Below are 52,200 nucleotides of genomic sequence, written 5' to 3'. Positions count from 1 at the left end.
TTTTTTAACAAGTAATGGTTATGAGGATATGACATGTGGTCATATGTCTATCACATTTTTTTGCCGGTGTTTAACCTATGAACATTATGTCATTTGCACATTGCATGAATGGATTTGTTATTTTTAATTAGGCAACGGTTGGGTCTAATCCCGAATGCTGAACGCTGGTTAAACCGCATTCCAGCCGGTGTCTATTCCACACGTTACCACCAGCTAAATCCAGGGGTATAAAGTACTACTTAAATCGTTTTTGGGGGTATATGTACTTTACTTTACTATTTATATTATTGACGATTTTTACTTTTACTCCACTACATTCCTAAACAAAATAAAGTACTTTGTACTCTTTACATTTTCCCTGACACCCAAAAGTACTAGTTACATTTAGAATACTTAGCAGGACAGGAACATTGTCTAATTCACGCACTTATCAAGAAAACATAATTTGTAGAAACCTTGCTGTCTGTCTCTCCGACATTTGCAACATTGTTTCAATATTCAATTTCCATCTCCAGTTGTCCGATAGTAATGAGCGAGTCGGGACGAGAGACAGGCAGGCAGCGTTTCTCAGGCAGTCGAACTCATGAATCAGTTTGCATCATTTTTATGGATATATACAAAGAAATGCGAATTGAAAAAAGGTACAACTAAACGAAGTGCAGCTACTGTAGTTTGCGGTCTTTCCAGCTTCAGTTTGAAGTGATTGTGTTAACTGTGTTGTAGGCTAGCTCCTCTGAACAAGTGTCCTGACGAGTGAGCACATGTTCTATTTCAGGCGAAATCGCGCCTCATTAGCTCATTTGTTATGGAAGTCACAATAAATGTCTCTAGAAAACAGCATTAAAAAATGCAAATACAACTACAGTTGTTATTCTGGCTGCACTGTTTGACGTGACTGTAAATTAGCCGTAGTTGGCTAGCTGGCAAGCAAGGGATAAGAACCTTTGCCAGCTAGAATGACAATGAAACATTTACAACGAACGACTAGTAGAGTCGATAGGTACCGAACAAAAAGACTGAACGACTGGGTCGAGTCTATAGGCACCGAACAAAAAGATTGAACGGTGCCTATGGACTCGACCCAGTCGTTCAGTCTTTTTGTTCGGTGCCTATGGACGCGACCCAGTCGTTCAGTCTTTTTGTTCGGTACCTGTGGACTCGACCCAGTCGAACAAAAAGACTGAACGACTGGGTCGCGTCTCTGGCAACCGAACCAATAGAATGAACATCCAGACTGTTTCGGTAGCAACCCCAGATTTGTGTCGGGACTATATCTTGTGGCAGGATGAAATAGTATGAATGAATTAATCCAAATAACGTTAATGAAATATGTCAATCATTATTTGAATATGTTGGTACCCCGTTGTATAAAAGTGATAATGCCCGTGAAGCCGGTGTTTGGAGGATATATTGGCAAGGTTTGCTGGCCCGAGATGAAACAACACCCGCACAAATATATCCTCCAAACACTGGCTTCTCCGGCATTATCACTTAATTATTCTCATAGTCACCTATTACATATTTATAACAACTACGTCAAGTGTTTTGGTTTATGTACACTGCATTTTCAATTTATATGCCCATTTTGTGCTTTATGGGATGCCGTGAAATAAAATTAGGTTGCCAACTTAGTGAGGAGAGGTCACCTCGTATGTACAATGAACTGTGAAAAAATATATATGGGGGAAAACATTTCTGTTACTGGAACAGGAAATAAAAAATATATACAATTGTGGCATGGGAGTCTAAGCCCAATAGTCCTAAAGCAGACTTGCTACAGACTGACAATGATGTGAAACCAGACTGAGGTCCCTGTGAGAGCAACCAGATCAGTTGAAAGAGATTGTAACATCCATTATGGGAAATGTGGTTGGCTGAGCTAATAGGGGATGAATGGACCTCTTGGTTTCCTAATTGGAGGCACAATTTGACAAGTTGAAGTCATGTGCATGGAGGCTAAAGTTATTTATAACTGTCCTGGTAGACTAAAACGAGATCGGCAGCTCATAGGAAGTAGATTATGCTCCCATGATGTATAACTGTCCTGTAAGACTGTAACAATGAAAATACACTGTTACAATACAATGAAAATTACTTTATTCATATAGCACTTTCCCTTCGAGTTAAAAATAAATATGAAAAGAGACCCGATCAGATAGGTCCTATGTGAGGAAGAATAAGTAGAGAGAAGAAGCTTATAGTTTGCCTGGACACCAATCTCTTAAAACAGTAGGGTAAATCCATATGAATTCCATCACTTTTTGACAGCATCCCTTTTGATTTAAACAAAGCCTTTTATACATGTTTGCCCATGGAAGAAATGGTCTGAAAGTGACCTTTTGGACCTTTTATGCCAAAGCAATGGCATTCAGGGATAGGCCCATTCTACAACATAAGTGAATATGGAGAAAGAAAATCGGAGTTTACTTGTTTTTAGATAATTGACATTTAAAGTTCAAACAAAATTACAATATATATATATTTTTTTAAATTACAAGAAATTATAAAACAGTTTGAAAACCCTGTTTGTTAGCTTTTAAATTATATCAAACACAAACATTGATATTTTTCAGGGATGAAGTCATGGATGTCTTATGGTATGGTATGGTATGCAAAACAGGTCCACTTTGAGCACCTTTATCACTTTTTAATGTTTTGGCATTCAGGTTCCAAAAGTTACTTTCTGAGCACTTTTACAATGGGCAAATGTGTATGGAAGATGTTGTTTAAATCAGAAGGGGTGCTGTCAAAAAGTGATTGAATTCAAATGGATTTACCCAATATCCAGCTCCCTTTGTTGTTATCTTGCACAAGTAAATCAACAATGGACACTGCAGTACAGTGATAGCGGAGAAACTGGCAACCGCAATACAGGACATGGAAAAAGGGTAATGATTTGCTATTGACAGTAGAGATGACGAATGATGGTACTGGACTGGCAAACAGTGGCGTGGGACGCACCCACGCAGCCCTCCCCCAGTTGCCAGTTCAAAACCTTGGTCATAATTCTGCATTTACCCACCCAAATTAGGTTCTTGGCATGAGCTAAAGTGATCATGGTTTGGCATGAGCTAAAGTGATCATGGCTTGGCATGAGCTAAAGTGATCATGGTTTGGCATGAGCTAAAGTGATCAAAGTACGTTATGTAAGTCACCTTGCCGTGAGGACGAGAGCACAGTAACTTAATGAAATATAATGACCACGTTTTTTTCCACAAAGTTTGTCTGCAGTTTCTCAAACTAACAGTTTAAGAGGATCACGAGATTGCAGCAATGGGATTATGCTGCACGCCATAGTGCATTATTGAAATGGGGAGGAGGTGGGTGCACACGGTGAAGAGGGTCAAGAGCTTCAAGCCTCAGTGTCCATCTCACCAGCACAGTCGTGAAGAAGGCACGGCAGTGCCTCTTCTCCCTCAGAAGGCTAAAACGATTTGGCGTGGCCCTTCAGAAACGTTCATAGCTGCACTATCGAGAGCATTCTGACTGACTGAAAAATTCTCAAAGACTCCAGCCATTCGAAACATGGACTGTTCTCCATGCTCCCGTCTGGCTGGGGTTACTGGTGCATCAAGGCTCATACCAACAGACTCCTAAACCACTTATATCTATAAGAATGTTAATGGCTAATAACTACTGCTCTCCCACTCCCACAGACTACCCTACAAAAACTTTAATAATGTAAGTGTTAATTGCAGCTTCAAGTTTTTATTTGTAATTTATTTCAATACTAAATGGAAATTAGTTCCCGGCTTTAGTGTTTAGTTTGTGCCCATCCACAGGTCTCTACCCACTCAGATACAAACACCATCAATGTCACTCTTACTCACACACACGCCAACTTACATACACATACTCAGATACACCCTCACTCACTACTGATGCCACACTCACACACTGCTGCTATAATGATTATTGATTGGATTTATTACTACCATAACCATTAGTATCTATCTATTTATCATGCTACAGGTCACTTATTACTCCTGTTTAAATGTACAGCTTCATTAAATAGTACCCGCAAAACACCAGTCTCAATGTCAACAGTGAAGAGGCGACTCCGGGATGCTGGCCTTCTAGAAAGAGTTGGAAAGAAAAAGCCATATCTCAGACTGTCCAATAAAAATAAAAGATTAAGATAGGCAAAAGAACACAGACACTGGACAGAGGAACTCTGAGACTGGTGTTTAGCGGGTACTATTTAATTAAGCTGTACATTTAAACAGGAGTAATAGTGACCTACTATTTAATGAAGCTGCCAGTTGAGGACTTGTGAGGTGTCTGTTTCTCAAACTAGACTCTCTAATGTACTTGTCTCTTGCTCAGTTGTGCACCGGGGCCTCCCACTCCTCTTTCTATCCTGGTTAGGGCCAGTTTGCGCTGTTCTGTGAAGGGAGTAGTACACCGCGTTGTATGAGCTCTTTAGTTTCTTGGCAAATTATCACATGGAATAGCCTTAATTTCTCAGAACAAGAATAGACTGGCGAGTTTCAGAAGAAAGCTCTTTATTTCTAGCCACTTTGAGCCTGTAATCGAACCCACAAATGCTGATGCTCCGAGTCTTATTTTACCTTTATTTAACTGGGCAAGTCAGTTAAGAACAAATTCTTATTTTCAATGACGGCCAAGGAATAGTGGGTTAACTGCCTTGTTCAGGGACAGAACGACAGATATTTACCTTGTCAGCTCAGGGATTCGATCTTGCAACCTTTCAATTACAAGTCCAACGCTCTAACCACTAGGCTACCAGATACTCAGCTAGTTTAAAGAAGGCCAGTTTTATTGCTTCTTTAATCAGAAGAACAGTTTTCAGCTGTGCTAACATTATTGTAAAAGGGTTTTCTAATGATCAATTAGACTTTTAAAATGAAACTTGGATTATCTAACACAACGTGCCATTGGAACACAGGAGTGATGGTTGCTGATAATGGCCCTCTGTACGCCTATGTAGATATTCCATAAAAAATCTGCCGTTTCCAGCTACAATAGTCATTTACAACATTAACAATCTCTACACTGTATTTCCGATCAATTTGATGTTATTTGAATGGACAAAAAATTTGCTTTTCTTTTCTTTCAAAAACAAGGACATTTCTAAGTGACCCCAAACCTTTGAATGGGAGTGTACTTATACTGTATATTACCATTAGTATATAACCATAAGTATTTATATTCCTGCTACCAGTCACTTTCCAACCGCCTACACTGACACTCTTGCACATACACACACTCACACACTAACACTCAAACATACACACACACACACACACTCACCACGACGCAGGCACCCACAGCACTTATGCTGCTACGATATTGTTTACTATAGTTTTTTTATTTGTGTTATTATTATTTATTCTGCTACCAGCCACTTTCACCTAATCCCTACCGACATGTACATACTGTATCTACCTCAACCACTCCAGTATCCCTGCACATTGTACATTTGGTACTGGCACCGACCTTGTATACAGCTTACATTCTCTAGTTATTATCTTCTTCTTCCCCTCTTATTGCTTATTTTTCCTGTCGTTTTTGTTCTAATATTTAGATATTGAATACTACACTGTTGGGAAGGGCTTCCAAGTTAAGCGTTTCACTGTACTTGTGCATGTGACAAATGCAACTTGAAACTTGTTATGCAACCAGTCTTTCCACAATTTAGTGTGGACGATGTGGAAACACGAGAACGTGTGTGTAAGTATTAGCTAACCACATCATACACTAGCAATCTGTCAGTCGATGACACAGTCGATGAGGTGGATACGGGTTGATGCATGCAACGTCTGAGCAGGGGAACGTGATCATTGTCACTTGGTCATGTTTACTTTTGGTTCATGTAGCTGAAAACAACTTATAAGTCATAGCTGAACAAATTCCATTCAAATGGCAGACTGACTGCAGACATTTTGATGGAGAACCAATCGTTCATGGGAACATTGTGACACAAATGAAACATTAATAACCCAATCATAATGCAATTACTTTGAAGGTAATTTAAATGGGCAATCTGCAGTTAATACATCCATTTTGGGACTTATAAATGTAATTATATTTACCCATTGATTCTTGAAGAATATGCACTACATGAGAAAAAGTATGTGGACACCTGCTCGTCGAACATCTCCTTCCAAAATCATGGACATCAATATGGAGTTGGTCCCCCTTTTGCTGCTATAACAGGCTCCACTCTTCTGGGAAGGCTTTCCTCTAGATGTTGGGACATTGCTGTGGGGACTTGCTTCTATTCAGCAACAAGAGCATTAGTGAAGTTGGGCACTGATGTTGGGTGATTAGGCCTGGCTCGCAGTCTGCATTCCAATTCATCCCAAAGGTGTTCGATGGGGTTGCAGTCAGGGCTCTGTGCAGGCCAGTCAAGTTCTTCCACACCGATCTCGACAAACCATTTCTTTAAGGACCTCGCTTTGTGCACAGGGGGCATTGTCATGCTGAAACAGGAAAGGTCCTTCCCCAAACTGTTGCCACAAAGATGGAAGCACAGAATCGTCTAGAATGTCATTGTATGCTGTAGCGTTAAGATTTCCCTTCACTTGAAATAAGGGGCCTAGCCCGAACCATGAAAACAGCCCCAGATATTTATTCCTCCTACACCAAACTTTACAGTTGGCTCTGTACATTGGGGCAGGTAGCACTCTCCTGTCATCCGCCAAACCCAGTGAGGCTGGTCGGCCATGGAAACCCATTTCATGACACTCCCGACGAACAGTTCTAGTGCTGACGTTGCTTCCAGAGGCAGTTTGGAACTTAGTGGCGAATGTTGCAAAGAGGACAGGTGTTTTTTTATGCGCTTCAGCACTCGGTCATCCCATTCTGTGAGCTTGTGTGGCCTACCACTTCGCAGCTTAGCCGCAGTTGCTCCTAGACATTTCCACTTCACAATAACAGCACTTACAGTTGACCGAGCAGCTCTAGCAGGGCAGAAATTGGACGAACTGACTAGTTGGATAGGTGGCATCCTATGACTGTGCCACATTGAAAGTCACCAAGCTCTTCAGTAAGGCCATTCTACTGCCAATGTTTGTCTATGGAGATTGCATGGCTGTGTGCTTGATTTTATACACCTTGCAGTAGCCGTTGTGGCTGAAATAGCCAAATCCACTCATTTGAAGGGGTGTCCACATTATTTTGTTTAAATAGTAAATGCCTCGTGAGCTTAGTTCAACTGTCGTACCCCATCAGAACCCAAAACACAAGCTTGTATTACTCCAATGTTTGTAAACAAAGTAAATGTAGCAAACACTATATAGCCTCAAAACATGGTTAAAACTATCCATTTGATATCAGTCCTTGCATGCATAGTGGTTACATTTCTCCAGCTCCATCCCAAAGCTTTTCCCCAAAACAGGGACTGTGAGTAAGAAAATGTTCTGTAGGTTAAGGAAATGCATTACACATTAGAGAAAGTGAGATGGTTGTGTTACACTCTGCTAATTGCTAACACACATCTCATGATATCCCACCAACACACGTTGAGATTTTGTGCTCCAGTCTCATGACTCCCACTGGACTCTGATCGAGGAGACACCATCTAATGGGAAGCACGCTTCAGAGTGTGTTTATAGATTTAGCTATGTTAGCCAATGGGCGGATGGAAGACGGTGCCGTCAATATTAGTGACCTTTGGGGCCTCTGTGTAACATTGGAGTAATTAATACTGTTATATCATCTGTTACAACCAACTTATTGAATGTGTGATTGAATACATGATCATAGTATATTATGGACAGCCTTTTAAACGTTAAAGGAAAAGCTAATAATATTCATCTCCATCACCACCCCAACATATATAAAAACTGTGCACTTCTATGTTTTCATGCACAGCAGTGCATCGTGTGATTTTGACCAATTTTGAGAAGGCATTGCCTACTAATTGGTTGATGATGTTTTCGGAAAAACTTCGAGAAAGATAATGCCTACTCACAATTGGTCAAAATCACACGATGCACACCAGTGTCCTTGGAAAACACTTGTCTTTTTTGACAACAGAACATAGAAATGCACCATTTTTACATAGTGGCAAGAAAAAAGTATGTGAACCCTTTGGAATTACCTGGACTTCTGCATACATTGGTCATCAAATTTGATCTGATCTTCATCTAAGTCACAACAATAGACAAACATAGTGTGCTTAAACTAATAACACAAACATTATTGTATTTCTCTTGTCTATATTGAATACATAATTTAAACATTCACAGTGGAGGTTGGAAAAGGTATGTGAACCCCGAGGTTAATGTCTTCTCCAAAAGCTAATTGGAGTCAGGAGTCAGCTAACCTGGAGCCCAATCAATGAGACGAGATTGGAGATGTTGGTTAGAGCTGCCTTCGCCCTCTAAAAAAACACTCCCAAAATTTGAGTTTGCTATTCACAAGAAGCATTGCCTGAAGTGGAGAGGCAGGTAGCCTAGTGGTTAGAGCATTGTGCCAGTAACTGAAAGGTTGCTGGATTGAATCCCCGAGCTGACAAGGTAAAAAATGTGGTTCTGCCCCTGAAAAAGGCAGTTAACACACTGTTCCCCGGTAGGCCGTCATTGTAAATAAGAATTTGTTCTTAACTGACTTGCCTTGTTAAAGAAATCAAATGTGAACCATGCCTCGAACAAAAGAGATCTCAGAAGACCTAAGATTAAGAATTGTTGACTTGCATAAAGCTGGAAAGGGTTACAAAAGTATCTCTAAAAGCCTTGATGTTCATCAGTCCACGGTAAGACAAATGGTCGATTAAATGGAGAAAGTTCAGCACTGTTGCTACTCTCACTAGGAGTGGCCGTCCTGCAAAGATGACTGCAAGAGCACAGCGCAGAATGCTCAATGAGATTAAGAAGAATCCTACAGTGTCAGCTAAAGATTTACAGAAATCTTTGGAATATGCCAACATCTCTGTTGATCAATCTACGACACGTAAAACACTAAACAAGAATGGTGTTCATGAGACGACGCCAAGGAAGAAGCCACTGCTGTCCAAAAAAAAACATTGCGGCACGTCTAGAGTTTGCAAAAGTGCACATGGATTTCCCACAGCGCTACTGGCAAAATATTCTGTGGACAGATGAAACTAAAGTTGAGTTGTTTACAAGGAACACACGATGTGTGGAGAAAAAAAAGTCACAGCACACCAACATCAAAACCTCATCCCAACTGTAAAGCATGGTGGAGGCAGCATCATTGTTTGGGGCTGCTTTGCTGCCTCAGGGCCTGGACAGCTTGCTATCATCGACGGAAAAATTAATTCTCAATTTTATCAATAAGTTAGCAGGAGAATGTTAGGCTATCTGTCTGCCAATTGAAGCTCGACAGAAGATGGGTGATGCAACAGGACAACAACCCAAAACAGAAGTAAATCAACAACAGAATGGCTCAACAGAAGAAAATATGCCTTCTGGAGTGGCCTAGTCAGAGCCCTGACCTTAATCCGATTGAGATGCTGTGGCATGACCTCAAGAGAGCAGTTCACACCAGACATCACAAGAATATTGCTGAACAAAGTTCAGAGTTTTGTAAAGAGGAATGGTCCAAAATTCCTCCTGACTATTGTGCAGGTCTGATCTGCAACTACAGAAAATGTTTTGTTGAGGTTACTGCTGCCAAAGGAGGGTCAACCTGTTATTAAATCCAAGGGTTAACATACTTTTTCACTCTGCTCTGAATGTTTACTCAGTGTGTTCAGTAAAGACATGAAAACGTACGATTGTTTGTGTGTTCGTTTAAACAGATTGTGTTTGTCTTGTTGTGACCGAGATGATGATCAGATCAAATGTTATGACCAATTTATGCAGAAATCCAGATATTTCCAAAGAGTTCACATACTTTCTTGCCATTGTATGCTGGGGTGGCGCTGGAGATGATAAATATGAAGTTGAAACATTTAGAAATGTCCCTTTATTAACAAACAATGTCGACTAATGTCCTATTTATTAGAGATGGTCAGCTTGCCTCATGCTTTGCAGTGGTGTACTCATATTCATTGCCAATATTTTTGTCAGACCACTCGTGTCACACATTAACCTGAATACTAGGGACTTTATTAATGAGTCCAAAGGGGAGAATAGACTACAATAGGATTTACAGCCTTGGCAACAAGGTCTAGTCTGTCTGGAACTCAACCACTGAAATGAGACTCATAGAATGCCATGGAGGGTTTCTTTGAACTTAGAATGCCAAATCATTTTCTTGTTTGTTGATCTCATCAATCTACTTTAAAACGTGTTTTATAGAAATTTCAGGACTCATGAATGGGGAAATGACAGTTTATTGAAGGAAGTGAAAGGACGCTTCATGAGCCTCTCCTTACTCATTGGTGAGAATGAGGCAAGTTCTTCTTCTGGTGATGGTGAAGTGGTGTAGGATACTGAACTAAATAATGTAGATAAATAGATAATAGCAAATATAGATAATACTGATCATGTATAGCTCTACCTGTATGTTGTATGTCTCACCCTGGATAGCCTGATGGTCACCCGGAGGATCCTTATTGGTCTCACCCTGGATGGCCTGAAGGTCACCCGGAGGATCCTTATTGGTCTCACCCTGGATGGCCTGAAGGTCACCCGGAGGATCCTTATTGGTCTCACCCTGGATGGCCTGAAGGTCACCCGGAGGATCCTTATTGGTCTCACCCTGGATGGTCTGAAGAGGAACGAGATCTACTTACCTTTTTGTTGAGACAGATCTTTGGAAGCTTCGTGGAGGAACTTAATATGTGAAAGGAGAGTTTTGAGGTGTCCGTTTTTAAAAGAGTCGAAAAGACTGGTTGACAACAAAAAAAACGATTATTGCCCAATCAGTGACAGCAGCAAATGTCAGTAGGACTGAGTTGAAACGATTGATGGTTATGGCAGTGAAAAAAGGAACTCTTCTTGAGCCTCTCCTTCCTCTTTGTGGATTAGGAGGCAAGATGGTCCCCTTGTCGTGGTGCGTTCTCCTCTGGTGTTGGAGTAGTGCAGGATGCTGTGATCAAAGAATGTGGTGTTAGAAAATAGATGATAGCAAATACGCCTCATGATCATGCACAGCACTAACTGTATGCTTCTGGAAGCAACGTAAGTAGTCTCCCACTGGGCACAAACTGGTTGAATCAATGTCGTTTAAACGTACTTTGACAACTTATTGTGACGTGGAAAATGCATTGGATTTGAAAGAACGTCCTCAATGTAAACTGTTGTTTTGAGGGTGAAATTTCAACCACAGGATTATGTCATCATGGTCACCAAATTTCAGCATAGACAAACCTTGTATAAAATATGTTGAATTTGCAACTTTAAAACAACGTCAGATCTTTGACGGTATATCCACTGTCAGCGAAAAAAAACTGTAGGCTGGGCAGCACCTACTGCAGAATATATCTATCAACAGCTATCCTTAGTTCTCCCATTCAGGGTTTTAATCAAGCCCAGCTTTGCTACTATATTCGTCACTGACTGCGATCAATGTGCTATCGTGAGAATGATTGTTGAAAGATCTCCCCTTAAAAATGAAATAGATTAACTGTTGCTGTCGAAGTCATTCCAAAGAGTAGGTTTAACAGAGCAAATGCAATGTGACTATACCTTATCATTAATGATGCTGTTTAGGCCTAAATATAATTTGCAATGTCGTCAACAGCTATGGTTTCAAATCAAAATTCAACAAAAAAATAGACAGTACAATAGGCTTAGGGTTTCAAGCTCTGGTTGATTTCAAATGTAATGATATTTACTGATATTGAATTGTGTTTGGTTGTCAATGCAACAAAATATCAACATTTCAAGATGTATCTTCTGATTTGAAAGGATTATAGCTCCCGTTCAAATGTTGTGAATGACACACACTGAACACAAATATAAACGCAACATGTAAAGTGTTGGTCCCATGTTTCATGAGCAAAACTAAAAGATCCCAAAAATGTTCCATAATATGCACAAAAAAGCTTATTTCTCTCAAATATTGTGCACAAATTTGTTTACATACCTGTGAGTGAGCATTTATCCTTTGCAAAGATCATCCATCCACCTGACAGGTGTGCTATATCAAGAAGTTGATTAAACAGCATGATCATTACACAGGTGCACCTTGTGTTTGGGAAAATAAAAGGCCACTCTAAAATGTGCAGTTTTGTCACACAGCACTGAAATGCAGTGCCTTAGATCGCTGAATCACTCGGGAGCATGACATAGGCCGTCTCAGAATCAGTCAAACAAAATGAACTTATAATTTTGACTGACAGGTGGTGGGCGACCATACACCATTGCAATACTTCTCTTCGAAATGGGGCTGATTTCCACCCGGAATGGGGCTGATTTCACAGTGTCCATGTGCAATACTCTATCCTTCTCCTCCTGATGAGTGCTGGGGAAGGATATCCTGTCTTAAGGTGAATGAAGTGAAGTCAATATCGAGTACGATGCGCTTAGCTGCTGGCACCTTGACCTCTTCCTTGTTTTCCTGGCCATCATCAGCCCATGTGTGTCAACAGAACAGTAATGATCCACAATAGACAATGTACAACAACATTGGGTTTATACAGATAACTTTCATAAATCTAGGACTTGTTTTCAACTCTCACATGTGAAAAGCCACTGAACACACCGTTTGGCATGTTTGGTTGTCTGTTGCTCATTAGAAAAAAATGAGATTTCAGTCTTGGAGGTGTGTTTCCTGACCGATTCCACGTTCGGTTGGTGATGCTTCTCCCCCATGACACACAGCAGACGCGGAAGCCTATTTCACTTCCTCAAAATCCCCAGAACTCAATAAATCTATAATGAATTTAGCTCTTTTTGTTGAGGATGTTTAAGTTGCGCAATTTTACACCGTTGTTGGCCCAACGCCCTATTAAGACACTATGTTGGTGTTTGCTTTATTTTGTCAGTTACCTGTAGATAGACTATTGTAGATTATAGGTTGGTATCCTATCTTATGCTTTTAACTAGACCCAGAAGATTAGAAGAATACCAATTATGCTCTTAACTTTCTTTGACAATTTCAATAGTAATTTCTCACTGCGTCATCCATTGCTCCAACATAGGACAGATCTGTCACCGGCAGGACAATGGTTGGGTTTTGGTTTTTGAGGGTCCGTTTCTACATCCATCTGTGTATCTATCTACAGCCATGCAATCCCCATAGACAAACAGTGGCAATAGAATGGCCTTACTGAAGAGCTCAGTGACTTTCAACGTGGCACCGTCATAGAAAGCCACCTTTCCACAACGAGTCAGTTCATCAAATCTCTGCCCTGCTAGAGCTGCCCCAGTCAGCTGTAAGTGATGTTATTGTGACATGGAAACGTCTCGGAGCAGCAACAGCTCTGCCGCCAAGCGGTAGGCCTCACAAGCTCACAGAATGGGACCGCTGAAGTGTGTCAAAATTGTCTGTCCTCGGTTGCAAAGCAACCTACTGAGTTTCAAACTGCCTCTGGGAGCATAGTCAGCACAAGAACTGTTCATCGGGAGTGTCATGAAATGGGTTTCCATGGCCGACCAGCCGCACACAAGCCTAAGATCACCATGCGCAATGCCAAGCGTCGGCTGGAGTGGTGTAAAGCTCGTCGCCATTGGAATCTGGAGCAGTAGAAACGCATTCTCTGGACTGGTGAATAATGCGTCACCATCTGGCAGTCCGACAGATGAATCTGGGTTTGGCGGATGTTAGAGGAATTTAATTCCTATATGTTCATTAACCAATTCAATTGTAACAAAGCAAAACACTTTGTCCGTTTCTAAGAATTTGTAAGGTTCTTATTTGCATAAAATAGACAAAGATCAGTCTCAAAATTAATCAGTAGCGTTTATTCCCGAGAGCTCTGGTCATAATACCATGTACATTGGTTTATATACCTCACATTTCGTCATAAATGTCCCTCCTCCTCTCAGATACAATGACAATATAGTTCACAAGCCTTCTCACACTTTCTGCCACCTGTTAAACAATCTACTACAAGCCCAAGGTCTCTCCCCTCCCTGGGTAGGGACAGAATGTCCTGTAAGGAACACAGTATTCCAACCGGTCTGACGATAGCTCCATTCATTTCTAACAAGGAACAGAAAGTCTTGTTCTAATTCTTGCCTAAAACCACACACATTATAATCAGTATTATGATTATAATAAGATTCATACATTCATACAGTAACAGAGAAGTATTCTGTTTTAGTTATAATTCTAAGTTCAATGTATACATAATTTAGTCATTGTTCATAAAAATCCCATAACAGCGGATGCCAGAAGAATGCTACCTGCCCGAATGCATAGTACCAACTGTAAAGTTTGGTGGAGGAGGAATAATGGTCTGGGACTATTTTTCATGGTTCGGGCTAGGCCCCTTAGTTCCAGTGAAGCGAAATCTTAATGCTACAGCATACAATGACATTCAAATGATTCTGTGCTTCCGACTTTGTGACAACAGTTTGGGGAAGGCCCTTTCCTGTTTCAGCATGACAATGCCACATGCACAAAGCGAGGTCCATACAGAAATGGGTTGTCGAGATAGGTGTGGAAGAACTTGACTGGCCTGCACAGAACACTAACCTCGACCCTGTCTAACACCTTTGGGATTCATTGGAATGCCGACTGTGAGCCAGGCCTAATCGCCCAACATCAGTGCCAAACCTCACTAATGCTCTTGTGACTGAATGGAAGCAAGTCCCTGCAACAATGTTCCAACATCTAGTCAAAAACCTTCCCAGAAGAGTGGAGGCTGATTTAACAGCAAAGAAGGGACCGACTCCATATTATTGCCCATGATTTTGGAAAGAGATGTGTGACGATCAGTTGTCCACATACTTTAGGCTCCTTGGGACCATCTCCCTCGATATTCACAATGTAGTCAGACATTTTCAGAATGAAGAAATCTGAAGATAAACGGATATCTTATTTCCACAATTAAATATGAATTCATTTTCAGGTTTTAGAAATGTTTTAAAGAATGTAGCCTATAGTCCCACCACACGGTGGCAACAGACAATTCCCTGGGAATTGATTCCCTGGGGCTTCACATCATCAGGGGCCTTGTGAAGTTGGCATCGTTTGATTTAATAATACATGATTTCTCTGTTATCTTGCCTTCCTCCTCCGGCGTGCGCCATTTAGTGGCTATGACCATCTCTGGTTGTGAAAAATGGAGGGGTTTCTGATTTCTTCACCCCAAATGTTGCTCTAGCTTTTGAACTGTTGGTGGGCGATTAGCTATTATGACCCCATCCCTGCAAGCTGAGACGCTCATGAACACGTATCTTCTATTCCCCTCTACGATGCTCACAGGCTTCACAGAACACATTTGAAGGGACCATGACAAAGCGACAATTGAAAACTGTGCAGATATTTTTTTCTCGCCGACTTTCCAATACCTTTCTGATGCAATTTACTCACTTTTGAATGGGAAAAAAGATTGTTGCACCTTTTCTATGTTCAACTCATTTGACATATTTTCTTATTAGCCTTATGAACATAGACATTTGGTTGCTGTTTGTATCTGTGCTAAAATGGTTAGAAATGACCTAAAATGAAAACAATGATCAAATTGGTCGATATTGCAAATAAAATATCAGATATAGGTATTATCCAAGAATCAGTCCAGCCCTAACTAAAACCAAATAGAAAGTGTGTAGAAATGATAATGGACTGTATTAGCCTATATTTTAAAATAACAAGCCTTTTCCTTGCCCACAAATTGCTTTTGACAAACAAATCAATCTGGAAAAAAATCTGTGCGTTGAAATCCCGAAGTGGCCCTCAAGCCAAAATGATTGCCCACCCCTTTTCTATGAGGTGATGCCAAGACCTACTAGTGAAGGGTATTTCAACTCTTCAGTTTGCCTTTTCATTCTGTTTCGTTCACCTAAAAGCTGGCTCCGATAGACATAGACATCGGAGGGACTCAGAATGGCCTCTGCCTGGGACCTCCAAATCACTAAGTGGGCCCCTGCCACCACCAATATCATGCGTTTTCTTTGACATCCTTGTAGGGGTTCATCTTCAAAGTGCCCAGTTAGCAGAACGTTAACAGGGAACAGCAAACGGTTTATAAAAAGTAGAGAACTCCGGTGGCAACAGTTTGCAAGCGGGCAAAGTTAAAACTGGAGAGCATTTTCTTTGCCTAGCCTCTGCCAGTCTTTTAACTTGCGAGGGAACACATTGATGGGCAACGCCCCTGGTGAAGTCGCAGGGGCCTTCATAAATTTACCTCATTCATCGATAAGCTAGCATCTGTTACTGTCTGACTTGACCTCACGAAGTCTGTGCTGGTGTTCTTTCCTGGCTGAAGTGACAGACTGACTGAGTCCGTAATGAACTACCGACATCCGAAGTGCTGTTACATATTAGTGGTGGAGAGTCCACTCCAAAAATCCTGGAGTCATTCACCCTGTGTAACATTCACGTTCAAATGATGTATTTGTTGAACAGATTACATCATATGCGTCATATGTGTAAACTAACGCCGTGTTCAATTGCTAGTCGGAACTAGGAGACTCAGAAATTTCCTACTTTGAAATTGGTTGAACGCGGCACGTGTATAACTATAACCAGTTAGCAAATCTGACATTTCCCGAGTTTCCTAGTTCCGACTAGCACTTGAACGCGGCCTAACAAATGCATGATGCAATGAGGCGACGTGCATGACAGCAACAAAACCGTTGACAAAGGTTTTCTAATTTTGCTAGATGCCGCATTCAAAACAACTGGAACTTGGACATTTCCGACTTCAGTGTGTTCAAGACGACTGGGAAAATAATTTTGAACGGTCATCCATGTCGGGAACTCTGGCCTCTAAAAAGAGCTTCGACTTTCCGACCTGAAGATCACTGATGTCATGAATTGTCCTTCATTATTTCAGAATTCCCAGGTGTCTTGAAAGCACCAAGAAATCTTGTTCATTTTCTTTGTCATGGACAACATAAGTGGCCTCTATAGTGTTTCTAGTTGTTTCGGCCTCTAGTGGACTTTCTTTAAATAGCAGCTCGTGGCTGCACTTTCTGTGCTTGTGATGGGAGCAGAAGACTAATCCAGAAAGCAGTTTTGTTGTTGTTAGCTTTAAATTCGGCATAACTCTATGTCAGGGAGGGGCAACTGGCGACCCACGAGCCGTATACCCTCTTTTGAAGAACCTTGGATCAATTCCCCACGAGGGGTTTCATCTTACGAGTTAGAATAGTAAAATACACAAAGTGCAATTTTGGTTGTGCATCACCAGTTTTTCTCTTATGTCAGTCACTGATAGTCAGTCAATTATCCCATGTCAGCTAACTTGTTTCATTGATATGCTAGTTTAGCGGCCAGCTATCTAAATTTGTTATCATGGTTGAATTAGCGGACAGTGATTTTGTTAGTCAGCCTCTCTCAGATATCATATTAAAAACTGCAAACATTTCTCTACTCCCTATGGCAACTGTAGGGGTGCCCATGTTGCTGGGGATCGAAAAAGTCCAGTGCAAGAGAGGCCGATTGAGGTGGCCAGGGTCAGAGTAGTGCAGAAGATGTCATATGCTGAGGCAGTGAAGGAAGTAGAGGAGGATGGGTCAAGGGCGAGGGATCCTGAGAGGATCCCTGTGAGTAGTAAATCTGTGCCAACACAGAGGGATAGGCCATTCATAGCAATGGTTATTAACTGTACTGCAGAAATGGAATGTAAAATCACAGAAAATATATGTTGTGGCAGATGTAAAGAAGTACTTGTTGGGTGTATTAGATTTGACTTCAGAAGAGTTACAGGGTGTGTTGTATGGTGGTGTCCGATCTTCCCAGGCCGTTGGCACGATGTAGGAGCAGACAGGGTCAAAGTAGTGGAATGGGGTAGTGGGTTTTGAATGTTAGTCGAAAGTGTTTTTATTTTATTTGTATCTGTTTTATTACAAAGTGTAATGAATTTACAATCCTCTCCAGTTGGTGGCGGTAATGCACCTTATGATTGCCAAACGCCATTTAAAAAACAAAAAAGAATAACAAAAAAATGAAGACTAAGAAGAAGAAGAAGGGACGCAGATAGAGCAATGAGCCAGATATTTCACCAGATGTATATAGGTGAAGCATCTGGTTTACGTTTCCATTCATTTTCAAATATGGTGATGAGAAGAATTCCAGTTGTCGGAAGGGGAGAAGATGTCGCGAGATGGATTTTGGTCAACTTTTTGGTCATTTCTGATCGATTAACATTTGATCTCCATACAGTTTTCTGTTTCCAAAACTACGATCGGTAACAAACAGAGGGGTTCTACGTTTTGTAGACTTTACCCTTTGCCAGACTTGTAAAAAAAAAGTGTTGTTTAAAAGGAATACAAGTGCGAATTGAGTTATTGCAGACGCGCACTTCACAGGTAAGGCGTTCCCTAACGGAAATATGTAAATAAATGCTTAGCACGCGCCAATAGGATCTCACTATCTCGTGCTTGGCTCTGCCCACCTCCTTGTTTGTTATGCCCCACTATGATTTAATTTGCTCACGTTGGAAACGACAGGCACTGATCTATCTTGGGTTAGCGAGTTATACAAATCTTTGATAGGGACGTCCCAAGTATCCCGAATAGCTTGGACCATAATGATACAGCAGTGCACAGCTGATAGATGTTAGCCAGCCAGGCAGTGTAAACATGTTATCAAGCTAGCTGTCACAAATTTGTGCAAGTTACACCGTTTCTGTGAGGAGACTGCTACAAACAAGTAAATGATCCGGCCAACAATGGAGCAGATACACGGCTTGTCGTTGTTTTTTGTATTCTTCCCGGACCATCATTTTGGCTAAATGTAATCTCATACAGCTAGCTAGCTAAATAGCTAACTATGGCCAGGGAGAGGTTGCTGGTGACTACAGTACGTTATCACTTGTTGTTTCGGCTGTTTCAATATATATATATTTAGCTAAGCTAAGTGCTCACCTTCATATATTTTCACTGTATTGTATTTCTTTATCTACCTAGCTTGGTTGCTAACTTTTAGTGAAATGTCGATCACTGAACAGTTAGCTAGCTAACGTTAGCTAGCTTTCTAGCGTTTAGAGGATGTGAAAACATGAATGTCTTAACTAGCTATCGTTAGCTTTTCACCTGCATTGGGTTGAGGTTTGTGATTGTGGAGGCCAGGTCATCTGATGCAGTACTCCATCACTATCCTTCTTGGTCATATACCCCTCACACAACCTGAAAATGTGTTTTGGGTCATTGTCCTGTTGAGAAACAAATTATAGCGCAAACCAGATGGGATGGCGTATTGCTGCGGAATGCTGTGGTTGTCATGCTGGTTCACGTAAGTGTGCCTTGAATTCTAATAAATCACAGACAGTGTCACCAGCAAAGCACCCCCACCATCACACCTCCTCCATGCTTCACGGTGGGAACTACACATGCGGAGATCATCCGTTCACCTACTCTGCGTCTCACAAAGACACGGCGGTTGGAGTCAAAAATCTCACATTTGGACTAATCAGACCAATGTCCATTGCTCATATTTCTTGGCCCAAGCAAGTCTCTTCTTATTGGTGTCCTTTTTTAGTGGTTTCTTTGCAGCAGTTCGATCATGAAGGCCTGATTCACACTGTCTCCTTTGGACAGTTGATGTCTGTTACTTGAACTCTGCGACGCATTTATTTGGGTTGAAATCTGAGGTGCAGTTAACTTTAATGAACTTATCCTCTGCAGCAGAGGTACCTGTGGCTCTTCCTTTCCTGTGGCGGTCCTCATGAGAGCCAGTTTCATCATAGTGCTTGATGGTTTTTTGCGACTGCACTTAAAATTTTCCGGATTGACTGACATTCATGTCTTAAAGTAATGATGGACTGTCGTTTTTCTTTCCATATTTGAGCTGTTCTTGCCATAATATGGACTTGGGCTTTCAACAAATGGGGCTATCTTCTATATACCACTCCTACCTTGTCACAACACAACTGATTGGCTCAAACGCATTAAGAAGGAAAGAAATTCCACAAATGAACTTTTAACAAGTCACACCTGTTAATTGAAATGCATTCCAGGTGACTACCTCATGAAGCTGGTTGAGAATCCCCAGAGTGTGCAAAGCTGCCATCAAGGCAAAGGGTGAGTACTTTGAAGAATATAAAACATACAGTGGGGAGAACAAGTATTTGATACACTGCCGATTTTGCAGGTTTTCCTACTTACAAAGCATGTAGAGGTCTGTAATTTTTATCATAGGTACACTTCAACTGTGAGAGACGGAATCTAAAACAAAAATCCAGAAAATCACATTGTATGATTTTTAAGTAATTAATTAGCATTTTATTGCATGACATAAGTATTTGATCACCTACCAACCAGTAAGAATTCTGGCTCTCACAGTTGAAGTGTACATATGATAAAAAATTACAGACCTCTACATGCTTGGTAAGTAGGAAAACCAGCAAAATTGGCAGTGTATCAAATACTTGTTCTCCCCACTGTATGTTGATTTGTTTAATACTTTTTTTTCTCGGTTGCTACATGAGTCCATGTGTTGTTTCATAGTGAAGACACCTAAACTATTCTACAATGTAGAAAATAGTTTTAAAAAATAAAGAAACCCTTGAATGAGTAGGTGTCAATTTTTGACTGGTACTGTACTTGTCAAAATGGTCAATGATTTAAAGAATGTCCCCGTTAATAGATTCAAATTCTCTTTGTTACATGAAGTTACCAATTCCGTTTTTGACACTGCAAAGAGTTGTAACAATGCTGCGTTCTAACATTGTCACGCTATCCAAACAGTTGCCAACAGTGGGAGGAGAGGTGTGTGACTGACTCCTTGACAGCTGGCTCCTCTGGCATTTCACCAACAGAGCCATGACTACATCAGGCTGCTGCCACCTGCCTTGCTCCCTGTGTGACTACTCAGGCAGCACCGACCTGCCCAAGGTGGTAGAGGAGCCAGATGCTGGCCAGGCCCAGTACGTCGCTAAGGTTACGGCCAAAGATGGTCGCTCACTCTCCACTGTTGTCAAAGCTGTGGGCTCACAGAGGTAAGGTGGTTCCTCGAGAGAGTTTCTACTCAGGCACATTTCAGTTGAATGCCTTCAGTTGTACTACTGACTAGGTATCCCGCTTTCTGTGTATGTATGGCTTTCTGAGACTGTGTCCCTTTGCTTCTATCTGACATTAGCCTAACATAGCAGGCATAAAATAGCAGTAGTTCTTTCTTTCTTGTCCTGACAATAAAAAAAATACACTGTTGGAGGTTCTCTTCTGCACTGTTGAACCAATTCAGTTAATGTGGAGGAGGAAGAGGTACGATGGAGTGTCGCCAAAAGCGGAAGTCGCGTCACAGGCTCTTGTAACGGATGTGAAACGGCTAGCTTAGTTAGCGGTGCGCGCTAAATAGCGTTTCAATCGGTGACATCACTTGCTCTGAGACCTTGAAGTAGTAGTTCCCTTTGCTCTGCAAGGGCCGTGGCTTTTGTGGAGCGATGGGTAACGATGCTTCGTGAGTTACTGTTGTTGATGTGTGCAGAGGGTCCCTGGTTCGCGCCCGGGTATGGGCGAGGGGACAGTCTAAAGTTATACTCTCATTCCATTTCCTCGGAAGCCCGGATGCATTTGGTTGTTACCGACCCTGCAGAGGGTGATCTGATATGTACACAATTTCTTCCTTGGAGATTAACAATGGACAAATATACAGTTGAAGTTGGGACTTTACATCCACCTTAGCCAAATACATTTAAACTCAGTTTTTCACAATTCCTGACATTTAATCAGAAGTTTACATGCACTCAATTAGTGTTTGGTAGCATTGCCTTTAAATTGTTTACCTTGGGGCAAACGTTTCGGAAAGCCGTCCACAAGCTTCCCACAATAAGTTGGGTAAATTTTGGCCCATTCCTCCTGACAGAGCTGGTGTAACTGAGTCAGGCTTGTAGGCCTCCTTGCTCACACATGCTTTTTCAGTTCTGCCCACAAATTTTCTATAGGATTGAAGTCAGGGCTTTGTGATGGTCACTCCAATACCTTGACTTTGTTGTTGTCCTTAAGCCATTTTGCCACAACTTTGGAAGTATGCTTGGGGTCATTGTCCATTTGGAAGACCCATTTGCGAGTTTTGGCAAGTCTGTTAGGACATCTACTTTGTGCATGACACAAGTAATTTTCCAAACAATTGTTTAAAGACAGATTATTTCACTTATAATTCACTGTATCACAATTCCAGTGGGTCAGACTCAAAGTATCCACCCTTTGCCTTCATGACAGCTTTTCACACTCTTGGCATTCTCTCAACCAGCTTCACCTGGAATGCTTTTCCAAAAGTCTTGAAGGAGTTCCCACATGCTGAGCACTTGTCGGTTGCTTTTCCTTCACTCTGTGGTTTGGAATGAGTTGGACCATCTCAATTGTGTTGAGGTCGGGTGATTGTGGAGGCCAGGTCATCTGATGTAGCACTCAGTCACTCACCTTCTTGGTCAAATAGCCCTTACACAGCCTGGAGGTATTTTGGGTCATTGTCCTGTTGAAAACAAATGCTAGTCCCACTAAGCGCAAGCCAGATGGGATGGCATATCGCTGCAGAATACTGTGGCAGCCATGCTGGTTAAGTGTGCCCTGAATTCTCCATAAATCACTGACCGTGTCACCAGCATAACACCCCCACCATCAGACCCCCTCCATGATTCACGATGGGAACCACACATGTGGAGATCATCCGTTAACCTACTCTGCGTCTCACAAAGACATGGCGTTTGGAACCAAAAATCTCAAATTTGGATTAATCAGACTAACAGACAAATTTCCACCGGTCTAATGTCCATTGCTCGTGTTTCTTGGCCCAAGCAAGTCTATTCTTCTTTTTGGTGTCCTTTTTAGTAGTGGTTTCTTTGCAGTAATTCGACCAATGAAGACCGAGTTCACGCAGTCTCCTCTGAACAGTTGATGTTGAGATGTCTGTTACTTGAACACTGTGAAGCATTTATTTGGGCTGCAATTTCTGGGGCTGTTAACTCTAATGAACTTATCCTCTGCAGCAGAGGTGTCTTTAGGACTTCCTTTCCTGTAGCAGTCCCCATGAGATCCAGTTTCATCATAGCGCTTGATGGTTTTTGCAGCTGTACTTGAAGAATCTTTCAAAGTTCTTCAAATGTTCCAGATTCATTGACCTTCATGTCTTAAAGTAATGATGGACTGTCATTTCTCTTTGCTTATTTGAGTTGTTCTTGCCATAATATGGAGTTTGTCTTTACCAGATAGGGCCATCTTCTGTATCTTCTTGTCACAACACAACTGATTGGCTCAAACACATTAAGAAGGAAAGAAATTCCACAAATGAACTTTTAAAAAGACACAGGCCATTTGTTAATAAAGGCATTCCAGGTGTCTTCCTCATGAAGCTGGTTGAGAGAATTCCAAGTGTGCAAAGCTGTCATCAAAGCAAGGGGTGGCTACTTTGAAGAATCTCACATATTAAAAATATTTTGATTTGTTTAACACCTTTTTTGGTTCCTAAATGATTCCATATGTGTTATTTCATAGTTTTCATGTATTCACTATTATTCTGCAATGTAGAAAGTAGTAAAATTAAAGAAAAACCCTTGAATGAGTAGGTGTCAACTTTTGACTGGTTATATATGGCCTAATTCTCAATATACAAAGTAATCTCATATTTAGCATATCTGATAAATGCATTTTGTATATTGATTAAGTAAATGTCTCCTGTTTATATGTACATTATAAACTGGGTGGTTCGAGCCCTGAATATCATGGCTGTCATCCAATCAGTTTATCAGACCGTATACCATGGGTATGACACAACATTTATTTTTACAGATCTAATTATGTTGGTAACCAGCTTGTAATAGCAATAAGGCACCTCGGGGGGGGTTGTGATATATGGTCAATATTGGCCATATATCACATGTACCACACCTCCTCGGGCCTTATTTCGTAAGTATGTAATGTATTTTGAAATGAGTGGTCACTAGGCACATTTTTTTTTCTCCCCTATTTGTCCAGTAATGAAGTCATGTGTCGTATCTGCCACGAGGGGGCCGGTGGTGAGACGCTGCTCTCCCCTTGTGACTGCACAGGGACCCTGGGTAAGGTGCACAAGAGCTGCCTGGAGAAGTGGCTGTCATCCTCCAACACCAGTTACTGTGAGCTCTGCCACACAGAGCTCACTGTTGAACGGCGACCCCAGCCCCTCACACAGGTACAACATTGGCACTGTGTGTGTGTGTGTGTCCTCAAACACCATAATAATTGACGGGAAAAAGACTGTAATAATAGTGGTCCTTTCCTTGCATCCTCCCAGTGGTTGCGGGACCCGGGGCCTCGCAGTGAGAAGCGCACGCTGCTGTGCGACATGGCCTGCTTCCTGCTCATCACGCCACTGGCAGCCATCTCAGGCTGGCTGTGTCTGAGGGGAGCCCAGGACCACCTCAACAGCCAGTTGCAGGCCGTGGGACTCATTGCCCTCACCATCGCCCTCTTCACCATCTACATCCTGTGGACACTGGTAACTAGGCCCCACACACAGACCAGATACACATGACATTTTAGTCATTTGTCAGGTGCTCCTATCCAGAGTGACTTACAGTTAGTGCATTCATCTTGAGATAGCTAGGCGGGACAACCACATCACAGGCATAGCTAGGTTGAGGAAAAATGTAATTTCTATCTCAGTAGAGTCAAGTGCAAGTGCTGGTAAAGTGTTCTTTTTTTGGTATTTATATATTTTTGGGGGGGTGAGGGGTGAGGAGGAGGATTATTTAAGATACTGTTTGAAGAGTTATGTTTGTGGAAGATGGGCAGGGACTCTGTCCTAGTTTCAGGGAACAGAGCTTGGACAGGGCTGAGCGGGAGCTGCTCTCCTGTAGGAGTGGGAGAACTAAGGTGGCAGGACGGCATGCGTGGGTTGGGGTGTAGGATTTGAGCGTAGTCTGAAGGTAGGGACGGGCAGTTCCTCTTGCTGTTCCGTAGGTAAGTACCATGGTCACACAGAACACACACACCACCTTTGTTAATTGACAGCATTTTTTTTGCAGTATAAATGTGTGCTTTACAATCGCTATTAGTACATTTTGTAAGATGAATAATACTACTTTTTTTATTATTGTCTGGAATTCTGTACCCTTCCCATTTTATCTTCAGGGGAGACAAGTAATGAGCCAACATAAATATTTTTTGTCTGCAACAATCTTTTGTCTCTTCTCTGGAAAGACTACTGTACTCTGAAAAAATACTTAGTTACAATAGTTACAAAATAAGCAACTGACGCGGAACCATTTTGTAGACCAAATACAAATGTCATGCAATATGTTTCACGTCGTGTTTTGAGCAGGGTTGGGGTCAATTCCATTTTAATTCCAGTCAATTCAGGAAGTACACTGAAATTCCAAGTATCTTCAATGCTTTTCAATTAGGAAGAATTGGACATGGGTTTGCTCTCTGAATTGAAAGGGAATTGATACCTGGTTGTGCGTGCCTGCAATAGCAACCATATATTCAGAGATTCTGCTCTGTGCAGGTCATATCAAATGTCTAGTTTCATTGACGTCTGTCTTCGTGCCCCTCAGGTATCATTCCGCAATCACTGTCAGTTATACTCCGAGTGGAGGAGGACCAATCAGAAAGTGCGCCTGCTAATGCCCGACATAAAAGGAGCGCACTCCACTCAACATTCCGTGCCGACGAAGTCGACCAAGAAAATGACTGACGAGACCATCGTATGAGCACCGAGCGACGTGTTCTCGCAAATAAAGTGTTACATAACTCGAACTTCTGCGCTCTTAAGGACCATTCTGGGGGATTCTTTTTCCATATTCACTTTTGAAGCACTTGAGCCCATTTAAGCACTATAACCATTTTGATTTTGGGATATTTTGGACTCGTAGAAGGACGTGTCACTGATGTCATCGCCGGATTATGAACACTGGACTGGAACATAAGGTGACAGCCAATAGCGGGATACTGATGCAGCATGTTAATATAGTAACATACTACCTACCACCACCCCACCCCATCACAATGTATTTAGTTTCTTTTGGACAACTGCCATCCAATAGACTCGTGAATTTTCTCAGAACGACCATGTGAACGACCATGTTTAAATATGATGTTCTCCGTTTAATAAAAAATCGTTTCCCTTTTTGAAGCTGGTAGAAGTTGGGAGGAGAGAGTGGGCTTTGGTGTCAGTCAATGTATGCAAAAGTATTTGTAATTTTAGTCTTCCTGTTGGACTCCTTTTGAGTAAACTGGGTCATTGTGGAATAAAATATAAGGGACTCTTGTCACCGTGCAATGGCTTGCATGTGTAAAATGTCATGTGTTCTGAAACTCTTTGTGCTACTTATACAGGAGTATTGGATCTGTAACAATCTAGCTCCCGTGTGGTGCAGCGGTCTAAGCGTCCCTGGTTCAAATTCAGGCTGTATCACTTCCGGCTGTCATTGGGAGTCCCATAGGGCGGCGCACAATTGGCCCAGCGTCGTCCAGGTTTGACCGGGGTAGGTTGTCATTGTAAATAAGAATTTGTTCTTAACCGACTTGCCTTGTTAAATGTAAAAAAATATATATTTTTCTGCACCACTCCATACCACCATCTAGTGGATATTTATGGGATTACTCTCCTTGCAGATCCAGGAGTAAAAAGTAAACAGGTACCATGAAAGAGATCCACTACTTGCATTATAAAATTTAATTTCATGGCATTAATATGTGAGTGAACAAGCTATCAAAGAAACAAATATATTACACAAAATGAAGAAAGTCGGCACGCACAACACTTTGAGATGACAGAAAGGGAGGAACGGTGATGGTCGTCAATGAGTTACAGGTTCTGGCAGCACTGCAGTTTGTTCCCTTTCTGGTCTGTGGTGGGTGGAACACTTATGTCCACCACATTGTTTCCAGGGGACTCGTCATGGGCAGACCGCTCGGCGATCTGCTTCTGCGATACGATGCGATAGATTTCTGCGGAGAGTAGACTAGACTGTTGTGGTACATCTCAGTACTTCAAAGAGGATTTCTTTCCTATTCTCTAGTCTACTTAATCTGCACGTGTCTAAGAACAAAAGTTGGGAAATGTCCAATCAATTTGCTTTGCTCTTGTACTGTACCTGTAAGGATGTTCTTGAAAGCTTCTTCTACATTTGTTGAATCCAAGGCTGAAGTTTCAATAAAGGATAGAGTGTTCTTCTCTGCAGGGTAAAAGAAAAGGCAAAGTGAGTCACACATAAAGAAATTGTTCCAGGACAGAATCCTTCTTTATTACACATTGAGTCCCAATATTATACTCTCCTCCCTTCCCTTGTGATGACCACTGATATACAAGTTCCAGATAGGTGAAAGCAACTATATGGTGTTGCTCTCATTTCACTTTCATCCTATCCATCTCTTCAGTGGTCATTTAGGACCACAAAATATAAAGAGGAGACTCTTCCAAGATTGTCACAATAAGCCCTTGTACCCCTGAGCCTGGTCTTAGATGCCATGGTCCTACAAGCCATGACAATGACCATAGGAGTTGACAAGACAGCACAACTAGATCTGTGGCCAGGCTATGTTTCCTCTGCCAAAATATGCAAGTACCTGCAAAAGCCCGGGCCTCGTCCGTGGGCACGGCCCTGAGATGGCGCAGGTCGCTCTTGTTGCCCGCCAGCATGATGACTATGTTGTTGTCGGCATGATCCCTCAGTTCCTTCAACCAGCGCTCCACGTTTTCATAGGTCAAGTGCTTGGCGATGTCATACACTAGGAGAGCACCAACTGCCCCTCTGTAATAGCTGTCGGAAAGAGACTGCGTATCAATCTCAATGCACAAACAGACAATGTATGTATCCCAAGTGATTGAGGCTTGTAATCGGCTAGTGCTCAAACCCGATCTCGGTGAGCTATAGGGTATGCAGGTTTATGTTCCACACTTCAACCCAGCACTAAAACACCTGATTCAACTAATCAAGGACTTGAGCAGTTGATTGATTTGAATCACCTTTTACCTCTCTTAGACTATAATTTGAGACCACTACATTATACATAAAATGGCGCCGGAGAAGAAAGCAGACGTTTTACGTGCCCCCAATGATTGTTTAAAAAAATATATGTATATATATTTTTTTACTTATCTTGTACAAGATGTTGCCGCTACCATCTCTTATGACCAAAAATAACTTTTGGACATCAGGACTGCGATTACTCACCACGGACTGGCAGAATCCTTTTTATTTTTCCTTTAACGAGTCTGACGAGCTTGATGCGAACGATATACTGCTTTCTCGGGAACAGGCCCAGATCCCCATGATTTCCGTTAAGAGGAGGCAGAGAAAAAGGGGCTGGAGGGCGGGTTGCCTTCTGAGAATTTGTAGATCAAATAAACCCACACTTCCTTCCATTCTGCTAGCAAACATGTAATATTTGGACAATAAATTAGATGACCTACGTGGAACATTAAACTACTAACGGGACATTCAAAACTGTAATATCTTAAGCTTCACTGAGTCGTGGCTGAACGACAACACTATCAACATACAGCTGGCTGGTTATACGCTGCACCGGCAGGATAGAACAGCGGCGTCTGGTAAGACGAGGGCTGGTGGGCTATGTATTTTTGTAAATAACAGTGCACGATATCTAAGGAAGTCTCAAGCTATTGCTCGCCTGATGTAGAGTATCTCATGATAAGCTGTAGACCACACTATCTACCTAGAGAGTTCTAATCTGTATTTTTCGTAGCTGTTTACATACCACAACAGACTGAGGCTGGCACTAAGACAGCATAGAATGAGCTGTATTCCGCCATAAGCAAACAAGAAAACGCTCACGCAGAGGTGGTGCTCCACGTAGCCGGGGACTTGTAATGCAAACTTCTATCAGCATGTTAAACGTGCAACTAGAGGAAAAAAAACTCTGCACCACCTGTACTCCACACACAGAGACACATACAAAGCTCTCCCTCGCCTTCCATTTGGCAAATTTGACCATATTTATATCCTCCTGATTCCTGCTTACAAGCAAAAATTAAAGCAGGACGCACCAGTGACTAGATCCAATAAAGTGGTGAAGATGAAGCCGATGCTAAGCTACAGGATTGTTTTGCTAGCACACACTGGAAAATGTTCCAGGATTCCTCCGATGGCATTGATGAGTACACCACATCAGTCATTGGCTTTATCAATAAGCGCATTGATGACGTCGTCCCCACTGTGACCATGCATACATACCCCAACCAGAAGCCATGGATTACAGGCAACATCCGCACCGAGCTAAAGGCTAGAGCTGCCGCTTTCAAGGAGCGGGACTCTAACCTGGAAGCTTATAAAAAATCCCACTATGCCCGGCGACGAACCATCCAACAGGCAAAGCCTCAATACACGAGCCTACCAGACAAGCTAAACTACTTCTATGCTCGCTTAGAGGCAAATAACACTGAAACATGCATGAGAGCACCAGCTGTTCTGAAAGACTGTGTAATCACGCTCTCCGCAGCCGACGTAAGACCTTATAAACAGGTCAACATTCACAATTCCGCAGGGCCAGATGGATTACCAGGACGTGTACTGAGAGCATGCGCTGACCAACTGGCAAGTGTATTCACTGACATTTTCAACCTCTCCCTGTCGGAGTCTGTAATACCAACATGTTTTAAGCAGACCACCATCGTGCCTGTGCCCAAGAACATTAAGGTAGACTGCCTAAATGACTACTAACCCGTAGCACTCACGTCTGTAGCCATGAAGTGCTCTGACAGGCTGGCTCACATCAACACAATTATCCCAGGAACCCTAGACCCACTCCAATTTGCATACCGCTCCAATAGATCCACAGATGATGCAATCACTATTGCACTACACACTGCCCTTTCCCACCTGGACAAAAGGAACACCTTCGTGAGAATGCTATTCATTAACTACAGCTCTACATAGTGCCCTCAAAGCTCATCAATAAGCTAAGGACCCTGGGACTAAACACCTCCCTCTGCAACTGGATCCTGGACTTCCTGACGGGCCGCCCCCAGGTGGTAAGGGTAGGTAACTACACATCCGCCACGCTGATCCTCAACACTGGGCCCCTCGGGTGCGTGCTCAGTCTCCTCCTGTACTCCCTGTTCACTCACAACTGCACAGTCAGGCATGACTCCAACACCATTGAAGTTTGCAGATGACACAACAGTGGTAGGCCTGATCAACGATGAGACAGCCTATAGGGAGAAGGTCAGAGACCTGGCCATGTGGTGCCAGGATAACAACCTCTCCCTCAACGTGATCAAGACAAAGGAGATGATTGTGTACTACAGGAAAAGGAGGACCAAGCACGCCCCCATTCTCATTGACGGGGCTGCAGTGGAGCAGGTTGAGAGCTTCAAGTTCCTTGGTGTCCACATCACCAGCAAACTAACATGGTCCAAGCACACCAAGACAGTCGTGAAGAGGGCACGACAAAACCTATTCTCCCCCAGGGGACTGAAAAGATTTGGCATGGGTCCTCAGATCCTCAAAAGGTTCTACAGCTGCACCATCGAGAGCATCCTACCTGGTATGGCAACTGCTCGGCCTCTGAAATTGTCAGACTCCAGCCACCCTAGTCATAGACTGTTCTCTCTCGCTACCGTATGGCAATCAGTACCGGAGCGCAAAGTCTAGGTCCAAGAAACAGCTTCTACCCCCCCAAGCCATAAGACTCCTGAACACCTCCACTCCCACTCCCCAGGTGCTCTCATTTTTTTACTTCTGTAACCGTAAAAGCTTTTGTTTCATGCATGTTAACATTAGAAGCCTACTCCTTAAGTTTGTTTTACTCACTGCTTTAGCACACTGAGCCAACCCGGATGTTTTAGTCGTGTCTGAATCCTGGCTTAGGAAAACCACCAAAAACCCTGAAACCTCCATCCCTAACTGTAACATTTTACGCCAAGATAGAACTGCCAAAGGGGGCGGTGTTGCAATCTACTGCAAAGATAGCTTGCAGAGTTCTGTCTTACCATCCAGGTCTGTACCCAAACAATTCGAGCTTCTACTTCTAAAAATACACCTTTCCAGAAACAAGTCTCTCACTGTTGCCACTAGCTATAGACCACCCTCTGCCCCCAACTGTGCCCTCGATACCATATGTGAATTGATTGCCCCCCATCTATCTTCTGAGCTCGTGCTACTAGGTGACCTAAACTGGGACATGTTTAACACCTCGGCCATCCTACAATCTAAGCTTAATGCCCTCAATCTCACACAAATTATCAATGAACCTAACAGGTACATCCCCAAATCTGTAAACATGTGCACCCTCATAGATATCATCCTAACTAACTCACCCTCCAAGTACACCTCTGCTGTTTTCAATCTAGATTTCAGCGATCTCTGCCTTATTGCCTGCGTCCGTAATGGGTCTGCCACCAAATGAGCACCCCTCATCACTGTCAAACGCTCCCTAAAACACTTCTGCAAGCAGGCCTTTCTAATCGACCTGGCCGGGGTATCCTGGAATGACATTGACCTCATCCCGTCAGTAGAGGATGCCTGGTTATTCTTTAAAAGTGCCTTCCTCACCATCTTAAATAAGCATGCCCCGTTGAAAAAAATTTGAACCAGGAATAGATATAGCCCTTGGTTCACTCCAGACCTGTCTGCCCTTGACCAGCACAAAAACATCCTGTGGCATTTTGCATTCGCATCGAATAGCCCCAGTGATATGCAACTTTTCAGGGAAGTTAGCTTTCTTAACTGCCTGTGTATACTAAGGCTAGCTTTTTCAAACAGAAATGTCCATCCTGTAGTACAAACTCAATGTCCTGGGATACTGTAAAGTCCATGGAGAATAAGAGCACCTCCTCCCAGCTGCCCACTGCTCTGAGGCTAGGAAACACTGTGTTACTGTAATTTAATTGTACCAATGTGTTTTCATGAATTGAATTCCCTTAATCTATTTCATGAGAATTTGTAAGATTCTTGTTTGCATAAAATAGACGGAGACCAGTCTTATCAATAATAGGTAACAGAATTTATTCTCGGAGCGAGCTGCCACTTTACCACGAGCAACAATTTATATACAATAACATGATGTCATTTCATTGCTTAACAGAATCCCCTCCTCTCGACCGGGACAAAGTGAGGTTAATAGTTCATTCTAATTTACTAACACACTCACAGGTCACACAACATAACTGAATTTACTTTTGACCCCCCCAACATTATCGATCACCACTTAGCTGACAGTTCTAATTAACAGAAAAGGAAGTGAGTGCATTCCCAGGTTATCTAAAAACCCCAGAGTTTACTTAATCCACAACCCATTCGTTTCCATTCCTAGTTGGAATGGTGTTCATTAACTTTAATTACTCCTTGTCCGTGTCACACAATCCCTTCTTATGAACTCATATTGTTAATCAGATATAATAAAACAGAGTATAAGTTTACTTAGTTACAGTTCCATTTTAAATGATTTGTTCAGTCATTTAATCATAATTTTCCCAACACACTGTTACCATGGATAAATCCGCTATAATTGAGAATTTCAATCAGCATTTCTCTACGGCTGGCCATGCTTTCCACCTGGCTACCCCTACCCCGGTCAACTGCCCGGCACCCTCCAGAGCAACCCGCCAAAGCCCCCACCATTTCTCCTTCACCCAAATCCAGATAGCTGATGTTCTGAAAGAGCTGCAAAATCTGGACCCCTACAAATCAGCCAGGCTAGACAATCTGGACCCTCTCTTTCTAAAAATGATCTGCTGAAATTGTTGCAACCCCTATTACTAGCCTGTTCAACCCCTCTTTCATATCGTCTGAGATTCCCAAAGATTGGAAAGCTGCCGCGGTCGTCATCCTCTTCAAAGGGGGTGACACCCTAGACCCAAACTGCTACAGACCTATATCTATCCTACCCTGTCTTTCTAAGGTCTTCGAACGCCAAGTTAACAGATTACCAAACTTTTTGAATCCCACCGTACCTTCTCGGCTATGCAATCTGGTTTCAGAGCTGGTCACGGGTGCACCTCAGCCACGCTCAAGGTCCTAAACGACAACGGCTCTCTCATGCCGTCCCTGGAGGGGGTGCGTCACCTGAGTGGGTTGATTCACTGTTGTGGTCATCCTGCCTGGGTTGGCGCCCCCCCCTTGGGTTGTGCCGTGGCGGAGATCTTTGTGGGCTATACTCAGCCTTGTCTCAGGATGGTAAGTTGGTGGTTGAAGATATCCCTCTAGTGGTGTGGGGGCTGTGCTTTGGCAAAGTGGGTGGGGTTATATCCTTCCTGTTTGGCCCTGTCCGGGGGTGTCCTCAGATGGGGCCACAGTGTCTCCTGACCCCTCCTGTCTCAGCCTCCAGTATTTATGCTGCAGTAGTTTATGTGTCGGGGGGCTGGGGTCAGTTTGTTATATCTGGAGTACTTCTCCTGTCCTATTCGGTGTCCTGTGTGAATCTAAGTGTGCGTTCTCTAATTCTCTCCTCTCTTTCTTTCTCTCTCTTGGAGGACCTGAGCCCTAGGACCATGCCCCAGGACTACCTGACATGATGACTCCTTGCTGTCCCCAGTCCACCTGGCCATGCTGCTGTTCCAGTTTCAACTGACCTGAGCCCTAGGACCATGCCCCAGGACTACCTGACATGATGACTCCTTACTGTCCCCAGTCCACCTGGCCATGCTGCTGCTCCAGTTTCAACTTCCACCTGACTGTGCTGCTGCTCCAGTTTCAACTGTTCTGCCTTATTATTATTCGACCATGCTGGTCATTTATGAACATTTGAACATCTTGGCCATGTTCTGTTATAATCTCCACCCGGCACAGCCAGAAGAGGACTGGCCACCCCACATAGCCTGGTTCCTCTCTAGGTTTCTTCCTAGGTATTGGCCTTTCTAGGGAGTTTTTCCTAGCCACCGTGCTTCTACACCTGCATTGCTTGCTGTTTGGGGTTTTAGGCTGGGTTTCTGTACAGCACTTTGAGATATCAGCTGATGTACGAAGGGCTATATAAATAAATTTGATTTGATCATAACCGCCATCGATAAGAGACATTACTGTGCAGCCGTATTCATCGACCTTGCCAAGGCTATCGACTCATTTACCACATTCTTATTGGCAGACTCGACAGCCTTGGTTTCTCAAATGATTGCCTCACCTGGTTTACCAACTACTACCGGCCTGTTGTCCGGACCTCTGGCAGTCTCTATGGGGGTACCACAGGGTTCAATTCTCGGGTCGACTCTCTTCTCTGTATACATCAATGATGTCGCTCTTGCTGCTGGTGATTCTCTGATCCACCTCTACGCAGACGACACCATTCTGTATACTTCTGGCCCCTCTTTGGACACTGTGTTAACTAACCTCCAGACGAGCTTTAATGCCATACAACTCTCCTTCCGTGGCCTCCAACTGCTCTTAAATGTAAGCAAAACTAAATGCATGCTATTCAATCGATCACTGCCCGCACCTCCCGGCCCGTCCAGCATCACTACTCTGGACGGCTCTGACTTAAAATACATGGACAACTACAAATACCTAGGTGTCAGGGTTAGACTGTAAACTCTCATTCCAGACTCACATTAAGCATCTCCAATCCAAAATGAAATCTAGGATCGGCTTCCTATATCGCAACAAAGCATCCTTCACTCATGCTGCCAAACATACCCTTGTAAAACTGACCATCCTACCGATCCTCGACTTCGGCGATGTCATCTATAAAATAGCCTCCAACACTCTACTCAACAAATTGGATGCAGTCTATCACAGTGCCATCCGTTTTGTCACCAAAGCCCCATACACTACCCACCACTGCGACCTGTATGCTCTCGTTGGTTGGCCCTCGCTTCATACTCATCGCCAAACCCACTGACTACAGGTTATCTACAAGTCTCTGCTAGGTAAAGCCCCGCCTTATCTCAGCTCACTGGTCACCATAGCAGCACCCACTCGTAGCATGCGCTCCAGCAGGTATATCTCACTGGTCACCCCCAAAGCTAATTCCTCCTTTGGTCGCCTTTCTTTCCAGTTGCCAATGACTGGAACGAACTTCAAAAATCACTGAAGCTGGAGACACTTATCTCCCTCACTAGCTTTAAGCACCAGTTGTCAGAGCAGCTCACAGATCACTGCACCTGTACATAGACAGATGGGCTGTTTACAGATGGGCTATCTACCTCCCCATACTGTATTTATTTATTTATCTTGCTCCTTTGCACCCCAGTATCACTACTTGCACATTCATCTTCTGCACATCTACCATTCCAGTGTTTAATTGCTATATTGTAATTACTTCGCCACCATGGCTTATTTATTGCCTAAACTCCCTAATCTTATTTGCACTCACTGTATATAGACTTTTCTTTCTTTTTTTCTACTGTATTGTTGACTGTTTTGTTTATTCCATGTGTAACTATGTGTTGTTGTATGTGTCGATTTGCTATGCTTTATCTTGGCCAGGTCGCAGTTGCAAATGAGAACTTGTTCTCAACTAGCCTACCTGGCTAAATAAAATAACCGAATCAAATGGCTATCCACACTATTTGCAATGCCCCCTCTCGTACACCCCTGCTACTTTCTGTTGATATCATCTATGCATAGTCACTTTAAGAACTCTACCTTCATGTACATATTACCTCAACTAACCAGTGCCCCTGCACATTGACTCTGTACCGGTACCCCCCTGTATATGGCCTCGCTATTGTTATTTTGCTGCTGCTCTTTAATTACTTGTTACTTTTCTTTCTTATTCTTTTCCATGTTTTTTTAAAACTGCATTGTTTGTTAGGGGTTCGTAAGTAAGCATTTCACTGTAAAGTCTATACCTGTTGTATTCGGCACATGTGACATATAACATTTGATTTTGATTACTCTTTTCTGCGATCCTTGCTGACAATCATTTCATTTTCAAGAGGCTTCAACAGGCCGTTTTGAGGGATCCCACACGACTTACGCGGAGGTGATGGCTCTGTAACGTTCCTGTCCAGCCGTGTCCCATATCTGGGCCTTTATCGTCTTCCCATCCACCTGGATGCTGCGGGTGGCAAACTCCACTCCGATGGTGCTCTTACTCTCAAGGTTGAACTCATTCCGTGTGAACCGAGAGAGCAAATTACTCTTTCCGACGCCCGAGTCCCCAATTAACACAACTGTTGATAAAGAAACAGAGAGAGATATGGAGAGAATGAGATGAAGACTGAGAAAACACACTGGCTGAAATGTATTTAGCCTAAAGTCAGATGAGGTAGCGTAGTCAACAGGTATTTTGCAGATGTACTAGTATCCAGGATTCTGGGCTAGAACATGGATGTTTGCATTCTTCACCATATGTAACACGGCCCTCCCACCTACGACCGTGTTACATAATGCAGGTTTTCCTTTTCAATCCTTCACTCCCATTGACAATATTGAATAAGTGGAAGGCTGAAATCGACCCATTTTGAAGTGGCATGTGTCTGTATATTTCTGTCAATATTTCTATGCGCTTATGGGTCTTTTGGTTAATCGGTTGCCCTTAATTAACCAAGGAGACATAATAGTTGATGCACAGTTGGAGTGATATCCAACTTGTACACAGTGGGACCCCATGATCACTGCTGAGAAGCACTGAGCTCAATGATACAATAAGAGGCTGACAGAAACAGCCTATTAAATTTAGCTGAGATATCAGGAGTAGGCCTGGCATTCAGAATGGGGCTGTCGAGGTGGAGTCCTTTTTGTTTTCTCTCAGTACAGGAAATCAAGGGGAACTTTGGCACTGTGGCATCACACTGCTGCTGCAGGAAGCTGATAACATGCTCCATCAAAACAGAATTGACAGTTGTGGGACACTTTTTGGTTTCCTGTTTTCAGCAGGTTATCTAAATTATGGCGAGGGAGGAAGAGCAGAACGCTTCATTCTCAGATGTCTAGTCCACAGGGGATACTCTGTGTCATATCATAAATAGACCTCTATATGGGGTGTCAGTGGCAAACTGCAGGGTCATTCGATATCATTTCAGCAAGTCATGTCACCACCATCTCAGATTGTTCTTAAATTGTTTCTGTAGATGGAAACATAAGGTTAGCTTTCCTGAAACATTATTTTGTTGAAATATAATTTGATATTTGAGAAATTAAGCTAATTGATTCCACCTAAATTGGACATTTTAATTTAAAGGATTCATATCTTCAATAAATATATTACCTAACATCTGATTTTGAGCATAATTCTCTCTAACAATGATTAAGACATGAGGAATCCCAAAAAATTATCAATAGCCTCCCACAGACCCCCCACACCAATCCCACCCCAACAACCAGTGCTTTAAAAAATCTGTTGTGTCATAAATGCTCACATGATACACTACATGACCAAAAGTATGTGGACACCTGCTTTTCGAACATCTCATTCCAAAATCATGGGCATTAATATGGAGTTGGTCCCCCTTTGCTGCTATAACAGCCTCTACTCTTCTGGGAAGGTTTTCCACTAGATGTTGGAACATTGCTGTGGGGATTTGCTTCCATTCAGCCACGAGCAGTAGTCGGGCACTGATGTTGGGCGATAAGGCCCGGCTGGCAGTCGGCGTTCCAATTCATCCCTAAGGTGTTTGATTGGGTTGAAATCAGGGCTCTGTGCAGGCCAGTCAAGTTCTTCCACATCGATCTCGGCAAACCATTTCTGTATGGACCTCGCTTTGTGCACGGGGTCATTGTCACGCTGAAACAGGAAAGACCTTCCCAAACAGTTGCCACAAAGTTGGAAGCATAGAATTGTCTAGAATGTCGTTGTATGCTGTAGAGAGAAGATTTCCCTTCACTGGAACTAAGGGGCCTAGTCCAAACCATGAAAAACAACCACAGATCATTATTCCTCCTCCACCAAACTTTACAGTGGGCACTATTCATTAATGCAGGTAGCGTTCTCCTGGCATCCGCCAGATTTGTCCGTTGGACTTCCAGATTCATCACTTCAGAGAATGCGTTTCCACTGCTCCAGAGTCCAATGGCGGCGAGCGTTACACCACTCCAGCCGACGCTTGACATTGCGCATGATGATCTTAGGCTTGTGTGTGGCTGCTCGGCCATGGAAACCCATTTCATGAAGTCCCCGACGAACTGTTATTATGCTGATGTTGCTTCCAGGGGCAGTTTCGAACTCTGTAGTGAGTGTTGCAACCGAGGACAGACAATTTAACACCCTACGCGCTTCAGCACTCAGTGGTCCTGTTCTGTGAGCTTGTGTGGCCTACCACTTCGTGGCTGAGCCGTTGCTGCTTCTAGATGTTTCCACTTCACAATAACAGCACTTACAGTTGACCGGGGCAGATCTAGTAGGAAATTTCACGTCTGAGTTGTTAGGATGCCACATTGAAAGTCACTGAGCTCTTCAGGAAGGCCATTCTACTGCCAATGTTTGTCTATGGAGATTGCATGTCTGTGTGCTCGATTTTGTGCACTTGTCAGCAACGGGTGTGGCTGAAATAGCCTAATCCACTCATTTGAATAGGTGTCCACATACTTTTGTGTATACATAGCGTATGTCAAAACATTTCACTGTCAGCTGAACACAATAAACATCCACAGTTACAGTAGGTCTAGACCTAGATGAATGCAAGATTTGCATATGGGCCTATAGGCTACAATTAACTACAAAATATTTAACTTCATATAGCTCTTTAAACCATAAAAGGGAAAACCGAGTTCTTGTCAGTAACCGATTTACAAATAGTTACTCTTTTATGGGCTTATCAAAGTTGATAAAGTCAGAGGCAACGCAGATAGGGTGTTGCATCTTACTTATAGGTATAACCACGGGCGTTGTTACAATGTTACAATGACAGCATTTACGTTTAGCCATAGCAAACGTTTTCCACCAGAGACTGATACAATGTTTCTTTCAAAACCATTCCTCCAAACTATTGGTTATGATTCGTTCAAAAGGCTGATGTCTGATTTGTCTTTAGAATTAAACAATCACATAATTATTGAAGGTGCTGTCAACGGGGGGCTGCAGTCATCGACATGTACCTTTGAACAAGAAGTCGTATTCATCGTCTCTGTTCCCCATTCTAGACGAGGCCTCTCCAACGCTTCTTTCGGAAAATAATTTGTCAAATATTTTGTCTCTGAATTAACTGTATGTACAGGAGAAAATGACATGAATTTGAAAGACAATGCGCCAATGCTGGCTGTCAAACAGGCTGACCGCAGGAAGAGCGTCTCCCCGAAATCTGCAGAAGGGGAGGAGTCCCTGTTTCTATGCCTTCCACACGGTGCCGCTGCTGTCTGTCATACTAATAGGAAACAAAGCACAACCTCTGACACCTGTGAGCAATTGAAGGTGTGTTGGATGCTCAGTTTGCTTATCACACGGTAAAACTGCTTCATACATATAGTTCATGTCCTAAATTGGCAGTGGACCGTTGTGCTAATGGCTGATCCCTGCTACAGCATTTCTTCACTGTAGCCTATTTGAAGGTCTGCTTATAAACGTAACCTGTCTGCAAGCATTGTCTCATACATAAATTAGTATTAATATTAGTCAATAAATGTAGGTGTACTATGAGCATCTGCAATGTATATTCATTTTCAGCAGGTCTTCTAACCAAGTACAGGTTAGAAGGTACAGACCGTCAACTAAAGTGCTACAGCTGTCTCATGAAAATGAACGAATCTCAATACTAACATCAACTGAAAACAAATACATATTTATGACTTATTAATAATATTAAAGTATAGTCTCCCTCCTCATGAAGCTTATAGTGGCAATCACAATCAAGAGAAAGTCAGGCTGAGAGGTGAGCTATTGCAGACTGCTATTACAATGTCATTACCACATTCTCTGCCATGGTCATTACAACATACATTGCATATATAGTAAGCGCTGAGCATTATACAAAATATCATGCGTAAACACATACAATGCAATGCCTGCAGCGCTGACCCAGGAGACTGGGGGATATCGCTCACCGAGGCCGACGTCACATGAGTAAGGTTTTTATTCAGGCCAACATTCGTAAGGCCGCGGGGCAGGACGGCATTCCAGGGCGCGTTCTCAGAGCATGCGTAGAACAGCTGTCAGGCATATTCACGATCCTTTTCAACCTCTCCTTCTCCCAGTCTGTAATCCCCACGTCTCAAGCTGACCTCCATCATTCATGTTCCCAAGAACTCTTAACGCAACCTGCCACAATGACTACCGCCCTGTAGCACTCACATCTGTGTGATCATGCTCTCCATAGCCGATGTAAGACATTTAAACAAATTAACATTCACAAGGCTGCAGGGCCAGAAGGATTGCCAAGATGCACACTCAGAGCACGTGCTGACCAGCTGGAAAGTGTCTTCACTGACATTTTCAACCTCTCCCTGACCCAGTCTGTAATACCTACATGTTTCAAGCAGACCACCATAGACCCTGTGCCCAAAAACACCCAGGTAACCTATCTAAATGACTATCGCCCCGTACTGTAGCACTCACATCTGTAACCATGGAATGCTTTGAAAGGCTGGTCATGGCTCACCTCAAAACCATCATCCCAGCCACCCTGGATCCACTCCAATTCACATACTGCCCCAACAGACAACGCAATCTCAATTGCACTCCACCCTGCCCTCACCCACCTAGATAAGAGAAATACCTATGTGAGAATGCTGTTCATTGACTACAGCTCAGCGTTCAACACCATAGTCCCCTCCGAGTTCATCACCAAGCTTGTGACCCTGGGACTGAATACCTCCCTCTGCAACTGGATCCTGGACTTCCAGGCGGGCCGACCCCAGGTGGTGAGGGTAGACAACATCACCTCCGCCACACTGACCCTCAACACACATGCCCCACAGGGGTGTGTGCTATGTCCACTCCTGTACTCTCTGTTCACCCATGACTGTGTGGCCACGCAGAACTCCAACACCATTTTCAAGTTGCTGACGATGTCAGTAAGACCAAGGAGGGCTGCAGTGGAGTGGGTCTAGGGCTTCAAGTTCCTTGGTGTTCAAATTACTAAGGACTTAAAATGGTCCACACACATGCAAACAGTCGTGAAGAAGGCGCAACAGCCCCTCTTCCCCCTTAGGAGGTTGAAAAGATTTGGCATGAGCCCTCAAATCCTCTAAAAGTTCTACAGTTGCACCATTGAGAGCATCTTGACTGGTTGTATCACTGCTTGGTATGGCAACTGCACCGCCCTTGATCACATGGTGCTACAGAGGGTGTTGCAGACAGTTGAGGACATCACTGGGGCTGAGCTCCCTTGCCATCCAGGACCTGTGTATCAGGTGGTGTGAAAGGAAGGCCTGGAAAATTGTTAGACTCCAGCCTCCCAAGCAAATGCTCTCTCTGCTTCCGCACGGCAAGAGGAGCAACAAGTCTGACACCAACGGGCTGAACAGCTTCTATCCCCAATCCGTAAGACTGCTATTCATTTTTTTTATGGCTAATCTGCATTGACACTTCTATTTTACTTTTCCACTATGCACACTTACTCTATGCACACTCTACACACTCACTCACAATTAATTTGCTCACACACACATAACACACGCACACATTCATACTGACGTTACACGCACGGACACACACTCAAATACAATCATTATATATGCTGCAGCTACTCTGTTTATTATACATCCTGATGCCTAGTCACCCTACCCCTGTACATATCTACCTCTATCACTCCAGTATTCCTGCACATTATAAATATGGTATTGGCACTGACTCTGGAACTGACCCTGTATATAGCTTAGTTACTTTCTCTTGTTCTTCTTATTTGTGTCTTGTGTGTTTTTGTTCTACTTGACTTTGTATTGTTTTGTAGTAGTACTGATATTGATTACTGCAATGTTGGGAAAGAGCAAGCAAGAAATGTATTTCACAGTCAACAATAAAAACTTGAAATTTGAGAGGGAACACCCAGACAGGAACCTTGACAATTTTTTTCCAGTGGTAAACTGGCTGATTAAGAGCACAGATACTTTTGACGAGGTGGGGAATTCCATTGGATTCGTTTGAAGACCTATTGTGTACGTTGCCCGTGCGTCGTCAATGGGCCGAGCGGTGCATTTTTGGGGTTATTGGGATAAAGAGAGCGCTCCTTCAATGAGTGAATTGGGCGCAAACTCAAAAACCCAACCCAATTGTTGAATTTCGTCAACAAGAACTACGACATTACAAATATTTTCCAAGATGTGAGATAATTAACGTGTTTTCTGTAATATCGTAGAGCTTTGGAATCATGGAATTGCGTACTTTCGAGGAAAATAGGCAGGTTTCTCGATTCATACCCCGAGAAGGGATTGCGTGATGATTAGTTTAGCAACTCCGTGACGCAGCATGACAACGTGAACGCGATTGGTCGACAGTCAGTTACTTACTTGCGTTCATTGCCAATGGGATTCCTCTATCCTACTTTCTCCTTGTTCGACTATCTCTATAGCGGAGGGTCGTCCCTAGTTACCACGGCCACAGTCGAAATTATGGCTAAACCCTGCCCAGTTCTACAATTTATCTTATTGAAATCTGATGTTAACCCTAACCACACTGCTAATATTTTGGCTAACCCGAACCTTAAACTAAGACCAAACATCTATTTTTTTGTTTTCGTAAATGTTTATGATTACAACCAATTTTGACTTTGTGGTTTTGGTAAACTAGTGAAAACCTCAGCGGAGTTACACGTGGTCACGTCACGTGCGCCATCATTCAAGATCAAGATGGCAGCCTCCATGTGTCGGTGCTATGAGGTGAGATTATGCACATTCGTTTCACATTTCTCCCCCTGGCTTGCACTGCCGAGGAGTGAATGTTGACGAAATTGTTTTAGGGCTCTATATTTAACGTTATTTCGTGAAAACGTTATATCATCTGAAGACAGTTATGAATCGATGAATGGGCCAGTCGGTGTTCGTTCGTGAACATATGCTAGCTAGTGAGGTCGCTGAACATGTCAAGCATTCTCCATAGCCTATTAATATTGTACATAACTCGTCAGTTCGTCTGCTTGTTGGAAATAATTCGTACATCAAACACGTCTGTAAATAATAGCTCACCATAGCCAGGACAGTTAGAGCATGTTTTATAATAGCTTTAATTGCAATATTTTTTTGTTTTATTTAACCAAGTCAGTTAAGAACAAATTATTATTTACAATGACGGCCTAAATTACCCCGGCCTAACCCAGACGATGCTGGACCAATTGTCTGCCGAAAATCTCCCCGAAGTCAGAACCCCACCTTTCTAATTTAGTTAATTTTGTGGCTAGACTTTAAAAAATACTAGTCGAATAAGACATTGGAGAGGACGAATTTTGTCAAAGAGAAATATTTATAGACGAATACAAATCAGTAGCGGATTTAGGTACGGGCGGCATCTTGCCGGGGGCCGGGGCTGAAGGGGTGGTTCGCCCCATACAAGCTAGAACCGCCACATACACTTGAAACAAATAGCCAAACCGAAAACTACAAAAATGCTTTGTGCTACTAAAATCAATTAAATGTAGGCTAAACTGACAACGGAGTGAAGAGCAGAAATCACATCTATCAAGCAAGTCCGTATGAATGTCCTGTCATAGCGTCAGTAGAACGGTCCTGTCATAGCGTCAGTAGAAAGGTCCTGTCATAGCGTCAGTAGAAAGGTCCTGTCATAGCGTCAGTAGAAAGGACCTGTCATAGCGTCAGTAGAAATGTCTTGTCATAGCGTCAGTAGAAATGTCTTGTCATAGCGTCAGTAGGGATATTTTGTAATCGGGTCAATAGGGATATTTTGTTATAGCCTACATCAGGGATTATTTTTTGGAAATCAGACTGGGTCTCAATTTGCTGTTGAGAAGTAGAATTTCTTTTAGGTTGCTAAATTAGTTTTGCAGTCAGCTATCTAAACTTATGGTTGAATTACCCAGGGGCCCCACTGATTTTGGTAGTCAGTCTCACTCAGATATAATATTTAAGAAAAGATGCAAACATTTTTCTCCACCCTGTGGCAAAATGTGTACAATTGCTACAAATTAGCTCTAAAATGTAGAAATGTTTTCTCTGCTGTTAAGAGCGGGGCCACTAATGTTTTGCTCGCAAGGGGGTGTGTATGGATGTGGGTATGCAGACCCGCTGGGTACGCAGATCCTGGCTCCTCATGATGAGTTCAGATTTTTTGTGGCCCCCTCAAAGTTGCCCATCCCTGGCCTATGTTGTTGTTCTCTTTAGCTGGTCGGAAGACGTCTTCTGCTCCTGTCATCCCGTGCTGTCGTCTCTTCATTCAATAGAGGAGATGCCTACAGGATTTGTGGGTCTCCGGCTGTCCCTGTGCAGGTAAAGACCAAAGCAGTATCACCATTGGCCTTCAAATAATGATAGATCTGGAGGTAGCTAACTAGCTTTAGCTAACACACAAACTCTTAACATTGTATCTGTCATTCACTCATAATTGTGCCCTCTTTCTCCCAGGTGCGGTATGCGTCAGAACGACCTAGTCGTAAAGGCTTTTTCGGGGAGTTTGTGGAGAACCTGAGGCAGGAGTTTGGTAAGGACAAGGAGATGAAGGAGAACATCAAGAAGTTCAGAGAGGAGGCCAAGAGGCTAGAGGAGTCGGATGCCCTGCAACAGGCTCGGAGGAAATTTGTAAGCTTAAATTTTTATTTTGGAATGTATTGTCTCTTTAAGGCAAATGGTACCAACCTTGGTTGTGCAGACTTTTTTTTCGCCAGCCCATCACTAATCTTCAACTATCGAAGGTCTTGACAATAAGTTCAAAAGGTTGTGTCAGTGCTGGGCTGAAACAAAAGCCTGCGCACACTGTTGCTGTCCAGGACCGGGGTTGGTGACAACTGGATAAGCATTTTTAACCTGTGTTACACACACATACTTGTGATCAAGGACACTTATCAAGCTCATTTCTTTATTTCCTCCAGAAAACCATTGAGTCTGAAACCGTTAAGACCTCTGAGGTGTTCAAGAAGACCTTTGGAACTCTGTCTGAAACTGTGAAGGAGGTGAGTCATTTTCACACTTACAAATGATTTCTAGAAGAAAAGTTATTGACATCAGAACTTAGTATTAGGCCAAAGTGCAAGTGTTTCAAGTCCTTTATATCTTATCAATGGGGTTTATCTATATTTGTATATTCCTTAATATAATTGCATGTGTTTACAGTTTATCAGTTGAACTTCTATCTTAGTGCCAACCCAGAAATACAATTATAACGTACTGTTTATAGTAGCGGGCTACACAGGCTAATGTGATTTTCCATTACCCGTTAGTTAGAGGATAGGTACTGTTTGGCTAAGCGCAGATATTTTACGACCAACTTTAACTTGGCGATACTATCTTCGTTCTCGATTCGGCCGAACACCTGTCTTCTAAAATGTCCATTTCCAAGTTGCAGGTGGTTCATTTTGAATTTAGAAAATGCTCCGTTATTAAAATAAATATAATTGTTTTGCTCCATGAAGTAACCAAAAATGTTTACCCCGTCATCTTGCCTGTTTCAAATCTTCTCTCATTGATCGAGACAGGTGAGTGTCTTCGTGACTTGCGGCACTTTGGGTGGGGTGAACCCACCAGTCTCAATCGATGAGAAAAGATTTGAAATGGACATTGTTGGATTTGCTTTGGCGCATTTTTCTAAATTCAAAACGAACCACCTGCAACTGGACACAGACATTTTATAAGATACATGTTTGACCAAATCGAGAACGAAGATGGTATCGCCAAGTTAAGGTTGGTCGAAAATTTGCGGTGCTACAGTAAAACAGTACTGTCCTGTAACAATTAATAGAGAGTCAAATTAGCCCATTACAAACCTGTAGCTATGTTTTAAAGTAGCTCACCACAACTCTTTCTGAAGTCTTTCTCACATCCATGATAATGCCTGAACTCTGAAGTCATTCTGTCTATGTCTGTCTGTTTGTCCAGGGCCTTGAGGAGGTGACCCGTACAGACCTGGGGAAGAAAATCAAGGAGGGGGTGGAGGAGGCAGCCAAGACTGCCAGGCACTCGGTTGAGTCTGTGTCCAAGGGGGGAGAGAAGCTGGGAGTGACCAGCGCCTTCAGGGCCATCTCACAGGTCAGAGACTGACATTTAAACAAGCAACCCACCTCTCCATCGAAGGACATGTGTTAACGCTTTATTCTTTTTAGTTCTTGGTCTGCTTTTAACCCAGCTCCTGCTTAAGAATTGGCTTGGTTACATAGTTATTACTGATCATTATGTAGAAGGTGTTACCAGTTGTTTTGGTTAAATACCAGCTGTTGAGCGACATTGAAGCATCAAATCGAGGCTGAAAATGGTGTAAAATGTCATGGATTCTATGGCATCATTTAACTGACCTCATCTGTTCCCCTCTTTGTGTGTACAGGGGATGGAGTCAGTGAAGAGAGAGATTGATGTGGTGGACGATGGTACTTACAGGGCTCCTTCTCAACTCAGGAAGAGGAGGGAATTCTCCTCCAAGGGAGGGGAGAGCGACAACCGAGTGTTTGAGGCCAATGAGTATGTCCCTTGTTCATAGCCATGACATACTTATAACAGATACGTTTTCCCATTCACTGACGATGCTATGGGTGTCCATTCAGCCATGCTTGAAATGATTAGGAAATACAACCTATTGATGTAACCAGTCTATGTTGATTTATAGAGAGGACATGGGTGTTGTGCTGCACAAGGATTCTAAGTGGTACACACAGTGGAAGGACTTTAAAGACAACAACATGGTTTTCAACAGTAAGATAATGTTATTGTATTTCATCAGATATAGTTACATGAGTGATGTAATCATAGGTCACATTTTATGGTTGAGTGCACTTCACTGGCCTGTCAGCAGGTGGCACTATATTCGTTGGCAAGGTATACCTCAATGTCAAGCCTATCAGAAATGGGATTTTTCCTGATAAAGAAACATTTTCTGTGACATTGTATCTTATTTGATTATCTGTGGATGGTCCCAGAGTCTTGGAAGTCTTTGGGATAATTTCAGTTCAGTATTTCTTATGTTGCTTCTCCTCTCTCCTCAGGGTTCTTTGAGATGAAAATGAAGTATGACGAGAGTGACAACGCCCTTGTCAGAGCATCTCGAGCCGTGACCGACAGAGTCACCGATCTACTAGGTAAACAACCTCTCCTTATTAAAAAAATCTGTCTGTTGAATAATCATATCAGTCAGGGGTTTAGTGGGTGCATTCAATAGTTTCTCTGTTATATTGTCTTATGTCAGTGGCCACTAGGTGACTACCCTCTTTTCTTTCGTAAGTTCTGATAGATGGCAGGACTACATAAGTTTCTACTATTTTGCCATTAAATCTTTGTTTATTTGGTTGGCAGGTGGTCTCTTCTCTACCACTGAGATGTCTCAGGTGCTGACGGAGATCTTAAAGGCAGATCCCAGCTTCGACAAGGACTCCTTTCTCAAACAGTGTGAGAAGGACATCATCCCCAACATCCTAGAGGTAAGGGGCCCGAACACTTTAACACTTTTTAAGCATTTTTGTAGATCAATGTTTTGCTATTTTCAATTGTAATAGTACATGAGTACTTTTGAGATGCGTAACACTAGTGCAATCTATAGGCCGCTAGAGTTGAATAGATGTTTCAAACATATAGATATTGCATGCTAAATATCTATGTAAATGAACTACATTTACATGCATCCAGAGCGACTTAGATTTCATACTTTTATTTTCTCTCCGTACTAATGTCCTTGAACCCACCTTTGTCCTTCTGTCTTCTGCAGGCTATGATCCGCGGGGAGCTCGAGATGCTGAAAGACTGGTGCTATGAAGCGGTGAGTACTTTCATATAGACAGCATGCTTTCTTTTCCTTTCACCCTTTCCACTTGTATTGATGTCTGAACAAAAGGGTTTACTTTGTGTTCTTCCGTTTGAGATATTTTGTGTTCGTTTTTCTTAGCAGGCCACGTACTTTTCAAATGAAAGGAACCTCCTCATGTTCTTGTTCCAAATAGAATTCTTCCTTCAGATGTGTTTTTATTTTACCTTTATTTAACTAGGCAAGTCAGTTAAGAACAAATTCTTATTTTCAATGACGGCCTAGGAACAGTGGGCCCTGGGTCTACTGCCTTGTTCAGGGGCAGAACGACAGATTTTTACCTTGTCAGCTTGGGGATTCGATCTTGCAACCTTTCGGTTACTAGTCCAACACTTTAACCACTAGGCTACCCTGTGTGGTTGATGTCTTGTGAATGTGTTTTAACCCTCCTCTCTCTCCGTCCTCAGACATACAGTCAGCTGGCCCACCCCATCCAGCAGGCCAGGGCCCTGGGTCTAATGTTCCAGTCCAAGGTCCTAGATATAGACAACGTAGATGTAAGTACATGACTGTGTCGCTCAGGCCCAACCGGGCAATGTCCTGTACAAGTCACCAACGTTTTGGAAGCATGCTGATTTAGTCCTTTTTAGTCCTGTTATATCATTTCTGTTCTCTCCTCTCTCATTTATTCATTCAGTTACTCTTTCATCTCTGTGTCTCAGTTGGCGATGGGGAAGCTCATGGATCAAGGCCCCGTGTTGATCATCACCTTCCAGGCCCAGGTGGTCATGGTGATTCGTAGTCCCAAGGGAGACCTGGTGGAAGGAGATCCGGTGAGTTGCCTCCTAAAAGGGTTCTCTCTATCCTGGCAGATTTTGTCTGGGTCACTTTGCCCCTAAACCTGTGTCTCTCCTGCCTACGATGGTATCTTTTGTTCTACTTCCCTAACCCTGTTCCTAACTCTGTTTCTTCTGTCCCGTTCTTCTAACCGTTGCCCTTTTTCCTCGACTGCTGGTGATGATAAGTCTTGTTGCTCCCACCTTTCCTTCTCTCCTAACCCTGTTTTCTCTCTCTCCCCTCCCCCAGGAGAAGGTGTTGAGGATGATGTACGTGTGGGCTCTGTGTCGGGACCAGGAGGAGCTCAACCCCGACGCGGCCTGGAGACTACTGGACATGTCTGCCTCCAGCACCGAGCAGGCTCTTTGAGAGATGAGGGACCCGACAAAGGGACGCTCCCGGGACACACACACACATCCAGGATCTACACACACAAGCCAGTGTACACCACAACATCACACATATCCAGGAGCCACACTGTATGTCAAGAGGACGTGGCGGCATGTCCCTTTCCAGATGCGTACTAGAGTGGTGTGTTTGTGGTTAGTCCTCATGGCGCAGATGGGATCTTCTACTGGTGTGTGGTCTTAGGAACAAAATAGAGTGTGTGCGGACACGAAGTGAAAGGACAGTTTGTTTTCAGTTGTGCACCGGGGCCTCCCACTCTTGCTATTCTGGTTAGAGTAAGTTTGCTTTCTGTGAAGGTTTGCTTTCTGTAGTACACAGCTTTGTACGAGATCTTCAGTTTCTTGGCTATTTCTTGCATGGAATAGCTTTCATTTCTAAGAACAAGAATAGACTGCCGAGTTTCAGAAGAAAGTTCTTTGTTTCTGGCCATTTTGAGCCTGTAATCGAACCCACAAATGCGGATGTTCCAGATACTCAACTAGTCTAAAGAAGGCTGGTTTTATTGCTTCTTTAATTAGCACAACAGTTTTCAGCTGTGCTAACATAATAGCAAAATGGTTTTCTAATTATCAATTAGCCTTTTAAAATTATAAACTTATAATTAATTATAGTTTATAATTATAAACTAGCTAACACAACGTGCCATTGGAACACAGGAGTGATGGTTGCTGATAATGGGCGTCTGTACGCCTATGTAGATATTCCATAAAAAAAATCTGCGATTTTCGAGTTACAATAGTCATTTACAACATTAACAATGTCTACACTATTTCTGACCAATTTGATGTTGTTTTAATGGACAAAAAATGAGCTTTTATTTAAAAAACAAGGACATTTGTTAGAATTTATTTTTACGGGAAGACAAACTGAAGATAAATAGGATATCTATGTATGTTTAAAGATCCATCGTGTCACGTGTCCAAATACTCATGGCAATTCAGACTAACTGTTAAATATGTCAAACTGCTTCATTGCAAGCTAGGGTGGGACCACAGTCAGGCTTGTCGTAAGGCAGCTACTTTTTCAGCTGAACCTCATAGACATTGCACTGATGTTCTCTGTACTTCCAGATGTACTTATATGGTACTGTATGAGAGACTGCCTGCAACGGGTATGTATATGATTTTTTTTTTAATGTAATTTTTTATTTTTATTACACGTTTATTTTTTGTCTGTATTACATGGTTTTCACATCAGGAAACTGGAATACTGGTAACTGAAAGGGTTATTTTTGTTAACCATAACTCAATAACAGAAAATAATATTTCAGGGAGTGTTGTAGCTAACTGATTTGAGTGTTTCATTCAGAGTTGGTTCTAGCATGAGGAAATGTGATATTTCATGACAAAGGGCAATATCATATTTCAGCTGTCTATATAGATAACATGTAAATCTAGTGCTCTGAGATGGACTATTCATCAAAACAAGGACCATCATTCTAACAAAAATATGGTTTAATGTTGTGAGCTCTAGATTAAAGGATATAAACCAGGAGTTTTTATGGAAACGTTTTACTTGGACCATGAATGTGTTGGCAGAAGGGTGAGTTTCTAACAGAAGAATATTCAGAAAATATTCAGACCCCTAGACGTTTTCCACATTTTGTTACGTTACAGCCTTATTCTAAAATGGATTAAATAAATATAAATCCTCAGCAATCTACACACAATAATCCATAATGACAAAGCGAAAACAGCTTTTTAGAAATGTTTGCACATTTATTAAAAATTAAAAACAGAAATACCTTATTTACATAAGTATTTACACTTCGCTATGAGACTCGAAATTGAGAGCAGGTGCATCCTGTTTCCTTTGATCATCCTTGATGTTTCTACAACTTGGAGTCCACCTGTGGTAAATTCAATTGATTGGACAACAATTTGGGAAGGCACAGACCTTCCCACAGTTGACAGTGCATGTCAAAGCAAAAAAAACGAATCCATGAGGTCAAAGGAATTGTCCGTAGAGCGCCGAGGCAGGATTGTGTCAATTTAATACATTTTAGAATAAGGCTGTAACAAAATGAGGAGAAAGGGCAAGGGTCTGAATTCTTTCCGAATGCACTGTGACTATCGTTTTAACCTTGTTTTTTGGGGGGTGTTTGTGGTTGACAGATAAGGTCCATTTGAAAGTAGAAGTTGCCCCTCTAGAATTAGATTTCCCCTATGCCCAAACCTATATGTAAGAATTAGACGTGTAAAACGATATCTGACCCTAAAACAGAGTTTGGGGCAACTCTAAGCTCACTGGAAGTTGAAGATTGGCTCTTGAAGTGGCAGAAACCTCATACTCTACAGTATATCTAAGAACAGGGTTCTTTAGTGAAAAATAACCCTGTTCACGCTGGGCTGAATCCTAACTTGAGATACATTATTTGCTAGCGTTGAGTACGAGTATGTTGATTGGAGATTTGTGGAACTCTCAGGTTATGATTCCATCCTGAGAGAGTCTCACTTTGGTTTACATCCATGTATTTGCGTCGACCAAAGGAAATATCTATGTATTGTATCACTTTATTTTTTTGCCTTGAGAAAAGAATGCTGTATGATACTGAGGCTTTGTTCATGTTTTTCATTGTCTGTCATTCGCCAGCATTAGTCTTTAGTGGTATAATAACCAGCGGCGACCCGTCATTCAGGGCAGGTGGGGCATTTTTGGGCTTGCCTGTTTTGCATTTTATTTTGGCATTAAGACGTATCACATATCAGTTTGCAAACAATGTAAAAATATATATCATAAGGTTAATAAAGCTGCATACACACATGGTCTCTTTTTTGTTTGTTTTCTTGAGTAAGGCAGCTCCAAAATGCACGGGTTCAATGCTTTCTGTGGTGGAGGGGCAGCCAGCAGAAAATAGAATTGCGCCGTGATTGGCTCAGTGTTCTGTCATTCATGGGGACAGTACGTCATCGGCAAGTTTAAGTCCTTATTAAGGGTAGACATCCAAAATGCCACAGAGTTATTACAAGTGCCCTTCCAAGAAGGCTCAAGGTCGTTGTCCACAGATAAAAATGACATCGAATCACGTTTATATCTATAGTAGCTTTGATTGGACTGATCATGTCAACATCTTGCTTTCATAGTCTTAGCTAGCAGTCATCATGAATCAAGTCGATTAAACTAGTGGAAAATCCTTTTTAATCCTTGTCATATGAAGAGAAATTAAAAATAAAATGAATCGGTGCTCATTGGACATAAAGATTACACAAGTTGAGATGAGCTGTTTGGACAGAATCAGCGGTTAACTGCAAGCATTGCAAAGCAACCACAAACGTTAGCCTGCTATTCAATGGAGTGGTGGTGGGTTTTTTTTTCTTCGAGTTCCCTTCATAACTCCAGAGAATGCCAGACTTTGATGACAAAGTTAGATGACAAAATGTGC

General features: G+C 42.6%; 3 protein-coding genes across 5 annotated transcripts; 2 read left to right on the top strand and 1 right to left on the bottom strand.

Moving 5' to 3' along the window:
• The first annotated feature begins 18,433 nt into the window (after nucleotides 1-18,433).
• Nucleotides 18,434-33,396, top strand: LOC109875051 (E3 ubiquitin-protein ligase MARCH2-like). 3 transcript variants are annotated; one of them, XM_031810327.1, is made up of 6 exons: nucleotides 18,434-18,795; nucleotides 19,952-20,015; nucleotides 20,753-20,932; nucleotides 23,907-24,102; nucleotides 24,205-24,408; nucleotides 33,349-33,396. In XM_031810327.1, the coding sequence occupies exons 2-6, from the start codon at nucleotides 19,963-19,965 to the stop codon at nucleotides 33,388-33,390; spliced, it is 675 nt and encodes a 224-aa protein (XP_031666187.1). In that variant the 5' UTR covers nucleotides 18,434-18,795; nucleotides 19,952-19,962; the 3' UTR covers nucleotides 33,391-33,396. The 3 variants fall into 3 exon arrangements, with proteins under 3 accessions (XP_031666187.1, XP_020322788.2, XP_020322787.1); XM_020467199.2 differs by lacking the exon at nucleotides 33,349-33,396 and adding an exon at nucleotides 25,469-26,195 and having other exon boundaries at nucleotides 18,439-18,795; XM_020467198.2 differs by lacking the exon at nucleotides 33,349-33,396 and adding an exon at nucleotides 25,469-26,195 and having other exon boundaries at nucleotides 18,443-18,795; nucleotides 20,682-20,932.
• On the bottom strand, nucleotides 26,575-39,067 carry LOC109875052 (ras-related protein Rab-11B). Its single transcript, XM_020467200.2, has 5 exons — nucleotides 38,849-39,067; nucleotides 35,790-35,985; nucleotides 27,483-27,676; nucleotides 27,011-27,091; nucleotides 26,575-26,864 (listed from the first exon to the last, which is right to left on the bottom strand). The coding sequence occupies exons 1-5, from the start codon at nucleotides 38,886-38,888 to the stop codon at nucleotides 26,722-26,724; spliced, it is 654 nt and encodes a 217-aa protein (XP_020322789.1). The 5' UTR covers nucleotides 38,889-39,067; the 3' UTR covers nucleotides 26,575-26,721.
• Nucleotides 39,068-42,286: 3,219 nt separating this feature from the next.
• Nucleotides 42,287-51,576, top strand: LOC109875046 (mitochondrial import inner membrane translocase subunit TIM44). Its single transcript, XM_020467191.2, has 13 exons — nucleotides 42,287-42,562; nucleotides 44,018-44,122; nucleotides 44,258-44,431; nucleotides 44,722-44,802; nucleotides 45,725-45,874; nucleotides 46,167-46,300; nucleotides 46,446-46,531; nucleotides 46,822-46,914; nucleotides 47,129-47,253; nucleotides 47,538-47,588; nucleotides 48,041-48,130; nucleotides 48,296-48,406; nucleotides 48,660-51,576. Exons 1-13 carry the CDS (start codon nucleotides 42,533-42,535, stop codon nucleotides 48,777-48,779), a joined length of 1,350 nt encoding a protein of 449 aa, XP_020322780.1. The 5' UTR covers nucleotides 42,287-42,532; the 3' UTR covers nucleotides 48,780-51,576.
• Nucleotides 51,577-52,200: the final 624 nt, after the last annotated feature.

This window comes from Oncorhynchus kisutch, linkage group LG30 (genome assembly GCF_002021735.2).
Source record: "Oncorhynchus kisutch isolate 150728-3 linkage group LG30, Okis_V2, whole genome shotgun sequence".
NCBI lineage: Eukaryota > Metazoa > Chordata > Actinopteri > Salmoniformes > Salmonidae > Oncorhynchus > Oncorhynchus kisutch.
The sequence above is the reverse complement of the archived record's forward strand: the minus strand, read 5'-3'. Positions and strand labels throughout refer to the sequence as shown.

What these genes read in the sequence shown, in the direction of transcription:
- LOC109875052 (XM_020467200.2), bottom strand. Translation starts at nt 38,888, where the DNA reads ATGGGGAACAGAGACGATGAATACGACTTCTTGTTCAAAG. An exon ending in ATACGACTTCTTGTTCAAAG is followed by an intron (nt 35,986 to 38,848) that starts GTACATGTCGAT and finishes CTTTATCAACAG; the next exon opens with TTGTGTTAATTGGGGACTCG. An exon ending in CGAGGCCCGGGCTTTTGCAG is followed by an intron (nt 27,092 to 27,482) that starts GTACTTGCATAT and finishes TTTACCCTGCAG; the next exon opens with AGAAGAACACTCTATCCTTT.
- LOC109875046 (XM_020467191.2), top strand. Translation starts at nt 42,533, where the DNA reads ATGGCAGCCTCCATGTGTCGGTGCTATGAG. An exon ending in CGAGTGTTTGAGGCCAATGA is followed by an intron (nt 46,301 to 46,445) that starts GTATGTCCCTTG and finishes GTTGATTTATAG; the next exon opens with AGAGGACATGGGTGTTGTGC. An exon ending in TAGATATAGACAACGTAGAT is followed by an intron (nt 48,131 to 48,295) that starts GTAAGTACATGA and finishes TCTGTGTCTCAG; the next exon opens with TTGGCGATGGGGAAGCTCAT.
- LOC109875051 (XM_020467199.2), top strand. Translation starts at nt 19,963, where the DNA reads ATGAAGCTGGTTGAGAATCCCCAGAGTGTGCAAAGCTGCCATCAAGGC. An exon ending in AAAGCTGTGGGCTCACAGAG is followed by an intron (nt 20,933 to 23,906) that starts GTAAGGTGGTTC and finishes CTATTTGTCCAG; the next exon opens with TAATGAAGTCATGTGTCGTA. An exon ending in TCTACATCCTGTGGACACTG is followed by an intron (nt 24,409 to 25,468) that starts GTAACTAGGCCC and finishes CGTGCCCCTCAG; the next exon opens with GTATCATTCCGCAATCACTG.